At 38.8% G+C, this 72089-nt stretch overlaps 2 protein-coding genes across 3 annotated transcripts; one reads left to right on the top strand and one right to left on the bottom strand.

Annotated features, from left to right (window-relative positions):
• The first annotated feature begins 16334 nt into the window (after positions 1 to 16334).
• slc39a7 (solute carrier family 39 member 7) lies at positions 16335 to 52873 on the top strand. Of its 2 annotated transcripts, XR_013190175.1 has the most exons (9): positions 16335 to 16539; positions 20205 to 20536; positions 29693 to 29861; positions 45393 to 45482; positions 45640 to 45756; positions 46441 to 46545; positions 46647 to 46843; positions 51705 to 52115; positions 52154 to 52873. XR_013190175.1 is itself a non-coding variant. In XM_077195553.1 (8 exons), the coding sequence occupies exons 2-8, from the start codon at positions 20210 to 20212 to the stop codon at positions 51957 to 51959; spliced, it is 1260 nt and encodes a 419-aa protein (XP_077051668.1). In that variant the 5' UTR covers positions 16335 to 16539; positions 20205 to 20209; the 3' UTR covers positions 51960 to 52873. The 2 variants fall into 2 exon arrangements, 1 of the variants encoding a protein (XP_077051668.1); XM_077195553.1 differs by having other exon boundaries at positions 51705 to 52873.
• Positions 52874 to 58958: 6085 nt separating this feature from the next.
• LOC143701854 (uncharacterized) lies at positions 58959 to 62204 on the bottom strand. The gene is made up of 4 exons (XM_077195540.1): positions 62041 to 62204; positions 61700 to 61969; positions 60626 to 60667; positions 58959 to 59438 (listed from the first exon to the last, which is right to left on the bottom strand). The coding sequence occupies exons 1-4, from the start codon at positions 62096 to 62098 to the stop codon at positions 59236 to 59238; spliced, it is 573 nt and encodes a 190-aa protein (XP_077051655.1). The 5' UTR covers positions 62099 to 62204; the 3' UTR covers positions 58959 to 59235.
• Positions 62205 to 72089: the final 9885 nt, after the last annotated feature.

Here is a 72089-nt window from a genome sequence, read left to right as displayed (position 1 = left end):
TGTAATTTGCTAAGCTATTTGGGTCTAATTGCGGTTTCTTAATGAGAGGTTTTATTACTGCCAGCTTGAATATTTTTGGAACATGACCTAAAGATAAAGACGAGTTAATAATATTGAGAAGAGGCTCTTCCACTACAGGTAACACTTCTTTCAGTAGTTTAGTGGGTATTGGATCTAATAAACATGTTGTTGGTTTCGATGCAATGATAAGTTTATTTAGCTCTTCCTGTCCTACAGTTGTAAAGCGGTGTAGTTGTTCCAGAGGGGCGATAATTGAGGCTGCATCAGAAGACACCATAAAAGAGTGTACATTTACAATTGTGTTACGGATGCTTTCTATTTTCTCATTAAAGTAGTTCATAAAATCATTACTACTATACTGTAACGGAATATTTTGCTCTGGTGATGTCTGTATATTTGTTAGTCTAGCCACGGTGTTAAATAAAAACCTTGGATTATTTTGGTTATTTTCTATTAGTTTGTGGAGATGCTCAGCCCTGGCTGCTTTTAGAGCCTTTTTATAACGTGACATACTGTCTTTCCACGCGATTCTAAAGACCTCTAAATTAGTTTGTTTCCATTTACGCTCTAAGTTACGAGTTTCTCTCTTGATAACATGCGTAGCACTGTTGTACCAAGGTGCTTTAGTTTTCTCTCTAACCTTTTTTGATCTAATTGGTGCAACAATATCTAATGTACTAGTGTAGATATATATCTATATCTAATATCTAATGTAGATATAATTAAGTCTAGTGTATGATTTAGGCGAGGAGTGGGACCACTGACGTTTTGCTTGACCCCAAAAGAGTTTAATAAATCTGTAAACGCAGTCCCTAATGCATCATTTGTGTTATCTACGTGTATGTTAAAATCTCCAACAATTATTGCTTTATCGGTATTGACCAATAGATCTGAGAGAAACTCTGCAAACTCTTTTAGGAAATCAGCATAGGGCCCTGGAGGTCTATATACAGTAGCCAAGGCTAGAGATAATAGGGATTTCTTTCTTACATCAAGTACTTCAAACGAATTAAACCTCTGACCTGTTTCCTGAGTAACATTAAGAATATCTCTATAGATTGTTGCAACACCGCCGCCACGACCGATCAGACGGGGCTGATGCTTATAACAGTATCCTGGTGGAGTAGACTCATTTAGACCGAAATACTCATTTGGTTTAAGCCAGGTTTCAGTAAGGCAGAGTACATCGAAACTATTATCTGTGACCATTTCATTTACAATAACCGCCTTAGGTGTGAGCGATCTAATGTTTAGAAGACCTAGTTTTAGAAATTGTTTTTGTTCACTGATATTTAGATTTTCAGGTTTAATTACAATAAGATTTTTCCTAGATCCTACAGTAGATTTATTATATGGCCTCACTAAACGAGGAATAGACACAGTTTCTATATAATGTTCTACACTACTTATATCAATTAATTTGGCACAGCAAAGACTGTGATTTGGACTTTGATTTTCTAGTCATAAGGTGTGTAACGTTTTGGAGATGTTGTCCGACAGAACAGCCGCTCCGATTCTGCTAGGGTGCAGGCCATCAGCACGGTAGAGCCTAGGTCGCTCCCAGAACAGATTCCAATTATTTACAAAGAGCAGTTTCTGTTCATTACACCATGACATTAACCATTCATTTAATGCAAATGATCTACTGAACCTTTCCTGTCCTTGTCGGTACGTGGGAAGCGGTCCAGACACGATGATCGTTGCCTCAAGCGCTGTGCTGCGTACCGTCTCGATCAGGCTCTTGTAGTCCTTCTTCAGAACCTCCGTGTGCCGCAGCCTGATGTCATTCACTCCCGTGTGCAGCACCACAGCTCCGACGCGCTCGTCACCGTTCAGGATCTCGGGAACCTGTGTGGCGACATCAAGAACACGAGCACCAGGAAAGCAGTGAGTGTGCACCGTACCCTTACCTGAGGTAGCGCGGACATGACGGACCATGGAACTGCCGATGTTCACGGCGTCGTCGCGTTCCGACTCGTGAAGGGGGGAGAAGCGGTTCCGGGTGGAGATCTCAAAGACCGGGAGGGGCGGTGAGGTTCTTGCTCTGGTCCTGGCTCGTGTCTTTCGCTGTGGGATCACCCAGGGTCCATGGTGTTGTGTCGGTGCCGGAGTGAATGATGCCAGAGATGATCGCGTCCTCCTGGGCAGAGAAACGCACGGAGTAGACGAAGTCGGAGTCAAAAAGTTACTAACCACTGACTTATTTACTGGGCAACAATGATTATATGAAGCCATATTACACAAGTTTAGCAAATACTGGCCAGACTGCAAACCCCAATATGGTACCATATTGTCAACATATTTAATATTTAAAATATGTACATATTTTATCAGAATCAGAAATTATGTATTGATAACCTATGGGATACTCTGGGTCACATTTGCTAAGCTTGCATGTCAAGATACTAAGTAAAAGAAATCACTATATAAAGTAGGTAAATAGGAAATACAATACAATAAACACATTTTAAAATATAATTTTAAATAAAGTTAATGACGTTGACATAACTTACAACATCAGCAGAAGTGTAATGATAAATAGTGCTAGAGCATCAAATACTAACAGTAATAATGAGTACTGCTATAGTTCATTTTGAGTGGATACAATATTAAAAACAACATTTTTGAGACATAGTAACCAGAGTATATAAATAGAGAATATTGCATATTGATTATTTTTCCCTGTGTCCCTTTTCTTCAGAGACTTCTACAGGAGATGACCCTAGAAGAACAGAGAGAGCTCTCCACCCTTCTGCTTGAGAGACAGCCAGGCCTGGTCTTTGATGCCTTGATAATGCATCAGCGCAGACACGGTGCTCCACCTTCTGCTGGAGTCCCAGAAGTACCTTGGTGTACTTGTGGTAACTGTCGGGAAATGCCTACAGACCAGGAGAGGAAATGCTGTGGCCAGGATAAAGCAAACTGTGTGAGCCTAATGCCCCACTTCTCCCAGTACTGCCTTGAAGAAGGCTTTATTCGCATTCACAGACAGTACCGGTAGGACATTACGGCATTAGGCAACATCAGGGAGCCTGGGGATGACAACAGAGAGTACCGTTATGGAGCCTATAGACACTTCATCTATTGGCAACATGAAGCTTTAGGCCAGGGAAACCAACTTGTCATTCCCAGTTGTTGTGTTTGGAGGATCAGGGACAAGTTCCCTGATCCTCAAGGACACTACACTGGTTTTATTCCTGGACTATGAATTTCCTTCCAGGCCCTCTGGCATGTTCATACAGTTTACACAAGTACTCACAAATCTGCCTCAGCATCATCTAGGCATTAAACAAATGTACATATTTAATATTTGATTTATTACTTTTCTATATATATTTATTACTAATGTTCCCATCTTTATTTAATTTTAATCTATGTTTTATAGTTATATATTTTGTTAAAGTTGTCCAACTGCAGTTCTATGTTATTGAAAAAATAAAAGTTAATAAATAGAAGAACATGGTGTTTTATTTTATTTTCATATACATTTGAACATGTTTTTATAAAAGTATGACAATTTCAAACTTTGCCTTCAAATTATCAAAATCAATTTTATTTTTTTATATTTACATAATATGGTACATCTGTAGCTTTACTTATCATTACTTTTCAAAATTGAAAACTTTAATTTGGGCTACCTACTGAAAATAATATGCGCTGTTAACAGTGTACTTAGCAGAATAAGATGAAAATAGTTGAAAGCTATGACTTTGTCGTTGAATTGAAGTTCTTTCCATCATGATCCTGCTTGACAAGGACACATGCAAGGTGATTTCCTTTGGGGATCCTTCCACATCAGATGCTGGTTGGAGTAATGGTCCTGTTGAATACAGTGCCATCACACAGTTACAGACTATATTGTACAGCAAATATCATTCATTGACATGTAATAGGGTACAATATAGTTATCAAATATTTTATTACATTTTTGTTCAAGGCCCTGAATTTCAGTGGCTTCTACAATGACATCAAGATGCTCATCTCTGTAAAGAATTACCAAAGAAAGTTGTGTATATCCCACATATGTACATTCAACACTAGATATAGACCCAATATAAATTCAAATTACACAATAATCATAATGATCATGTTTGTAATCAAAGATATTAGGACAAAATTAATACATCATAAGGCATGTTTTACCTGTCTGTTCCACTGGAAGCACCTATACTAGACAATGCTGGAGCTGGGACTTGAAAAGGTTTTATCTTCAAGGGAGCTGATGTTGCAGGACCTGTCTCGTACCTGGAGAAAAAAACAACAGCATCAATAAATGAAGTGCTACATGACACAGTCGTATACGACTGTAATACATTACTGTTTTGTAATTCACAATGTGTAACATCTTGTTATGGTTTGCTCATTGGGCCTAATAAACTGAACATCCCAAAAAATATGACATCTAGTGCAAGTATGATCACCGACAGACAACATAGCAAACGTAAGCCAAGAGTGTGTAACATTGTCACTGTTTCTATACAACAGTCCATTATAAACCAAAATCATAGATAATGTTTAGAAATCCATAGTCAGGTAAGGATCAAGGTCCTTGATATGTAATATAATTATACTAATCAGCTAATTGTCTCACGAACGTAACCAGCAAATTTCTTCCCACATAGCAAACCCATAAAACAGCGAGGGAGAAGAACTAAGTTACATGAAACAATCTAAGTTACATATTTTACAAAACTGACACTTGGTGTCTATGGCTAGCTATGTCTAGGTATTGCTAACATTATCAAACAACAGTTTTAATTTTGATTGTTAAAGTTTGAATATCTTACCTGTCCAGCAGAAAACAGGCAACCTCGGCGTCGCTTTGAAAGCCCTTTTCCCTCATAAGACCCTTCCATCTGGGAAAAGCCACACCGATGTTGATCCGCGATTTTTGTCTACGATTTTGCCTTATTTTTCTAGCTTCATCATACTTTCTCTTCTTTGAAGCAGATTTACCCGATTTCGAATCTTTTCCTAAACAATAACTGTGGTCCATCATTCTCCAGAAATTCTACCGCGTCTTTTTCTGCTGCTTACTATTCCGGTTAGATACGAAACGCGCTCTGTAACGATGTTTGTCCACTGTCGGCTACGGTAGAAATATGACGTCACAACATGGCTACCTTCATAGAAGGGGATTCCCGCGCCTATGTAGATACAAACGACTCATTCTAAGGTAATACAAACTTTACGGTTCATTAAGTAAGGTCTTTATACACCACTAAACACATAGTTATGGATTTTATATTGCATTTCTGTCAATAGATCCACAGAAATTTTACACATTGCACCTTTAATGCCGATCCTTATTTTTCATTAATAATTTTGTATACCTCATCTGTTTGTTTATTGATTGTGTACAAACTTTATTGAGATCTCTTCTGAAACCGTAGAGGGGACAAATGTGAGTATGTTTCAAGAGAAAATGTGAGTGGCAGAAGACTTAAGCAAAAGTCCATTTCAAAAGTCTCCACATCATTTCTGTCTAGGAGAAACCTTTGAGTAGTTAAATAATCTCATTTTTTATTTTTCTTACCTCTTGGCTGTCTTTCAAACAACTCGTTAGCATAGGAACATTAACTACTAAATAAATGGTATGGTTGATCTACTATTTTAAGGACAACACAATTATTTCTTTTTACGAAGAGATTTCCAAATTACTAATTGTTCTATTCACAAAACCAAAAAATCATACAGAAAACCAAAAAATCATACAGAAATTCTGGCTCTGGCAGCTGCACTACTTAAACTGCCAAACAATCATTCTTGTGAGGTATTGTGTTTTTGACATAAATGTGTGCATGATCGAGAGTAGGTGTGGTCAACAAATTAGAATGTCTTTGGATCTAGAGGTACAGTAGCCTGGCTCCATCCTCCTACGTACTTCCGCTCAATTTTCATTTTCCTTCAGTACAATGTACAAATGAAATGAAATGTATGAGAGTCTGGTGGGACCAGGCTAGAGGTACAGTAAAACTAAAGCTGAATACATGAGTAAAGATCTGTGATGGACTTGAGATCCATCAAGGGTTTCTCTGTAGGACCTGGGATGCTGAGATGGACATACAGGACCCCAGTGTCAGTTTGCTGGAGTCTCAGTAAAATCAGTAGTCATCCAATAGCAAATTTGGTGTTTTCCAGAGAGGAAAACATCTTTTAAAGATTTTGTTTGTTTGATTTTTCTTTTAATATGTACTATTATTAATATGTACTGTATCGGACTAAACATAGATCATGGTCACAAAATTCCTGCAAAATTAACCATATCATTAGATTTAATAACAAATCGCATCTTCATGTTAGTCCTTTTGTCTCCCTTTCTCAATATTGGGATCCTTATCCCTTATGAATCCTGTCAAATCTTCATATCCCCCAGTATATGTTGCTATCCGACAACTACAGTAGAATGGCAGGTAGCTGTCATAACTTGATTCATTTTCAGCACATCCTTTCAATACTGTAACGGCTTTCCTTAAGCCGCTGTATTATTGGTAATAGGAGTGAGCAAGTGATTAACACGTATAAACTCCATGAACACAGATATAAGATGCAAACAATGTCTTTTATTTCTTGCGCTCTAATAAACGTTGCTTCCAATTATCTTCTTCTGATGTCTCATTCTTTGTTGTTCAAAGCATATCCATACCTTGCAGCTTCAGCGCACGCATATTGTCCATATTCCATATGTCCTTGAACATGGCTTAATTACACATGTGCTCCTAATATACCAGTGTCAGAGCACCCCCAAAGGACAAATATATAATTACATAAAAATGGCTCCTACACACTGGCCCCTTAATTGCTCATGGCAGTAAGACATAACAATTACAGAAAACATACATAAAGGAGCGATAACAATTAAAGCAACATATTATAATATGTATAACATTATTATACATATTATAAAGCAACACAGACATTTGGTCATAAATTCATGACATTCCTAAACTTGTAATCACAGAACCATTGTCACCTCAATCATTTAACTCCATCAAAAGACAAAGCTTTCTAACAGGTCGTTCCAGAACACTACATTTGGTTTTAATCTTTACAGTACGTACTAAACCTTTATCATCTGGAAAAGTTTCCAAGACTCTACCAAGTGGCCATGATCCACGAGGTGCAGTAGGATCCAGTAAAAGAACAATGTCGCCAGGAACAAAACTTTGTCGTTCCTTTGTCCACTTTTGACATTTTTGTAACAGAGGTAGATACTCCCGTATCCATCTTTTCCAGAAAAGATCGGCTAAATACTGCACTTGCCTCCATCTTCTTTTTACATACAGATTGGTCTTTTCAAAAAGTCCGGGTGGTAAAGCAGGCTTGCCTTGCATAAGAAGATGATTAGGGGTGAGGGCCTCAAGATCATTAGAATCACTAGAAAGCTTGGTAATCGGACGATCGTTTAAAATGGATTCTACTTCACACAGAATAGTATGGAATGATTCATCACCAGCATCTGTTGGCGAAGTACAGAACAAAGAATATTTCTCACCATGTGAATGATGCGCTCCCATGCAGCTCCACAATGGGAGCCTGCTGGTGGATTAAAGCTCCACTGAACCCCTACTTGAAGTAACTCCTTTTCAATTTGCTTGTTATTCCACACAGAAAGAGCTTCTTTCAACTCTCTGTTGGCACCAATGAAATTTGTTCCATTGTCAGACCTAATGTGAACTACTTGACCTCTTCGAGCAACAAATCTCCTTAAAGCATTTATACATTCATCAGTGTCCAAGGAATAAGCTACTTCCAAATGCACTGCTCTGGATGCCATACAAGTGAAGATTACTCCGTATCGCTTCACATTACTACGACCTCTTCTCACTTCGATAGGACCGAAATAATCCACTCCAGTGTTTGCAACAGGTGGAAGATCAGGGGTAATTCGTTCAAGGGGAAGGTCTGACATCTTTTGCTCACCTGTCTTCCCTCTATAACGCCTACATACAACACATTTGGAAATGATTTTTCTTGCAGCAGTATTGGCATTAGTAATCCAGTATGTTTGTCTTAACTTGGATAACATGTGATTCCTACCACAATGGCCCAACTGTTCATGAATGTGACAAAGTAGAAGATGTGAAATGTGCTGATTCTTAGACAATATGATGGGGTGCTTGGATTCAATAGGCATAGCTGCCTTCCTGAGTCTTCCTCCTACCCTTATGAGTTCATTGTCCAATACAGGGTCCAGTCTATATAGACTGCTATTCATCTTGACTTCAGTAAAACCACTCCTCAGTTGTTCAATTTCATCTTGAAATTGTTGTTGACTGAAGCGAACAATAGCCATTTCAGCTTCAAAGAGATCCTCCAATGACAAAGACTGTCCACCTTGAGTTTCTTTAAACAACTTTATTTGCACATCTATGGCAGATTTAGTAGTATTGCAATCTCTTTCCAATGCCAATAGTTCCGTCCTTTTGAGACGTAGCCCATTTAGCACTTTTCTCAATTTAAGCATCCAAGCAACTGCCACTTTCAGTCTTTTCCACTCTGAGAAGTAGGTGATGAAGTAATTGGTGGAATTTGACGTACCTTGCAGAATAAAAGCATTTACCTTATGGTCTTCTTTGATCTCAGGATCATCCTCTTGAATGTTGTATTCTTCTGGAAGGGGTTGATAATCTGTTGATGTCCAAAGGAAACTTGGACCTTCAATCCATCTTTTGCTTTGCCTGAAGGTTTTGATCTGCATTCCACGTGAAGCATCATCTGCAGGGTTTTCCTTTTTTGCAACATATCTCCATTGCTGAGGTTGTGTCCTTTATCTTATGTAAGAGACCCTATTTGCAACAAAAGTCTGAAAGCGCTTGTCCTCATTTTTGATGTACTTAAGCACAGTCTGGCTGTCAGTCCAAAAAACTGAATTCTCCAATTGAAGTCTTAACTCCTTTCTCAGCATTTGGTCCACTTTAGCAGCGAGTACAGCTGCTGTTAGTTCCAGACGAGGAATGGTTATCGGTTTAAGAGGCACTACTCTGGCCTTACTGAGCAGAAATGTCACATGCACTTTGTCCTCTCTGTTGATCAGCTTGAGATAAGTAACCATGCCATATCCTCTTTCACAGGCATCTGAAAAATGATGTAAACAGGCATGAATGATTTGTCCAAAATCTGTGGGTTTTAGACATCGTTCCACTTGGAACTCTGACAACTTATCCAAATCAGAAATCCAACTATTCCACTGTGTTTGAAGTATTGGGGGTATATTCTCATCCCAACTCAGATTCTGTCTACACATCTCCTGTAGGAGTAACTTGGCAGGTAGCATAATAGGAGCAAGAAATCCCATAGGATCATACACAGAACAGACAGTAGACAAGATTCCTCTTCTTGTACATTGTTGGGTTTTCAACTGCATTCTAAATTGAAACACATCAACCTCTGTACACCACTGAAGACCCAAAGTTCTTTCCACAGGTAACTTATCCAGAGCTAAATCCAAACACTGGATGTCTTTGCTTCTAGATTCCTCTGGAACGGATTGTAATACTTTACGACTGTTACTGATCCACTTGATCAAACAAAAACCACCCTTTTGACAAAGAACAGTAAGATCCTGTACCATGTTGACAGCTGCCTCCTCCGAAGAGACACTCTTCAAACAATCATCGACACAGAAACTTTCAAAGACTGTTTTGATCACTTCTGTTGAAAAGAGTGGTTGATTGTCCGTCGCAGTTTGTTTTAATCCATAACAGGCACAACTTGGAGAGGATACAGCTCCGAACAGATGAACTGTCATTCGGTAAGTAGAAATTTCCTGTCAAGTCTCCATCAGACCACCATAGAAACCGAAGAAAGTCAACATCCTCCTTAGACACCTTAACCTGATGAAACATAGCTCAAATGTCAGCCATCAAGGCTATGGGCTCCTGCCTGAATCGTATCAGAACTCCCAGAAGGGAATTTGTAAGGTTGGGACCTTGCAACAGTTGTTTGTTGAGTGATGTATCCTTAAATGTTGCTCCACAATCAAATACAACTCTCAATGTTTCCTTTTTTGGATGGAACACTCCATGATGAGGAACGTACCAAACCTTACCATCATAACGATTTAACTGGTCTTCTGGCACCTTCTCAGCATAACCATTCTCAAGAACATCAGAAAGGAAACATGTATATTCCTCATGAAACGGTTTGTTCCTTTCAAATTTCCTTTTCAAACCATTGCACCTTTGCTTGGCGACACACAAGTTGTTAGGCAATACCACATCATTAGTTCGAAATGGTAACTTAAGATTGTAATGTCCATCCTGTACCTTAACTGACTTGTCCATTATATCCATAAACTTCAGATCCTCTCTGGACATCTCTTTCTTATCCACCATGTTTTCACTGAAGTCGCAATTATACTGATGTTGAAGCAATTCCTCGAGAATTCCAATAGAAATCCTGTTGACAGTAACAAAAGGGGTGCCAGTATCATTCCTGCAGTCACTGCTCCTCTCTGAAAGTCCATTAACAACCCACCCTAGTAAGGTTCTAATGGCATTAGGGTCCATTACCATAGCCATTTATTACCTCCTATGGCTCCATCACTTGGGACGCATTAGCTCCAATGAGTAAATCAACATTAGCCTCAATGTTTGTAAGTTTCACTCAGTCCAGATATGGCCATTTGGATATTTCCTCCTGGGTAACAATGTTATCGGAGTTGACAGGCATTTTCTTCTGAGTATATACTTCCGGAAGGGAAAAGAAATTGTCGTTGTTGATTCCACTTATCTCCAAACCAGTTACCACATTACAAGATACAGACTGCTCTTGTCCCATAGTGCGCAGAAAAATGTTAACCCTTTTACCTCTGCTGTTTAGTTCATCCATCAGCTGCTTGGAGCAAAATGTAGCTGAACTCCAAGGATCCAGAAAAGCATACGTTTGAATTATTTTGTCTCCTTTGGCTGATTTTACTTGCACTGGAATGATTGACAGAAAACATTTTTCATTACCGGCCCCTGTATGTCCACAAGTTTGTGCAGACACTAGGCTGCTCTTTTGCCCCTTGTCCTCCACAACTGGCTTGCGATGTATGTGCAACACTGAAGGATGTGTCTGATTACATACTTCACAGACAAGGCGGTTGCCACATTCCCTACATATATGTCCAGACTTTAAACAGCTGAAACAACTGTTTCTTTTAAAAAGTCAAGCTTTTCCTGTTGTGACTTATTTTTAAAAATATCACACCCTTTTAAAACATGATTGTCTTGACAGAACAAGCAAGTTGTGTTATCATTGGTCTTGTATACGGAATGGTTTCTCAATTGTGATGTTACATATCCCCTTGTAACTGAATTAACATTTGTAACATTTGTAGCAAAAAAGTCTCCCTTGAATGTACTGTTAACTGCACTTGGTTGCTTATCCTGAATGCATCCAAACACAGGATCTGATGTCATCTTTGCCTGTCGTTCGATGAAATCTACAATGTGTGAGAATTTTGCTCTACCTTGATCCAACTCAATTATCTCACAAGCTCTTTCTCTCCAACGTTCTCTCAATTTGAAAGGCAGCTTCATTACCACAGTTCTCATATTACTTGGCATGTTTAGTTCTTGCATATAAGAGATATTATCAATGATGTTACAACATGCACACAAAAACAATGAATATGCATGAAGACCTTGTGCATCCTCAGTCCTTAATGATGGCCAACTTAAAGCCTTTTCCATATATGCAGCTGCAATCTGGAATTCATCACCAAATTGCTCCTTCAGAAGTTTCTTACCTAATAAATACCCTACTTCTGGATCAAGATGTTGGCAACTTTGAACCGGTACTCTGGGTTGTCCTGTCGTGAATTGCTCCAGAAAATACAAGCAGTCCCTTTTTATTGCGAGTCCTTTCTTCAACACTGTGCACAAAGGCTCTAATGAATGGCACATACTGAAGTGGATTACCATCAAAGATTGGAATCTCTCTTTTGGGAAGCGTTTGAGGTTGAACTTGATGTACCAGATATGTTGTTAATTCCTCCTGCCTTTTAAGAATCTCATACAGGGGTTCACCTTGAGATTGAAGACAGTTCACAGCTTGAGATGTTGCCATGTTACCTCCGGAATGGTGAGCAAAAGAATGTGAATCTTGTTGTTGGGAAGTACTGCTTTCTGGAATGTTCAACACTCTTTTTGGCTGGATTAATGTTGATCGGTTTGTGATGTTACAGGAAGCAGCAGCTGACTGTGTTGGAACGCAGCTGATAACTCTAGCTGTATCGATTGGCATTTCACTCATTGGCACATATTCAGTAATTTGTGGATTTAACGCCTTTGGTCTTGTGGAATGAAGAATTTCATTTCCTGTCACATACCCTGAAATCTGAGCCTTTGTTGATCCTTTTCCTTTAGAATGTGAACTGCCAGTACGTGAACATTTGCTATGACTGTCGATTGACCTCAAAACAGCAATTTTTGCAGTGGATGCTGCAATTTCAGCATCCAATTCCAGTTGTTCCATTTTTTTTCTCCTGCTGAGTTTCAATTGCATGTTTAGTTTTTAATGCAGTGGCACGTGCCATGAGTGCAGCTCTCTCTGCCTCTGCCTGTATGTATGCTGATAAAATGGAAGAACTTCTGCTGCTTGAACTACAGTTACTAAATTCAGTGGCAACCTTTGATACATTTGATACACTGTCCTCAGGACCTATATCATCATTAACATTTACATCAACCCCTTCAGATATTACAGGTGTAGACAGCCATACATTCACATGTTCAGTAAACTCATTAATTGGAATCAGTTTTGCCTTGAACCATATATCATGTTTCTCAATTTCATTGTCAGGTAACACAGTTAACAAAGAATCATGCGTTTCCTTAGCCCCTAAACACAAATCATTGAAATTTTCATATATGTTTCGTACTTCAGAGTCATTTTCTTTGTTACTTTGCATCAACCTTTTAATAGTCTCGATCATTTTGTGTGCTTTGTTCAGCTTTGCCTTTCTCAGTTTTTGTAATGAATCAAGTCTTTCCACCAAAGCCTTTGCTGAGAGTTTAATTGTCCTTTTTTGCATTTCAGGCTCATTTTCACTACCAAGTTGTTGTTTTGACACAGCAGATTCCTCTGCGGCCAAACACTGCTCTTCCATATTACACACAGTACTCAAAACCCATGCAGTACAAATAATGAATGTGTAACTTTTGGCAACCAATGTATTGAACCAACAGGGTCAGTGGCCATTAAAATTTGTTGATGCAACAATACCTTTTAATCCGCTGCCGAATCAAGCGTTGTCCCAGTAACAAACAATCCAACAGGAAAAGTAAACCCAGTCCGAATCCACGGGATCAGAGAAGTAAATCGAGTACAAATCCAACCGGAACTGAGAGGTAAATCCACTACGAATCCAACAGGAACAGTGAATCACATTTCCACGCTGAAATCCGATATCCATGAAGCGAATCCTTGACATACTGAAGAACTCATGCCTGATGAAGCCTTCGTATCTGAAGTGGCGTCCACATGCAGTTTATGCTCACAGTCCAGTGGAAGCAAGTTCATTTAATATGCTCACTGCTTTAGTGAAACAAAGTTTTTTGACTAATGTAACGGCTTTCCTTAAGCCGCTGTGTTATTGGTAATAGGAGTGAGCAAGTGATTAACCCGTATAAACTCCATGAACACAGATATAAGATGCAAACAATGTCTTTTATTTCTTGTGCTCTAATTAATAAACGTTGCTTCCAATTATCTTCTTCTGATGTCTCATTCTTTGTTGTTCAAAGCATATCCATACCTTGCAGCTTTAGCGCACGCATATTGTCCATATTCCATATGTCCTTGAACATGGCTTAACACGGTCAAAAAACTGTGTGCTTCCCCACTACCAATACACCTGTTGCTTAATTACACATGTGCTCCTAATATACCAGTGTCAGAGCACCCCCAATGGACAAATATATAATTACATAAAAATGGCTCCTAGAAATACACTCTGTAAAGTTACATGTATCATCTATAGATTGATTACACATTTCCTCATCATGTGAATTCAAAGGTCAGAATTCACCAAACTTGAACTTTCATACACAGCATAATGTAAAACTTCTTGACATGGGCTTGCATTTCTGTGCTTTTTCATTCATATGGGTATTGAATTCAATATGAATTATGAAGTTGTTTTTGAGACTTTACTGGCTAAGTTGTAAGAAAATTGAATCCTCGAAAACCTGCGGGCCCCGATCACTTAGAACCTTTCTTTTTGAAATTAGCTGCAGATATTCTAGCTGAACCTCTGACACATCTTTTTAATCTTTCACTGGTCACAAACAAAATTCCCAAGGTATGGAAGTCTGCATATGTTTTACCACTTTTGAAAGGAGGTGACCCTACCTTGCCTAATAATTACAGACCCATTACCAAACTTTCAGCTTTGGCCAAAGTGATGGAATCTTTGGTTAGTGAACAAGTAAAAGAGTATTTAAATGCTCAGTCAATTTTATCTAAGCATCAATCTGGTTTCAGGAAAAAACACAACACTACCACTGCTGCTATAAAAGTAATTAATGAAATAATCAAAGAACTTGATGACAAGAAACACTGTGTTTCTCTGTTCATTGATCTGTCCAAAGCATTTGACACTGTTGACCATAGCATACTAGTTCAGAGACTGATCAGTATATGTATGTCTCAGCATTCTGTGGGCTGGTTTATAAACTACCTCGCTGATAGGACTCAAGCTACGCAAGTTGATGGCCTAACGTCAAAATATTTATCAATCTGTAAAGGGGTCCCACAGGGCTCCATTCTGGGGCCACTTTTATTCACTATTTATATAAACTGTCTGGGGGAAAATGTCCAACATGCATTTTTCCATATTTATGCAGATGATACGGTTATTTATTGTTGTGCAACTACCATTAGGAAGGCGTATGAATGCTTGCAAACTGCTTTCGATATAGTGCAAGCACAGCTTTATCAATTAAAGCTTGTGCTTAATGCAGAGAAGACCAAAGTAATGCTTTTTTCAAACTCAAGGAAAAATGAGCTAGACCTGAATATTGTTACTGATCAGGGTAAAACAATTGAGGTAGTTTCATCTTATAAATATTTAGGATTTTTAATTGATGATCGTCTTTCTTTTAAGCTTCATATACGGAATCTAGTAAAAATTGAAGCTAGGTTCTTTCTTTAGGAACAAATCTTGTTTTACTTTTTCTACTAGAAAAAGGCTAGTCGATGCCACATTTCTCTCTATTATTGATTATGGTGATCTGTTGTATATGAATGCCCCAACAAAGTATCTTCAGATGTTAGATGCTGTGTTTCATGGAGCTTTAAGATTTATTTCAAATTGCAGACCCCTCACTCATCACTGTACACTTTACTCCACAGTGAATTTGCCTTCTCTGTCAAATCGCCGGCTTACTCACCTTTATATCTTTATATATAAGGGCATTATAGGCAGGCTTCCATGTTACATATCTGAATTTCTTACTTTTACACAGAGTACCTATGGTTTACAGTCCCAGAAAACTATTTTATTGAATGTACCTCAAGCCCGGACAGAGTTGTTCAAAAAGGCTTTCATGTTTGTTGCACCTTCTACTTGGAATGATTTACAGAAAACACTTAAACTACAGTGTCTAATTTCCTTAAATGATTTTAAAGGTTATGTTAAAACTATAGAACATGAGTCGATCCACACGTGCAAATGTTTTAATTAATGGCACTTTTATTTAAATTGAAATGTACCTGAGTTGTCTTTGCCTCTTTTGTGTTTGTTCTGTGATTTTGTGACCTAATTTGTACTGCTATCTTGGCCAGGTCTCTCTTGAAAAAGAGATTTTATATCAAAATGAGACAAACCTGGTTAAATAAAGGTTAAATAAAAAAAAGAAAGAAAAACAATCAATTATGATAAGTGGAAAGTTATTTTATAGACACAATCTTTACTGCTGGGGGAAAAAACTGTATAATCTTCTTTGAATTAGTAAATTTGAATGATTATATTAGATTGCAAATTCCTCCAAAGGAACAAAAGGTCCCACAATTTGAATTAAAGTCCCCTTGCGCCCCCTGGTGGAGTAATAACTATGTCTCATTGCAGGAAACAGTGAACAACATTTGCCGCCCAATATTGCAGTAATTTTCTCAGAATATAATCATCTTTCTCTGGTTCACCCATCTCCTCGTGTACAACTACAGAAGGATACCTTTAAAATAAAACTGCTGATAAATAGTTTTTAAATGGTTCAGTAGTATTTAACTTACACCATTCGCATCCGGCTCTATGTTCCGGCTTGACGCGAGGCTGTAATATCGCGTTATTTCACTGTTTTATGTATTTTTGAACACACAACTCTAAAGTCTCGCGGCACTTTACTGCATTGACAATATGCCACGTCGGTTTGAGTGTGAGCAGTAGCATCTCATGGTCTCTACTCCACTGACAGTGAAAATAATCGGAGTCTTTGCAAATTATAACATTACTAGCTAGGTGCACGGCAAGTAGACTGCTGATTGTGATACAGTGCGCGGTCTACAAGGCGTTTTCATCAGCAGCAGGTATTTACACGATGATCAGTGTACTTTGTGAGACTGATCGTGTCGTGTGTTTACTGTACTGATCACTGGTCTGTTCACTCTATAGGTAGATTTATTTGTTGTTTGTTGATACTGCAGATAAATGATAATCTTTTTTTAAATACACAGGATCATAGTTATGAGACCTGGATCTCGATTTATCTATCTCTAATATTTGAACGCAGCCGATGCATCACCAACAGATGCTTTTTATTTAACACAATTATCTCTTTGGCGTGGGTAGGTTACTGTAAAACAGTTTTTTTAATACTCTGAATATTTATTTTAAGATTGTTTGGCTTGGTTAAGTAATTGTCTGTTTTTCTGTTGACTCCAGGTTTCCCAAGGTTTTAAGATAAATCACTTTTAGTAGGCTAAGTCATACTTATGTTTTCCTCGTTATGCTCGAGTCTGAAAATATTTATTTGGATGGGCATTGCTATTTAATTAGTATTATCTTATAATAATTGTCCTCTTGAAAATGTCCTGAAATGCCATTGTTTTACTTATGTGTGTGTGATCTTTCTGTCAGGTCCACTTTGGAGGAGAATGTAATTCTGATATGTCAGTCTTGAGCATAATTAAGCAGTTTTCTCTACTATTAATTCAACCTGCTATTCTTCCCTCAATTTATTTTTCCGTGGACACATGTGAAAAGGTTTTTTAATTTTTTTACTGGTAAGATTGTTTGATTCCGTTCTCGGATTTTATCTGTTAGTAATGATCCTGTTACCTTTGTTGCTCCCTGCTATCATTCAGCAGCCCCTTCTTAAGAAAGTAATAATTAAATTATAATAAAAATAATTTAAGTCCAATCTCAAAATTATCTTTTATTTCAAAACATATTAGAGAAGATTGTGTTTGCACAACTGAATGATTTTTTTTAGTTAGTTATAATATTCTTGGCAGATTTCAATCAGTCTTCAGAGTTTGTCATAGTACAGAGTCTGCTCTATTGAGGGTCTCAAATGATATTTTATTAGGTGTAGATTCTGGTAGTTCTGTTGTTGTTCTTCTACTGCTAGATCTCAGTGCTGCATTCGATAGGGTCGGCTATGATGTTCTCATTGATCGTCTTAAAGACCAAGTTGGTATCCAGGGTCTAGCCTTGGATTGGTTTTCCTCATATCTTAAGGGTAGAACCATTTCAGTCAGTTTGGGAAACTGCTCGTCATCTGTATTGCCACTAAAGTGTGGTGTTCCTCAGGGCTCGATTTTGGGACCCCTTTTATTTTCCCTTTATTATATTCCATTAGGAAAGATTTTTGATAAGCACGGTATTTAAAAATGTATGTTAAAAATACCTCTTTTTTTATTTAGATCTATAGCCAAGTTGAAGTCTTTAATCTCTTTTAATGATTTAGAGAAGGTTGTTCATGCATTTGTGTATTCTCGTGTGGAAAATTGTAACGCTTTGTTCCTGGGTTTGAGTCAGGCCTCCCTCTCTCGCCTGCAGACTGGTTCAGAACTCAGCTGCTAGGCTTTTAACTGGCTCCAAAAAGAGACCATGTTACTCCTGTATTGATTTCATTACATTGGTTACTGATTCTATACAGAATCCACTCCAGTATAAAGTATTATATGTTTTCAAATCTCTCTATGATTTAGCACCTAAGTATATCTCTGATTTAATCAGTTTACATCAACCTTTGAGATCTCTTCGCTCCAATGATCAGCTTTGTCTGACGGTTCCTCGATCGTGGCTTTAAATGTAGTGGTGAATAGAGCTTTTTCTGTGGCTGCTCCTAGACTCTGGGATGAGCTCCCGTTGTCTTTAAAAACATCTCTTTTCAGAGAAAGTTGGACATCTGGACCCATATTCACAAAATATTTTACCTTACCACTAAGAGTTCACCTAAATAGCAGGATCAGGAAAGGTCCACGAGCCGGAACTCGAATTTGGGTGACTTGAGTTGCCCACAAGTCTATCAGAGCAGATGGGACTTTATTTTCAATTTGATTGCAATCTCTTTTTCTCCATCATTCAATACATTTTGCCTGTACATAAATTAACCTTTATGTTATGTCATCACAGATAAAAATCTATAAATCAAAATATTTATTGCATTTATGAAGAAAAGGCTCAGTACCCAAGGCTCTATTGCCTATTGCTTCAGTGGTGTACAGTGTCTTTGGGGAGATTGCTGTGGCAGATTGCTGTGGCAGATTGCTGGCATCTTTGCTTTGATTTGGTCTTAGTGACTTAGGAGCCCTCTTGACTACTCCTAACTTTTCACAGATTTAAGAACTGGTTTTTAGTGCTAAAAAACTTTGTGAAATAGCCTACTCTTAGAGCAAAAATGTAGAAGTCCTAAAAATGTATCTGTATTTTTAAGAGTTTCTCCTAAATCGGCAAGTTAGGAGCTACTTTTAACCTGAATATGTTTTGTGAATACGGCCCCAGATCTGTGCGTCAAGACTTGCAGTGTAAACCCTGCCTAATTTAATTTGTGTATCGTCAGGTTATGTTTACCACAGGCTTTATTTTACTCATTGAAAACCCCCCACTATAAAACATCAAAGGGAAATCTTGAGGGAACCAGGAGCAAATTAGTCTTCCGCATTTTGACGTCATCCCTCAATGAATGAATTGTTTGAATGACTCAATCATCAAAGGGTTAGTTCACCCAAAAATGAAAATTCTGTCAGTATTTACTCACCCTCATGTTGTTCCAACCCTGTAAGGCCTTCGTTCATCTTCGGAACACGAATTAAGATATTTTTGATGAAATCTGAGAGCTGGATCACTCCTCCATAGGCTTTTCAAGGGATTAACACTTGTTCCCCGAAAATATATATTAAAGACATGGTTAAAATAGTCCAAGTGACTACAGTTGCTCAGTCGTAAGTTTATCAAACGACGAGAATACATTTTGTGCGCAAAAAAAACAAAAATAACGACTTTATTTCAACTATTCATTTCCTTCTCTGTGGGCCTCGAGTCAGTTCACTAGTTTAACAGCGCAGCGCTTCTGTGTTGTACGTCAAACACATCACACACAAGACCATTGTCAGCCAATAGTGAGCCTACGTGTGACGTAGCTCTATGCAATCACACTACGCTAACTGACTAGAGGCCCACAGAGAAGGAAATGAATAGTTGAAATAAAGTCGTTGTTTTTGCTCATAAAAAGTATTCTCGTCGCTTGATAAACTTAAGATTGAGCCGCTGTAGTCACTTGGACTATTTTAACGATGTCTTTAATAACTTTTCGGGGCTGGTAAGTGTCAATCCCTTAGAAGCCTATGGAGGAGTGATCCAGCTCTCAGAATTCATCAAAAATATCTTAATTCGTGTTCCGAAAATGAACGAAGGTCTTACGGGGTTGGAACAACATGAGGGTCAGTAAATACTGACAGAATTTTCATTTTTGGGTGAACTATCCCTTTAAGACAGTCAAATGTTTTGTTCCTGAATGAATCAGCCTTTCGAATGAATCGGTTGAAACACAATGACTCATTAATAGTGACTTGATGCCACTGACTGGCAGGTTTTAATTTAACAATGAAAGTATATTTTAAAGAATAATAAGTGCATAGACATGTCATGCATCAACTAACCAGATACTGAATCCACTCATATTATGGCACTGATGGTTCAGAATATGTTTGTGTGAGTTTAAAAACAATGTTTCCTTTCTTTTCAGGAGGAATGTGGACCTTCAGCAAATCTCTATTGCTATTTACTGCTGGGATCTTTATGTCCCAGCAGACACTCGCTCACTCCCACCATCATCACGGACACTCCCATGGTGACGGGGGTTGCCACGGTCACTCGCATGGTGGGGGGAAGATGCATCATGGGGCAAGCAAATGGAGTGCTGAAGCTAACCTGCCCCATGACAAAGAGGAGCACCACGGGCACGCACACGACCACGGGCATGCACACGACCACGGGCACACACATGATCATGGAGCTGAGCGATTGAAAAGCCATGTAGAAGAAGGGAGACGGAATATGGTGGAGCTATGGATACAGGTAAAACAGGATGTTGATTTCATATGATGCCTCTAGGGTTATTGTGAATCAGTTGTCACAATATGTCATGGATATGTCTGTTGGGATTAAATGCATTTTGTTAAATGAATGAACACTTGAGTATACAGTAATAAAGTACTTCTAAATATTTTGCAACCTTATAGTTTATAGTTAATTCTGAATGCCCGTGTGCATTTTACTTTCGCTTTTGAATTAGCGCCATTTCGGGGGCGACAATTGCTTGAAAGGTAGGTTTATTATTATTCTTCATAAAAAACCCCCCAAAAAAACAGTACCAGACCTGTACGCATTTTGCGTATCGGGTATGCATTTTGACCTCAAAGTACGCTGGTACGATTTGTCAAACTACGCAAAAACCTGGTGACGCTTCTTTGCACGCGCAGTCCTCAAATCAAGCAACAGCAAAAGAAGCGGAGTTCGACCAATCATAGCGCTGCTGGGTTCATTCCCCAAATAGCAAGCGGGGATGATTGACAGATGTGTAAGATCATTAAAAAGAGACTGAAAATCGACAGCAATAAAGAATCCCGCTCGATCCTCCTTCCACTCCCGCGGCCCGCCGTCTGACTGAGTTCATAAGCGAGGACTGTACAATAGTCACAGTACTTCTGACTCCCGAAGGTAAACGGGCTTGGCTGGATGTGGAAAGTTGAAATATTGTTTTTAGTTAACTTAATCTGGATTCGATGATCACACGGGAGTGATCGCAGGGATTATTTTAAAATACTCCATCATTCATGGTCACTCAGATAAGAGGAAGACATAATTCAGCCATGCAAATTATAAAATGCTTAAGTATTGATGAACAATGAATCTAAATAAATAAAAATCGCTATGGCATAGTGATTATAAAAGTTCTGTGATTTGTGGATTACTGATAAACGCGAGTCTGGAGAAACAGGCTCGTTTATTATTCTTTCTCAGTGTTGAGAAACGTAGCCTGCATGTGTTACGTTATTGTGTTAGTAATAACTAAAGTAGCTAATTATGTTACATAATTATTTTGTATGAAAACTAGCGCATTAGTTACTTATGGATTAAACGGTACCGTTGTATCAGTTGCAATTGAAAATTGACGGGCTAAGTTTAAATTTTGTTCTTGGTTGTTTTTTTTCTGTCAAAATGTCAGAAAGCATTTTGTATTATCCATCCGTGTTTTTAAAATTCGTTAAATGACAGACATTTTACTGTTAACACAGCACTCATTAGGCTATCCAATATCCAGATTGATGTCATCCATTGTTGGTGTGAGGTGGCGTTAATCCATGATGGCCATGTTAGCCTGCCGCATGTTGACACAGAATCTATCTTTGTCTGGGTCTTTTGGTTTTTGAGGTCTGATAATGGGTGAAACCCATGGTGTGGGGCCAGTAACAGCTTCTATGATCTTGTCTTGCAGTGTTTTTAGTAGTGGTTGACCGATATATCGGCCGATATTTGGCTTTTTAAAAATATCGGCATCGGCCGATGTGTTGGAAGCGGTAATTTTTTTTTGACGCCACTGCAGACTTTTATTTTGACGCCGCTGCAGACTTTTATTTTGACGGGCGGCGCTGAGAACACCAGCACCTGAGAAGAGAACGGCAGCGCCTGATCACACAGCGCTCGCTCACATTCTCCGTCTTCAATAGTTTACGATCTCTGTCAGTCAGATCTAATACTTTGTTAGACAGAACTGGTGGCTACAGAACTGGTAATCAAAGAAAGTAAATGGTATGCGAAAAAGTAATGCGTTTGCTTTTATATTATTTGTAACCGAAGAGGCAAACAATCAGGCTAAAATACTTTCTCATTACCGTCAACATTCAGCAAATGCGCATCTACATAATTTAAACAAATCTCTGAATATCTAATAAACATTTAATTTCACAAACCTTGCAGATTTAAGCGAATCCGCTGTGATATCTTGTGAAGTGTGCATTTGTAGCCTGCATAAACGTGTTCCTGCGAGTGACGGTCCGTGCGAAGTGAGTAAATGCGAACAGAAGATCAGCTTCACAGGAGACGCGATCGAAAAACTTTAAATCCTTCATTTTAAAATATGCTGTGCTATATCCAGTTGCCCACTGTGTCATATTCATGTCGTTTTCACTGTGTGCTGTATGTAAAATTAGCGTTACCTTGTCAAAAGTCAAAGTAAAAAAAAAAAGATTATCAGTGCGCATGAAATTACCAGATTACTGAGTGCCCTATTACAGTGTTTACTTCCTTTTTATTCACATATTCATATATTTTTAAACAATTACTTTATTTGTGAAAAATACTGTAATAGGATTGCAGATTCAAGAAGTTGCCATCTAAAGTATAGGGCCTAAGCATATTTATTTTAATTTAAAAAAAATATTTATTAAATTGTATCTAATTTATTAAATATTGATTTTTATAAATCAATAGATCTTTATATATCGGCCATCGGCCACCCTGCTCTCTAAGATATCGGCATCGGCCATCAAAAAACATATATCGGTCGACCACTAGTTTTTAGTTCAGCTAAAAATGAGTACGATGAGATTGGGTTTTTGGTTGAACATCAGAGTTTGTGTAAATGGATTTCAAAGTCTTTGAGCCTTCCTATTCCTTGGAACGACCCTGGGTGCTTTTTTCTCAGTTCATCTGCTATAATGCATCCAGTGGCAGCAGTATTGAGAGAATTCAAAATTCTGATAAGGTTCAACTCTTCAGCTGTTTGGTAACTGATTAGAGAGCAGCCATTACCCGGTATTGCATAAAAAGACTGAGCCAAGAATAGGAAGTGCATGTTTAGAACCATAAGAGAATATATAGATGTTTGAGGGTTGCAATTCTGGTGGTTGTAGCAGAGATTTGTATGTGGGCTTGCTGAGGATGTTTGCAGTAGCTCCTGAATCAATGAGTGCAGGTATGTTTGTGTTGCATAGTTAAATGTGTGTTTGTGGTATTTTGGCAGTATTGGTGGTTTTGACGTGTGCATCATCACTAGGGGTCGACCGATATGTGATTTTCAGGGGCAATACCGATTATTACAGATCAAGTAGACCGATAACCAATATATAGCCTATGTCTGGTGTAAAAATGTAAGTTAATGTCAAAATTAAGGATAACAAATGGTTTTGACAAATACTTTCTTTAAATTATTTTAAACATATCTTTAAATCCGAGAACTGTTAATAATAACATTATTATTATTACTACTAATAAGTTAAGTGCAGGGAGCACCCAGCAGTACTCTGTAAAATGTTCTTTATTTTGTAAAACTTAATGACTCTATTTTAATGGTTAAATTAAATTTTAGTAATCAAAGCATTTCTAATTAATTGAAGTCATCAAACGTATCAATTTATTTACAGTTTAACAAAAATTACATTTTTAGGGCCCTATGAAAACCCGATCTTTTAATTTGATGGGTTGCCGTGGAGATCTTTGAGTTTCTGTGTGTTTATATGATGATGATAATTTTTCTCAATTGAAGCATTAAAAAGCTCATAAAACAGTGCAAGCGTCACGTGTTTGTGTGTGGTAAATGAAATCATGTGTCTGCGCCATTCATTTAGAGACAGGCAGGATTCATATTTAAATAGTCTTTTTGCGGTTTGAAATTCAATTTGATTTGTACTGACCTGCTTTTTATTAATTCATCAAAAAGTTGACATTCAGTGAAATTCCGCTTTATACAGTAAATTCCATTTTTATGACTGGATTCTGCAATTCCGTCCGTGTTTTCTGCATCGCGGAAATCACAGGGCCCTATTATATTGAGGTGTTTTGCAACTTCAGTGTAGTAATTTATTGCTACTTCAGCAAAGTCTGCTGCTGCCTTAACTTTGTGAGACACTGAAGCAGCTCCAGCAAGTGCTTTCGGTGTGAGAGTGCAAAACTTTCAGTGCCTTCAGCTTTCCGCTTTGATTGGCTGGACTCGTGACTCCCAACAAATCCGATGGGCGGGGACATTGGTCTAGTCTACAGAGTGGTGAGTTCCGACAGAGTGGGCTCCGACAGAGTGGGCTGCGTCAGAGCCAAATATGGCGCATTTCAAAATTAAATAATTTTATCGGCAAATCGGTTTTGAAAATGGCTGATACCGATAACCATAAAAACGCTTAATATCGGCGCCGATAATCGGTCAACCCCCAATCATCACTGCTAGATGAGCCTGGCCTTATGTGCTGTGCGTTTAAATTGTTCTGTTGTTTATCTTGTACAGTATGCTTGAATCTTTGTGTTGTATGTCTTTTGATTTTGGCAGTAGAAGGCACACTTTGGAAAAATGGTTGGGTTTACCACAACCGTTACATATTCTACCTTTTGCTGGACAAACAGTTTTGTGAGGGGAAAAATACCTAATTTCTACATTTCGTAGTTTGGCATGTTGATTTGTTGTCATTAGAGATGCACCGATTACAATTTTCTAGGCTGATTCTGATTTTTCATTGTGTTAGACCTGCCGATACCGATTTTAGCCGATTCCGATTTCAATTTTTCTAACCACTTTATAGTTAGTGATCGACCGATATTGATTTTTTATAACCGATACCGATACAGATTATTTGCATGTGTATGTGCCCGATAACCGATATGCAGAACCGATATTTATTTACTGTTATACTTCTGTTTTTGGCACAATTATTACAACACAAATGAACTGAACTGAACAAACCATTTTATTTATAAGAATCACTCCCTCCTTGCATACAAAAAAAAACCTTGATATTTATACACAAATAAATAGAGGGGTCTGAGTCCAAAAAATAAAGTGCACTTTGTTTAAAAATAAAAGCTTTGATGAGGTAAAAAATAAAGCACAAAAACTATTCTAACATATTTGGATATGTTTATTTGTTTTCATAAATGGTAAACTAATCAAATTACAATAAAAACATTTATATAATTACATTATATAATTTATATCTAAATTATACATATCATTTATAAGCATCAGCAGCAACAATGTTAACAATAGGCAAAATAAATGTTAAAAGTCTGATGTTTTCATATGGAAAAAATAATTGACAGGGGAGTCATATCACCTTTGCAGAAATGTAATTCATTTTAAACAGTTTTAGAAGGTTTATGTGCCGTTTAATAGGTTTAAACTAAGAGCGAGGAATAATTCACTGGGTAATATTAATTCACTGCATAATATTAGCTGGAATAGCCTATAACATCAGGAAAGTAACAAACAAAACAGCATATACATCATTGCATTTTCCAACTAGTATGTTATTAATTATTATTAATATTTTTGTCGGTCTAGATCATGAAATGCTTTATGACAAAGTGCTGTTTATCTATGCATTTACACATAACTATAACATTAGGCTATACGTTACTCAACCGCGATCGCGCGTGCAGATAATAAATAATTAATTTCCACAAAGCGGTATATTTAGATGTCTATTAGCGAAATAATTGCTATGTAGTAAATAATAATATAATCTAGGGTGTTTAAACAAGATAATCTTGTCAAAAGTTTCATTCAGTGGCCGACTGGCCGTGCTAGAGCATTCCTGATCATCAACCCAGTGTATGCTCAGCAATATGAACGAACTTTTTTTTCGAGACTAATGGTGAGCAAATACAACAGATAGAGAATTAAATTCAGCGCTTTTATTTTCAACATGCACTCATTCATGACTGTTTTATTTAATTAGTGTAAAGTTACGTCTTTATTGGGGAAGGACGTGACGGATTACGCTACGTGGCTCAATGAGTTCGTCTCAATTTTTTAGAACCAAGCTGCATAAATAAACTATATCAGGAATTTATGTCTCAAATCTCATTTCTGCATGTCTGTTATGTTAAATAAAGTTGAATAATTAAAGCAAAGCAAGTAGAACATATACTTTACCTGTGCACAGAGTTGTTATTGACTGATCTCCTCAGACGCGGGCTGCAATGGCGGAATTCTCAAAACGGCCACAAGATGGCGCCGTTTATCGGAAAATCCGATATTACAAAACCGATTCCCGATTATGGGAAAATGCTTAAATATCGGGAAAAATATCGGTAAACCGATACATCGGTCGATCACTATTTATAGTACACACAAATATTTATTTTCTCTCTTTTCTTTAGTAAAACTTTTTACATTTTGCATAGAACATTTTTTGAACAGTAATCGTTATAAAATAGAACTATATAAATTACTTCTGGTGTGGGAAATTCACACACATCTAAAGTGCAGTGTTATGGAAGAACCATTTCCTTCTTTTCACATCCAATATCCAACAAAAAAAAAGTGTTCATTTCAAAAAGAAAATTCATTTTCTTTTCTGACATAACCTACTCCAGTTCTTGTTAAAACACACCAGACATGCAAATTCTGTGCATTTTGTGCACTTTTTGTGTGAAATCATATTTATTTTGTCCATCAAAAGTGTGCTTTCACTTTAATTGAGCGTGAGCAGTGCAGCAAAAATAGACTGCTGCTCACGCGACGCTCCTGCTCGACACTTACGCGCTCATCCTGCTCCCGGTGAGAATGCACTCATTGATTAACATGCACGCCGAAAAAAAAACACGCTGCTCACGCTTTATTAATCATGCGGCACCAGAGTGCATTTGACCGGCATAAAATCGGCATATGTCAGACTGACCGGCCGGCCATGGCCGATCCGAGAAAATCGGCGACTTCCGGTCACCAGCCGATCAATCGGTGCATCTCTAGTCGTCGTCATTTTTTGTTTGATTTTTGAATTGTTTGTGGCTGACTGCATTAACAGATCACGTTATTTTTGAGCCATTTTCAATGCCAGATGCCTGCAATTCTGAAAAACTCAAGGGTCCTGCCATGTTCCAAAAGGTCTTGCAAAGACAAGTCTGGCTCTCTCCGAGCACGTCTGTGAAGTCTGGATGATGTGCAGTTTTTGTGCTTTTATTTCTCTGTTGATGTCAGTGAACTCAGTTCTAAGCAAGCTTCCTAAAGGGATAGTTCACCCAAAAAAACAAACAAAAGAAAAATCTGTCATAGTTTACTCACTCTCAAATTGTTCCAAACCTGTATGTCTTTGTTCTGCTGTAAACAAATGAAGATATTTGGAAGAATGTTTGTAACCTAGCAAATCTTGGGCCCAGTTGACTACCTTAGTATTTTTTTCCCTACTCTGGTATTCAATGGGGCCCAAAATCAGTTTGATTACCAACATTCTTCAAAATATATTCCTTTTTGTTCAACAGAACAATGAAATTTATCCAGGTTTGGATCAACTGTGAGTACTGTCAGCAGGTGAGTAAATGGTGACAGAATTTTCATTTTTGGGTGAACTAGCTATCCCTTTAAGTCCTGTGTGGAATGTGTCTAGATTTTCTCCTGGCTGTTGCATTGCTTTTCTGAATACATACACTTCGTATTGTTTTTCTTTGGTGCAAAATGGTTGGTGAGCTTAGTTTTTACATTTTTCAAATGTTTATTTATATCTTAGCAAGATGCAATTTTATATAGTTTATGCTCTTTATTATTTACATAAATGCACCAAAGTTAACATATTTAGGCAGTTGAATATAAAAAGTCCAGTACAAATGTAACTGCCGCTCATATACGGCAGCTGTTAGAGTTGCTAGGAGACATGGCTAGACCATCCCATTTAACAAACGCTCGGTCTGACCTTCATGGCCTTCGAAGAGTTGGCTTTGAAGTCTTAGTCCTTTGAAGGATGCAGCCTCTGAATTGGGATGTTAGAAATTCCAGAAGACACTGCAAGCGTATGATGTACGGAAGCCTGTAAGCTTTAAACTTCTCGTTCTCACTTAAGAAATTTCCGCCAAGCTCTCAAATACGTGATGGCTTGTGAAAGTAAACGTGTTTTTGTTTTGCCTAGATTGAATAAAGTCAAGTCACCTTTATTTATAAAGGCCTAGCACTTTTTACAATACAGATTGTTTCACAGTTTTACAGTGATAACAGGAAAATAATGCAACAAAGTTTTTTTCCGCCTGTTCAAGTTCTTTATTCAGTCATGATGTTATTACAGACACAATAATAATCATATTGACAACAAAATAATAACATTCAATACTGAATAGGAGCATTAGGAAGACATAGTCTTATAACTGAATGCCCCTTTTTTCAATAATCTGAGCTAGCATAGAACAGATGGCTCGCCGGTTTTTTTTTTACATTTCCCCGTTTTTCCTTATGTCGAGGTACAGTATTACTTCACATCTAATAATTGACAGTTTCCAATTTATCAAACATTGGTTATGCTTCACTTCCTTAGTATTTTTCAAGTACATTTTTTTTATACATTTTATTGAATTGAACAATTGTGTTACATGATTTTTGAACCATGTCCAAAGAGTTCCATAAACTAATCCCAGTTACAAGAAACCCCTTTTGTTTTTGTGAGGTGCGTGAATAGAATAAGTTACACAAAAATTGCCTAAGTTTCTTCTGATACTGTCTGTGATTAGCATGAATTTGTTTTTAATATGTACTGGCACCAATTAATTTTTCACTCTCCACATAATTTGTAGTATTTTGAATTTGACCAAATCTTTAAATTTCAAAGCCTGCAAATTTCAAACACTTTATTTGTGTGGTCTCGTAAACCTTGGTTAGTCACAATTCTTATCGCTTTCTTCTGAAGTAAGAACAGCCTATCTGTTTAACTGGTGCATGCATTACCCCACACTTCGGTACAATATGTTAAATATGGAACAATTAAGGTTAAGTATAGAAGCTGTAATGAAGCTTCATCCAGTGTGTGTTTAACGTTATAAAGAAAACCAATATTTTTACCAATTTTACCTTTGATATGCTCTATATGAGGCTTCCAGCTAAGTTTGCTGTTCAGCAGCTCTATAAGAAAACAGTGTCATTATCCAGCTTAAGTAAGTTCAATGTTGATTCATTTCGGTTGTAAATATTATTAGTTGTTCATCTAGTTCTATATAGCAGCTCTGGAGAAAACAGTGATGTCACTGTCCAGCTCACTTCAGTTCTCATACAATGGTGTCAATGCAGTTGACTGCAATACAATCTTTAGCATTTGTTTAATCATGCTTTTTTAAAAAGGGAGTTAATATGCTGTTTTTTTAAAGACATTAATTTTTTTTGCATTATCTAGCAGTCTATACACCTGCTTCCTTTTTAACCTCCAGAGTTCTGTAGCCTGGAAAACAACCATGGCTTTAAGACTTTTTTCTTTTTACTGGTTTTAGGCAATTGGAGCCACCCTGCTCATCAGTGCCGCGCCCTTCCTCATCCTTTTCCTCATTCCAGTGCAGTCAAACACAGACCAGCACCAGAAACTACTCAAAGTGCTCTTGAGTTTCGCATCTGGTGGTTTGCTTGGAGATGCATTCCTTCATCTCATTCCTCATGCTCTGGGTGAGTTGGGACAATTTGAGGTCATGTAACTATAACACCCTGTCACATAAACTGATAACCATACTGCACAGAATGCTTTCTGCTATTCTTGACAATTACCTTTGGCTTTAGTTCTGACTGTGTCTTTACCAGACTATATAAATCTATTAGCATAATGGATTGGAGATGGCAGAGATTGTGTATACATATTGTGGATTGTGTATTCATGTATGAGAGAGAGAGGGATATGAATCTGTCAATTATTTTTTCGATTAATCGTATGAAAGATATAAAAATTATTATACATTAAAAATTTTTTTGTTAATTAAAAATTAATTTGAATCCATTATTTTAAACAATGTTATTCCACATCCTGCCTAGGTGCTGTCATACAGGAAGCCCTGAACCGCAACATAAAAATAAATAAGTCGTAACATTTTGAGAACAAAGAAGGCTATATTGCTTGAATAAAATTGATTATTTTGAGAGGGGGAAATCACAATATTACGAGAAACAGCATGATTATCACAATGAATAAAGCCGTTCCAATAGCATAGGTGTTGAGGATTTAGTTAAATCTGTGCTTTGGAATTCTATGGAAGCTACAGTCTTACAAAGACAACATTAACACAAATAAGCCTATGAGTATTTAACTATACAACTAGAATGAAATATTTAATATGCTCTAAAACAATCATCTTTTGGTGTAGCTTTAGAATTATGCCACAAACTTAAGCTGGAGCCACACTAAAATATTTTTTTAAATCGTATAAGATTTTCAAAATGTGACAGACCACAAAAATAAGAAATCATGCATTTAACCGCTTTGTTCATCTAGTGTTTGGAGTGCACCAGGAAGTGAAGGCCAGGATAGCACACACCACACATGAACAGATTCCATTCACAAACAACAGAGTTCCGCCTGTGAACACAGGAAATCTCGTGAAATCTCTTGCATCAAACGTGACTTTAAAGTAAACAAACATGGGGGGTTGAAAAATGTTTAGATGAAGTTGTGGAGACTGTGTGAACATCGACTTTACATGTCACAGCGCGAGCTGGAGGTGAGTCTTTGGACAGCTCACTTTCTGATTTGGTATTGTTTTGTTTCACTTGATAATCTCCAGAGCTTGTGCACGTTTGTCCTCTGGGTTCCCCCAACACAACATGATTTGAACATGTTGAATATTTACGACTCGAAATTGGGGCGGCTCTGACTTTCTTCCACGCAGATTCAGTCACTCTACGTCTCGCACCACAGGAAAATCTGATAAGACAATCTGTAGAACCATCAAGATATTTTAAACTTGAACTATGATTGTCGGGAGGGGAGAAGCGCACGCTATTCAAACGCAAATGATCTGAGGCAACGCATGCAAACGTGTCAACGCCCACATCAACTCGATAACACACCAAGTTTAATCAGATTAATGTACTATGTCGTCTTGCAAGGCTGTGAGGAGTAATCCCGGGAAATTTACCTCAGAACAAGTGCTGGTTTATTTTAATTTCGAGGAGCAACGGATCCAGCTAAGAATTTGTGAATAGTATGTTTTTTATTCTTGTGCTTTGTTCTAATCACGATATGGAATAGTGTCTGTAAACGCAAAAAGACTGTTTAAATTTGAATCACGTTTCTGTGTGTGAATGAATTAACGGCACATGGGCGCTGTTGTTTACTAGCCTATGTTACAAACGAAATATGAAAGAAAACATTTCGTTGACTAGTTTTGGATAGATTATAAAGTTTTTACTCTAAAATAGACATCAAATAAGCTTTTGTTAGCCAGTTTCTGCTCATATGTTAAATATATAGCCTAGTATGTTTTGTCAAAAATAAACTCATCAACTTTATTATAGTGTTTGTTCCAATGCAAGTTATATCAAACTAATAAATCCTTACCTTTGAAATAGGTATGATAATATGTATTGGCCTACTTGAAAAAATAATACTTTATAAGAAATGTATGGAAAAAGAAAATTTTCTTTTCAAGATGTTTCTAACTTTGAACCAATTCTGTAGAATGGCCCATATAGCCTATTTGAACAGGATTTGTTTCCAGGTATGACTATGTACTAAAAATGTGCTTTTGACTTTCATTTATCTTTGGATATACACACACACACACACACACACACACACACACACACACACACACACACACACACACACACACACACACACACACACACACACACACACACACACACACACACACACACACACACACACAGACAGACAGTGGGGAGAACAAGTATTTGATACTTTGATTAATTTTGCAGATTTTCCCACTTATAAAGCATGTAGAAGTAGTAATTTTCATCATAGGTACTCTTCAACTGTGAGTGACGGAATCTAAAACAAAAATCCAAAAAATTGTATGATTTTTAAGTAATTCATTTGCATTTTATTGCACGACATAAGTATTTGATCACCTACCAACCAGGAAGAATTCCGGCTCTCACAGACCTGTTAGTTTCTCTTTAAGAAGCCCTCCTGTTCTCCACTCATTACCTGTATTAACTGCACCTGTTTGAACCCATTACCTGTATAAAAGACACCTGTCCACACACTCAATCAAACAGACTTCAACCTCTCCACAATGACCAAGACCATAGAGCTGTGTAAGGACATCAGGGATAAAATTGTAGACCTGCACAAGGCTGGGATGGGCTACAGGACAAAAGGCAAGCAGCTTGGTGAGAAGGCAACAACAGTTGGCGCAATCATTAGAAAATGGAATAAGTTCAAGATGACGGTCAATCTTCCTCGATCTGGGGCTCCATGCAAGATCTCACCTCGTGGGGCATCATTGATCATGAGGAAGGTGAGGGATCAGCCCAGAACTACATGGCAGGACCTGGTCAATGACCTGAAGAGAACTGGTACCCCTTTTACACCAAAGCATTTTGAGAGCCGGTTCGGAGCCGGTGCCTACTCGCGAACCGGTTCTTTGTGTTTCGACAGCCAAAGAACCGGTTCTCGGCCAGGAAAACTGGTTCCAAAGCGGCACCAACTCTTTGTTGGACTAGAACCAGAGAACCGTTCTTTTACCACCGTGTCATGCTTACGGCGGGGCTGGAGGCGGGTTTAGATGTGTCCTAAACATATTTTATGACCGCAAAGCCAGGAGAAACATTTGCAGAAACACGATGTAGTCCACCATTGTAATTATTATGCTTGAAGTTGGCGCAAGCGTTTCTAGCTTTTTTTAAATTTTATTTTTTTATTGAAAACATTATGTAAGCAAAGAAGAAAACAGTCAAAATATAGAACAAATAAACGGAAAGAAATAAAAGACAAGACAGAGGTACATAACTAATCAGAATAGATTACATAACAAAGGAAAAGATTAAAAGACTTACTTATTTCGATTGTTTTTAAAGCCTTCATGGTACACAAGTTAGAGATAATCCCAAAATAATGTACTTGCAAGCGTTTCTGTATGGCGACGTACACAGTGACGTAACGACGTCGTTCGCTGGGCGGTCTAGTCAGTGGGAAAACAAACCGGTTCTGAGAAGGTTCGCAAGTTGAACCAACTCCGAACTAACTTTGAACCAGCACCAGTTCCGAACCAGTTCTTTTTTGGTGGAAAAGGGGTATGGGAGAGTCTCAAAGAAAGTCTCAAAGCACAGTCTCAAAGAAAACCATTAGTAACACACTACTCCGTCATGGATTAAAGTCCTGCACTGCACGCAAGGTTCCCCTCCTCAAGCCAGCGCATGTCCAGGCCCATCTGAAGTTTGCCAATGACCATCTTGATGATCCAGAGGAGGAATGGGAGGAGGTCATGTGGTCTGATGAGACAGAAATAGAGCTTTTTGGTCTAAACTCCACTCGCCGTGTTTGGAGGAAGAAGGATGAGTACAACCCCAAGAACACCATCCCAACCGTGAAGCATGGAGGTGGAAACATCATTCTTTGTGGATGCTTTTCTGCAAAGGGTACAGGACGACTGCACCGTATTGAGGAGAGGATGGATTGGGCCATGTATCGCGAGATCTTGGCCAACAACCTCCTTCCCTCAGTAAGAGCATTGAAGATGGGTCGTGGCTGGGTCTTCCAGCATGACAACGTCCCGAAACACACAGCCAGGGCAACTAAGGAGTGGCTCCATAAGCATCTCAAGGTCCTGGAGTGGCCTAGCCAGTCTCCAGACCTGAACCCAATAGAAAATCTTTGGAGGGAGCTGAAAGTCCGTATTGCCCAGCGACAGCCCCGAAACTTGAAGGATCTAGAGAAGGTCTGTATGGAGGAGTGCAAACCTGATCAAGAACTACAGGAAATGTATGATCTCTGTAATTGCAAACAAAGGTTTCTCTACCAAATAGTAATGTCTGCTTTTCTGATGTATCAAATACTCATGTCATGCAATAAAATGTAAATGAATTACTTAAAAATCATACAATGTGATTTTCTGGATTTTTGTTTTAGATTCCGAGAGATTTAGAAATCTAAATTTAGATTTTATATATATATATATATATATATATATATATATATTAGGGATGTTAATGATTAATCTCATATAGGATGCATTTGGTTAAAAATGTATGTAGTAAAGTGTACGGTGATCCTCTTCAGCTTGCGCGTGCGCAGCTCAAATGGCAATGCACGACTAATAATGACTATTGGGACTGTCATATTACATAACACTATAAAGAGAACAATATTGTAATAAAACCCTGAATTATTTTGGTTTAGTTGCTGTCGCGTTGCTCCAGGAAGAGTGCGTCCACAACATGAATCTTTCTGAATGGCGCGTAACTTAGTTCAAATTCACTTATGCATTCTCGTAATTTTGTGCAGATATCATTTGTAATATTATGTTTATTTTGTCTTTTATTTATTAATCTCACATAGGATGCATTTCTTTGAGTTAAATAATGAGCTAGCAAAGTGCTCCAGTTTACCGGTATTCATTCAGCGCATGCAGCTCAAACATTAATGCACAGCTAATAATAACGATGATTGGGACTGTCATATTACAGAACATGAGAGCACCATTTTATTAAATCATTGTGAATTAATTGGGTTTAGTTGCTGTTTTCAGTGCGTTGGTCCAGGAAAAGCGCGTCCACGACAGTCACACATTCTGACAAGCACGCATATGAGACGCCGTTGGCGACGCATTGTATTAGTCGTTATTTGATAATGGAATAATTAATTTAAATAAATGATCAATCGCATCGAAACATTTTACAATCCTACTAGCCCTTTATTTAGATTAAAAACCATTCTCATTCATTTGATGAGGAACATGTAGTTTTGAGCAGCATTTTCAGACCCTGTCATGCTGTTGGCCATATGCCACTGCAGTAGACGCATATCGCAGTATTAAGGCTAATGATTAATCGATTAATTGATCGTTTAAATGATTTAAACGACAATCGATCGTGGGAATTTGTGAAAATTGACATCCCTAAAAAAAAATATATATATATATGTGTGACACAACTGATTGAAAGGCTCATTATGCGGGGCATTATCTTCTCTGGTGTGAACCACATAATTATTCATGATCATGTTAGATCATTCACTCCTCCAAGCATATTGCCTTTCCAAACAAAAAGTGTTTTACAAAATTTAAATCAATCTATTGTTTTATGTGAATGATCAGGCAGGATGATTTTCAGATCGTTTTGAAGCAAAAACTCTAGTCGACAACATCCATTAGTCAAAAGTATTGTGGACACATATTTAGTATGTGTTTTGTGGCCTTATTTCAGAAACTTAAATTTTTATTTTTTTTCAATAACCATGCATAAACATTATTCTCTCAAAAATACAAACATGTACATACATGTTGCTCACATATTATGGTAGCCCTGTTTGTGCTAAATAGTGTAATGACACCTTTGCCATTCATATGTTTATAAGCAACTGAAAAAAGCACAAGGATCTCTTAGCGCTGTAGTAACAGTGTCGCTTGTTCAAGATCGGCTCGCGCTGCACTGACATTGGTCCAAACTGATAAATGGTCCGTGAAGCAGAAAATGAGTAGCGCAGCTTCGTTCCGCTTTCATTACGTTTGCCATTTGATATTGCGCAACGGTGTGGTATTCGCGCCGGCGCGGATTTTGGTTGGCAGGAAAATAGTCCAACGAATTGTTCGGTTTGTAATGCGTACCGATTACCGAACCGAAAGCCTCGTACTGAACGGTTCGATACGAATACATGTATCGTTACACCCCTGTAAGGAACCAGGGTCAGGCTTTGGGAATGTGTATTCAAAAATTTGTAATTTACAATTAATAATTATTCATATGGGTTTGACCCAGATAATCATACATGTTAAATCTCCCAAAAAGGGATAATATGTTCCCTGCATCTGCATTCATATATGTACTTAGACAATTAACCACAAAGGATTATAATTAATTGCATATGTAGACTATATTTTACAGACAGGTTAAAATGAGCTCAATTGTATATCAATACTTAATCAAAACGGATTATAATTAAATATTTAATATATCAAATATGTCTAGCATAGATCCATCGTCAGGATAATCTTAAAAGGGATTAATTTATGACCAAATCATCTGTTTGTCCTGCAAACCTGATCATTCGATCTCATCAAACCTCACAAAATTATCCTACTTTATAGACTTTCAAGAGGAGCTATTCCTCTGGCCACAAGGAATAACTTTCCTGTTCTATAACGATACCTCTAAGTATCAATAAATTTGTAAAGCACGTAGCTTTGGTCCTACATTAAAGGGACTTGTATATGAGCAAGAGACAGAATCAATAAATTAATAAAATGAATTTAATAAAGGAAGACTACGTATACGGTTGTATTTACAACATGTAAAATGTATTTACAACACAATGCAACAACAATGAAAGAGAATGCATCAATAAAGAGAGAGAATCTGGAAGGATCAGTGGCAAATTACAGACCTTAAACCCTTTGAGAGACAACACGGAAACACATCTTAATGCTCTGAAAGCTCGAAAAACGAATATACTTGCACAGTTCTCTTCAGTTGCTGGAAACTGCTGCGTGGGTGAGCGGCCTCGTTTCGTGTGTGTGTGTCGTCGGAGCGTCACGTGGTCTGCAGATGGTCTGGAGCGCGCACTTTCAAACAAAGGTTTAAAGATCTCGGACGTAAATTACCAAAGAAACAATTCAGGCTAAGTTCACTTACTTGTCTGAGGAAATGAAAGTAGAAAGGAAAAATAAAACTTAAATAAACAAAGGAAGGGATCCCCGGAGGGGGATCACGCAGGAGTTACATGGTGATGCAAGGAAGAGGAGAACGAAGTAAGAGAGAGAAGGCAGGGGGGTCAGTTCTCTTAAAGAAACTTAAGTCCACACCTCTGTGGGGAGCCCTGGCCAATGACATTCAACGAAACTTTGGCGGGCAGAATTTCTTTTGTCTTGTCAGGACGGTCATTTAGATGTTTTATGGATGTGCCCGAATTCGGTCAGAATCATTCCAAAATATGGTACAACATAGTAAAATACCTTTTTACGGTATGTTCATATACATATATGGCTTGGTCAGCTCTAGGGCATTCTGTAGGTATCAAGAAAGACATGTAAGGAGGATTATATTGCAAAGTTACATTAAAAAGCATAATTAAAAACCCTTGTAGTTCGTTTAGAACTACTATACACTCACAGATCCCTCCATAGGACCTGGGCAATCGGACGAACATAACAACATATCAAATATATCTCAGTAAAGTCTACTAAATGAGGAAATTAGTGAAAGTCCTTGGATATGTGTGTGTGCTTGGGTGCGGAATGTGTGTGTGCGTTTCGTAGAGAGCTTTCTGGTCGCCTGGCCTGGCTCTGAGGAGATCGGGGGAAGGCTTGGTTTTAACTCAGTTCGCTTTGAAAGTGTCAATGAACGCCATTAGGAACAGACTCTGTGGTGCCCGGCCTGAGTTATGGACCAGAGTCAGAGAGGTTAGAAGCATTCTTACATGTATAAGTGAATGAGTCGTCCTGACATAGTCCAGATACCCTACACCCCTAATAAATAAATATATATATATATTAGTGGTGGGCCGTTATCGGCGTTAACGTGAGACTCTTATCGGGCGATAAAAAAAATATCACCGTTAATCTATTCTTAAAGTTGGGTTGGGATCATAAAATGAATTTTTCGAATATCGTTATATTTTCGCGCAATTCCATGTGTACAGCCTATATTTGACATAATTGACACCGCGCCTACTGTCACAGATCGCGCAGCAGGGTAATTTCCTGTCAGGGACACAAGGTGTATACTTTTACATGTTACGTTGGGCGACGTTCCTCTCGTTACTTTATTTTAATGTAATTACATGTTGTTAAATGAATTTATTCCAAGGGCGCTGTATCTTTTGTATGAGCATGAGCGATGCTCAATTTACAATTGAATCACTCCTTTTGAGTCGATTCTGTTCAAAGATTCATCAAACAAGTTGGTAGATCTGTCTAAATCGGTTCGCGAATCAGTCTGAATGATCTGTTCAGTTCCTCACGCACTGAATCGTCTGAAGCGCATTCAATCACACTCGACTCGGATTCGTAACTGGAAGATTTAAGAACATCAAGAGCGTTGGATGAAGTGGCAGTGGATCTAGTTTAGTCTAGTGAAAGCAAATCTGCAAATGCATCATATTTTTGCCAGCGATGAAGATATTTATTAGTTGAACATCTTCGTATGCTGTCTGTGAATGAATTATTCCACAGGACAATACATTCGATTTTATTTCATTCAGGTAATACATTTTACAACCAAGCAAATTATTACGCCACGATAGCACTACTAAAAAGTATGAAGTATGACATTTCAGAGCGTCGGTGCACTGGCAAAGGTTAACAGGTTAAATAAGCTAAGGTTACCATTGTGTTAGGGCTGAACGATTAATTGCATTTGCGATAATATTGCGATATGATGAAATGCTATTTTGTAACCGCAAAAGCTGCGATTACACTGGTCACGTGGTACGCGAGAGAAAAGCAGTCTGCAGATCAAGCATCAACTTGGCACGCTACGCATAGGTCTGGCATACAGGAAAGAACAGTTTATTTTTTATGTATGTGATATTGTGTTATTTAGTCTCTCTCCAACATTTCTGGATCGATTCAGAGAATTTCAGAATCGAGTCTGAGCTTAGTTTTTAAACATGGATGTGTGATGACGCTTCGCGTGCTTTAGAAACAACCGCATTCTGCTTGCTTCTAATTTCTCTTCTCTCTCTCTCTCACACACACACACACACACAACACCGCTCGAACCTTCCGAAAAATAAGCATTCATAAAATTCGGGGTTTAAGCGAAATACAAGGCCAGTCGTGGGCTTCATTGCACAGATTTTGCCGCTTTGATGTTACTCTTGAAGTGCGCGGTCTTGGCCGCCGGAATTTTCCTTACAAATGCTCCACAAACAAAGGCATTATTTATGTCTTTTGGAATGCAGTTGGCCTATATATCAAAAATATGAAAATCACTGAGAAAGCTGCTTTCATTTTAAAATACTTACGCGCGCCTTGTGAAGAGTGCTCGTGCATGCGGCTGTGAGCTACTCGTTGATTAAATGTACTTGCATCTCAAAATGCTTTTGACGCAAAATTAATGTAAACACGGTCAGTTATATCTTAAACCAACAGGACAAACCACATTTACAATTTCAAAAGAGATATGTGCATTAGTGTGAATCCAGCTTATCGTATAGGGGGAAAATCACTCCAGCTCTTGAATGGAAAATGTTCAGAATGCCTACTTTAAAATACTGAAATCACTCTTTGTTTATTGCTTGTAATGTTTTTCTTTGTTCCTCTTTATTTACTAGCTTGTATATTTTGAAGCTATATTAGTTTGTAGCCCATTTAAAATTCTTAACATGTAATTGGTTTAATTAAATGTGTTATATATACAATATATATATATATATATATATATATATATATTTTTTTTTTAAGTATGTATTTACAAATGTAATTAAATACATATATTAAGTGTTATTAAGATTAATTAAGGAAAAAATTAGATCAGATCATGGGCTGCCTAAAGATTCCCATCCCTACTGTACAATGATTTATTGCTTGTCCTTGTCGACTAATACAGATGGTAAAGAATTTAAAGTAAATTAAATCATTATTATTATTAAATCGCAATATTGGTTAAAAAAAATCGCAATTAGATTATTTTCCATAATCGTTCAGCCCTACATTGTGTACAGTTTATGAAATGAACCCGCCATCCCGCGGTAATGTGCGTGTATTGCGCAGGGGCATAGTCAAATGAATAGTTTACATTGATTGAAAACTAATTTGTTCAAAAAGGAGGAGGCTATTGCCGGTAAAGGCAGGTTCACATAAAATCATAATGACATATGACATTATTTTTTGATCTAACGAGCATCTGGTTTGGCGATGCAAACACGGACTGTAGCCTATACGTCGTGCTTATTGTTTTTTTAGCCTACTATGTTAAAAAAAAACCGACAAAAACATGTTACTCGTTCAATTAATAAACAGTTTGTTTGATGACAAATCGCTAAAGATGAAATTGGCCTCCCTTTCTGTCATTGTGAGTGTGTTTTTTTTTTTTTTTTTCTTCGAACGATATTCGACTTTTGCTCCTCTATTGTCGAATGGCATTTTTGGCAGAAATTCACATCCCTACGCGAGGCGAACTTTTCTCAAAGACTTACTTTTAGTCATTATTTGGGTAGCACACATATTCTGAATGCCTCCGGCAGAATTCAAATGAGCCATTTTAATCTAGATTAATCTACATTAATTCCAAGATTACAGTGAGATTAATCTAGATTAAAAAAATAATTAATCTATGCCCACCTATATATATATATAATATATATATATTAGGGCCGGGACTCGATTTAAAAAATAACCTAATTAATTAGAGGCTTTGTAATTAATTAGTCGAAATTAATCGGATTTAATTGCATAAATATTTGACCTTAGAACAGTGAGAAGTATTTTTTTTTCACATGGATTTTTAGTATACCATTGAATAATGACTGAATACATAAGCTTAAGCAACAAAATATTTTTTATTTTTGTTCAACCAAGTCCAGCAGACCAGTGCAATTTTTGCCATTAAGTGTCGCAACAGCATATTTAGAAATATAGTACATTTCAGAAATTCAGGTAGCCTATAGGTCCACGCTAGCTGCTCTATGTTTTGCGTTCAGGTGATACTTGAGACCCGATCTGCTGCGGTGATATGCGAATTCCTTGTTTCATAACTTGCACACAACCATGCTCTTATCGACGCTTCCAACCACAGGGCCAACCAAAGCGGTCTCGTCAGCTTCTTCGCTCATGTTCACTGTGGTTTGTTGTTGTCTGTAGTCATGAACGCTAGTTGGTGCTCAAGTATAATCGGTCCGCCGAAACTCATCCAGTGAGAAACCTTCCGCGGTGCGGAAAAATGTTGAAAAATGTTTAACTAGTTAGTTAAGATTAAACGCGTTAAGAGTCTGTAACTAATTAATCTTAATTAACGCGTTAAAGTCCCGGCCCTAATATAAATATATATATATATATATATATATATATATATATATACACATTATATATATATATATATTAGTGCTGTCAAACGATTACAATATTTAATCGCGATTAATCACATTAACGCCGTAGTTAACTCGCGATTAATCGCACATATTTATCTATTCTAAATGTCCTTTGATTTCTATTTTCCCCATTATTTTTTCTAATTTTAATGCTCTTATCAACATGGAAAAGTGGACCGGCAGTAAAATTGTTCTTAGCTGTGGTATCCATGTGCTTCTGTCTGAAATCATCCATTGTAAAGCTTAGATCGGGCCCAAAAAATCAAGCCCGACCCTACCCGAGCCCGTGCAAATTTTTTTAATACGTGGGTCGTTATAACTGACGTTCTCAACTACTTTCTATGTTACTTTCTCCCGCCCGCAACATTTTTGTCCCGCTCCCGCCCGCAAATAGACTTTTTTTGTAGGCTAACGTTACCTCCAAATACTTTCGCCCACGTGTCGCCACCATACACATCAGCATGCTCCTTATAAATTATTTGTTATTAAAGCATTAAAACACAAACCACTGTTATAATATAAAAGCAAGCAGGCTACTGCGTGCATGGTTTGGCATGACTGAATGCGCGCAAAGTGCGCTCCCTTAATAATTCCTAAAAAGCTGACATCAGTTCATCGCGATCTCACACAACTCTGTTATTATCAATGAAGCTGACTGCACAATGAATCTTTAATAATATATACACGTTGTTTGTTATAATTTGAGCACTAAAAACAGCACTAATATATATATATACATACACTCTGAGTGTATATACACTCACCTTAAGGATTATTAGGAACACCATACTAATACTGTGTTTGACATATAAGTGATATATATATAAGTGGTGGGCCGTTATCAGCGTTAATGTGAGACTCTTATCAGGCGATAAAAAAAATATCGCCGTTAATCTATTCTCAAAGTTTGGTTGGGAGCTGAGCTGGGTCTATACTACGCAAGCTATGATGTAACTTATACCTAGCCGAATTGCACTGTAGGGGGTAGGGATGGGAATTGAACGAACCATTGGTGAAAGATGTTAATGAAGGCGTTGACTCTTCTGTCAGAGTAGTTGAAGTAAAGAGTGCCTGAGAAAAAAAAAAGTGTTGTGCTGATTCGGTATCTGCTGTCAGATGAGATGCTGTCAGGCTATATGTCATTATTCTAATGTTGATTAGTTAATTAATTCTAATGGTAAAATGGTTTTACGAACCATTGATATTGTATGCCCTCGACGTTAACGATTCCTCTTATCGATGCTCCTGCTCCGAGTCCCAGCCATAATATACAGACCGCGAACTCAACTTTCCCTGTTGTCCTTTATCGGGCACCATAGCGAGTCGTCCTATACGCATCTGTGCGTCATTCGTGATGTCAAAGCGATTTAAGCAGAGGAGGTAAATATGGAGTTGAAAAGACGATCTAAAGCTTGGCTTTATTTTACTAAACAAGACAAATTATGCTGTTTCCTGTTTGCATAAACAGGGGTTTTCAGAGAGAGAGAGAGAGAGAGAGAGAGAGAGAGAGAGAGAGAGAGAGAGAGAGAGAGAGAGAGAGAGAGAGAGAGAGAGAGAGAGAGAGAGAGAGAGAGAGAGAGAGAGAGAGAGAGAGAGAGAGAGAGAGAGAGAGAGAGAGAGAGAGAGAGAGAGAGAGAGAGAGAGAGAGAGAGAGAGAGAGAGAGAGAGAGAGAGAGAGAGAGAGAGAGAGAGAGAGAGAGAGAGAGAGAGAGAGAGAGAGAGAGAGAGGCGCGCGCACGCACTTCGGAGCCAGGTGAAAGTCTACAAGACTTCACCATCTCCACACTAAGCGCTGTCTTGCTCTCTCAAGTTCGGTGAAGAGAGAGAGAGAGAGAGAGAGACCCGGTCGCGCACGCACTTTCTCACTTCGGAGCCAGGCGAAAGTGTACAAGACTTCACCATCTTGCTCTCCCTCCCTCACACATATTAACCAAAATAAATCGATACGATGTTAAAAAGGTCGGAAGACCAAAGTTTCATGTGGAGCATTTTTTTAGATTTTGTTTTCCTGAATTACCGCTGGGTGTGAATTGTGCTAAAATAAGTTACCTTATCTTCTCTGAAAAGCGTTCCAATCTCAAGTCAGCTGACAATCTCAAGTACCACCTAAACGCAAAGCATCCCTTAGCTAATGCGGTAGATGCCGGGCTAAGCACTGATGTAATGTTAAACTACTATGTTTGAGTGCAACCGAGGCAAGCCCGTCTGCACAGCTCTATCAGTTAAATGTAAAGATGTATCCAATAGTAAACACAAGTACATCTGATTGAACTTGAATTATTTTCATCACCAATTATCATAGTAGAACAGCTTTCTCAAGCAGTTTGTGATGCATTTTGGCAACAGGAGATGAGCCACTGGTCTAATGCGCCACCTGGCTTGAGAAACCCATTCTCAAAGACTTAGGCCTACTTTTAGGGGACTTTCACACTGGCAGTTTAGTTCGGAACGGGGCACGGTTCGCATGAAAAATCGCTAATGTGAACGCTGTCATGGGACCCAGGTGCACACTGGGGTATCGAACTCGAGACTGCCTGGAGGAGGTGGTCTGAGTTCGGTTGCTCCCGAACCGTGCTGCGATTCGCGTGTATGTGAAAACAACACGGACTCGGATGCGCACTTGTTCAGGAAGTAAAGTATCCTGCGCATGCGTTTTAGCTGATTATGATGTATTTAGTTAAATAAAACCCACGTAAGGGATGAAGATTTACAGTGGAAACGAGCAAGAGTGAGTCTGCAGTGTATTCGCGCATAGTGCGTGCAATCAGGGCAACAAATTAATGGAAATCCACTGTCTCCTCAAAAGAGTCCATTTGCAAGCAGCGGAAAGACAGATTATGTGAAACACACACACAGTTAACCTGCGTTGTTTACTCAGCTATGAATAATAGCACCAAATTAATAAAAAAACACAATATATTGACCCACGTCGTGTTTTCTATCATGCGCCGTGCACGTTTGCAATTACGTAAGATGCACGCAAATGCACCAGAGTTCGATAGAATCAAGTTGAGTGTGAAACCAGACCAAAGCTGCGGGGGGCGCCGGGAACAATCGCGCCCGGGCTCGGACCGCAGCAAACGAGCCCAGTGTAAAAGCCCCCTTTCAGTCATTATTTGGGTTGCACACATATTCTGAATGCCTTAGACAGAATTTAAATGAGCCATTTTAATCTAGATTAATTAATCTTAATTAATCAAGATTACAGTGAGATTAATCTAGATTAAAAAAATTAATCTATGCCCACCACTAATATATATATATATATATATATATATATATATATATATAATATTAGTATGAGCCTGTGGCTTTTTGGGGAAACGGAAACTACAGTTACCTAATTACACAAGAATTTGTATTAGTATGAGCCTGTGGCTTTTTGGGGAAACGGAAACTACAGTTACCTAATTACACAAGAATTTGTGTAACGCAGACTTACCAATTGACAATGTAACAATGATGCTGCATGCTTGTAATTTCATCTGCTCTTTTTATATAGTGAAGTTTTGCGAGCACAATATAATGTCTGACAGGACAGAAAAGTAGAAAGTAGAAAAGAGGAGAGACTTTTTATTTCGTAACACGTTACGAAATCAACATTAGGATAATGACATATAGCCTGACAGCATCTCATCTGACAGCAGATACCGAATCAGCACAACACTTTTTTTTTTCTCAGGCACTCTTTACTTCAACTACTCTGACAGAAGAGTCAACGCTTTCATACACATCTTTCAAAATAAAAGTCTCACACAAAATATAAGTTTAGAATCACATTTTTGTCTACACCCGCTCAAAACGGTATTGCAACCCGCTTTTCTTTCTCAACCAACTGGCTGAGAAACACTGGTCTATAATAACAAGAATTATGATGCTGTCAGAAGTCACGGCTACTTTTGAACGGTTGCTTTTTGCAGCTAAATGTAGTTACAATCTGAGTAACTGGTCCATGCTAACCAGCCTGACCTTCTCCTTTTGATTTTATCTCAACACAGAACCTCATTCTCATCACGGTCAATCACAAAGCAGCGAGGAGTCACTTGTTCATTCACATGGTAGTGAGGAGTCACATGGTCACTCCCATGGTGGGTCATTGTTCAGTTATTGAAATTGGTGTTTTTGTACTTGTACTTTTTATTTTTTTTACAGAGATTATAGTCTGGTCAAATTAAATACAAGAATAGAATTTATTAAAAGATTTTATTTTGTGCAGTGTCAATAAATGCTTAATTTCTATCACAGGTGATGCCCATGGTCACATGATGTCAGTTGGTCTGTGGGTGCTGGGTGGCATTGTTGCATTTCTAGTGGTTGAGAAATTTGTCCGTCTTTTGAAGGGAGGACACTCTCACTCTCATGGTAAGAGTCTTGAATTAATCAAATTTTGAAATTTGAAAAGCACTAACATATATTCATATATGCATTAAAAGCACTTAACATATATTCTTAATGCAGCATCCCTCTAGAATTGGAACAACTGTTTTAATCAGGGTTGTTACCTGGTGGCTATTTTTGATGAAATCGCTTCTACTTTCGGAACACTCACCAATTAGGAATGGTAGAGCACCAAACAATTCTCAGAATTTGGACCAAACAAATTCTCTTGCCGAAATAAGAACAAGTGCACCATAACACTGAGAATGTGTGTTTGTCTCTTTAGGCTGTTGTATCTACAGTGCTTTTCTGAGAATTAAATTTCATGAACATAGATTGATCTGTTTCCGCACACTGAATAAAAACTCAGGGTCTAGGCAAAAATAACAAAAACAAAAATATTTTGCATAGTTAACGTGCAAGTGAGGTAAAATGTGAGCAAAAATTTCAACTTGCTGCTCTCATCAGTGCTCACAATGAAGCAGCTGTTTCCAGTCGCATAGCGAAGCGGCATGCAGGCCAAGAAAATAATGTTGTATTACTAACAATGTTGCTGGTGCTAAAATCATATAAAATTTTTTTATTTTTATGTATTTATTTAGAGAGTAATCGGGATATTCTTGACAGGTTTCCAAATACAATAAAAATCTTTTCTTGTCTTGTTTTCAGCTGCTCCACAGGCAAAGGATAGTGATGAAGAGGATGACAAGAGAAGAGAGAAGGGAGAAAAAGAGAAACACATATCCAATAAGAAACCTGTAGAGACAAGTTCTGGTATGGAAACTCAAGTCTAAAAAAGTATTTGAGTTTTATTTCTGTCTGTCAGTGCTGCTGTTTTGCTGACAGAATAACTCCACTTCTCTTTGGCTCTAAAGATATTAAAGTGTCTGGTTATCTGAACCTGGCTGCTGATTTCACCCACAATTTCACGGATGGTCTTGCGATTGGAGCGTCATTCCTTGTTGGTCCAGCAGTTGGTACTGTTACCACCATCACCATCCTCTTACATGAAGTACCTCACGAGATTGGAGACTTTGCAATTCTTGTCCAATCAGGCTGCACAAAGAAGGAGGTATGGAGCTCCAGAGAGTGGATTTGTCAATATATGGTTTGGGGCAAATGTACGTACAGTTTAAAGGGGTAGTTCACCCAAAACAATTCTATTATCATTTACTCACTCTCATGTCCAAACCTGTATGACTTTTTTTTCTTTCTTTCTGCAGAACATAAAAGAAAATATTTTTTAAATATCAGTGTTTTTTCTCTCTCATACAGTTGGAAGTCAGTGGTAAGCAAAACTGTTCTTCAGAAACCTTTTACAAAATATCTTTTGTGTTCCGCAGAAGAAAGTCAAATGGGTTTGGAATGACATAAAAAATAAAATAAAAAAACAGAACTTTAGTTTTTTCATCATCCAGTTATCATTGTAGTTAATATCTATAAAGATTATAAATTGCTTATGTAATATGAACTTAAATTGTCTTTAAAGTCCCAACAAAATCAAAATTAAGGTTTTGCTGGTTGCAGTCCATATCTACTAGCTTTAGGATCTGGCAGTCAACTGATTTACTTTTGAAAGCATTTAAATGTTTTTGTTTTCAGAAGATATACAGTTTTTAAATCTGCAGTCTCTTCTGACTAAATGGAGGAGAATTATGACTAGTAGTCGACCGATATATTGCCACGGCTGATATATCGGCTGATATTTGGCTTTTTTTAAATATCGGCATCGGCCGATATGTTTTTCTGATTGGCCGATGTGTTGGAAGCGGGATTTTTATTTTGACGGTGCTGCAGACTTTTATTTTGACGGGCGGCGCTGAGAACACCAGCACCTGAGAAGAGAACGGCAGCGCCTGATCACACAGCGCTCACTCACATTCTCCGTCTTCATTAGTTTACGATCTCTGTCAGTCACATCTAATACTTTGTTAGACAGAACCGGTGGCTACAGAACTGGTCAAAGATAGTAAATGGTATGCGAAAAAGTAATACGTTTGCTTTTATATTATTTGTAACCGAAAAGGCAAACAATCAGGCTAAAATACTTTCTCATTTACCGTCAGCATTCAGCCAATGCGCATCTTCATAATTTAAACAAATCTCTGAATATCTAATAAACATTTAATTTCACAAGCCTTGCAGATTTAATCAAATCCAGCTGTGATATCTTGTGAAGTGTACATTTGTAGCCTGCATAAACGTGTTACTGCGAATGACGGTCATGTGAAGTGAGTGAATGTGAACAGAAGATCAGCTTCACAGGAGACTCGATCGAAACACTTTAAATCCTTCATTTTAAAATATGCTGTGCTATATCAAGTGGCCCACTGTGTCATACTCATGTCATTTTCACTGTGTGCTATATGTAAAATTAGCGTTACCTTGTCAAAAGTCAAAGTAAAAAAAAAAGTCTTTATTTGAAAAAATATGATTATCAGTGTATATATATATATATATATATATATAGAGGTCCTTCTAAAAAAAATGGCATATTGTGATAAAGTTCATTATTTTCCATAGTGTAATGATACAAATTAAACTTTCATATATTTTTGATTCATTGCACACCAACTGAAATATTTCAGGTCTTTTATTGTTTTAATACTGATGATTTTGGCATACAGCTCATGAAAACCCAAAATTCCTATCTGAAAAGATTTGCATATTTCATCCGACCAATAAAATAAGTGTTTTTAATACAAAAAAAGTCAACCTTCAAATATTTATGTTCAGTTATGCACTCAATACTTGGTCGGGAATCCTTTTGCAGAAATGACTGCTTCAATGCGGTGTGGCATGGAGGCAATCAGCCTGTGGCACTGCTGAGGTGTTATGGAGGCCCAGGATGCTTCGATAGGGGTCTTAAGCTCATCCAGAGTGTTGGGTCTTGCGTCTCTCAACTTTCTCTTCACAATATCCCACAGATTCTCTATGGGGTTCAGGTCAGGAGAGTTGGCAGGCCAATTGAGCACAGTAATACCATGGTCAGTAAACCATTTACCAGTGGTTTTGGCACTGTGAGCAGGTGCCAGGTCGTGCTGAAAAATGAAATCTTCATCTCCATAAAGCTTTTCAGCAGATGGAAGCATGAAGTGCTCCAAAATCTCCTGATAGCTAGCTGCATTGACCCTGCCCATGATAAAACACAGTGGACCAACATCAGCAGCTGACATGGCACCCCAGACCATCACTGACTGTGGGTACTTGACACTGGACTTCAGGCATTTTGGCATTTCCTTCTCCCCAGTCTTCCTCCAGACTCTGGCACCTTGATTTCCGAATTACATGCAAAATTCGCTTTCATCCGAAAAAAGTACTTTGGACCATTGAGCAACAGTCCAGTGCTGCTTCTCTGTAGCCCAGGTCAGGCGCTTCTGCCGCTGTTTCTGGTTCAAAAGTGGCTTGACCTGGGGAATGCGGCACCTGTAGCCCATTTCCTGCACACGCCTGTGCACGGTGGCTCTGGATGTTTCTACTCCAGACTCAGTCCACTGCTTCCGCAGGTCCCCCAAGGTCTGGAATCGGTCCTTCTCCACAATATTCCTCAGGGTCTGGTCACCTCTTCTCGTTGTGCAGCGTTTTTTGCCACACTTTTTCCTTCCCACAGACTTCCCACTGAGGTGCCTTGATACAGCACTCTGGGAACAGCCTATTTGTTCAGAAATTTCTTTCTGTGTCTTACCCTCTTGCTTGAGGGTGTCAATGATGGCCTTCTGGACAGCAGTCAGGTCGGCAGTCTTACCCATGATTGCGGTTTTGAGTAATAAAACAGGCTGGGAGTTTTTAAAAGCCTCAGGAATCTTTTGCAGGTGTTTAGAGTTAATTAGTTGATTCAGATGATTAGGTTAATAGCTCGTTTAGAGACCCTTTTCATGATGTGCTAATTTTTTGATAGGAATTTTGGGTTTTCATGAGCTGTATGCCAAAATCATCAGTATTAAAACAATAAAAGACCTGAAATATTTCAGTTGGTGTGCAATGAATCTAAAATATATGAAAGTTTAATTTTTATCATTACATTATGGAAAATAATGAACTTTATCACAATATGCAAATTTTTTGAGAAGGACCTGTATATACACGTATACACACACATACATACATACATACATATATGTGTGTGTGTGTAAATAAATAAATTGCGGCTTTATATTGGCCATCGGCCACCCTGCTCTCTAAGATATCGGCATCGGCCATTAAAAAACCCATACCGGTCGACCACTAATTACGACATCACTGAGACACATCAGAAAAATGACTGCAGAAAACTAAAGGCCATTGCACATTGAGTCCAAAATCCACATCCGAAATTTTTGCACGTAAAAAAAAAGAATAATCGGATTGGGTTAGATTTTCTGCGTTTTCCATATCCACAGCCAGCATTTTGAGAGGTTTTTTGACAATTCTGAGCCACCGTACAAGCGAACGAAAAAATCCAGAATGGCGTCTGACAAGTTGATACACTTCGTCTCGCAGCACAAAGTCCTGTATGAAAAACAAAATGCGGATTACAAAGACACAATGAATATAAAGTATCTAAACTAAGTATCTAGAATAAAAACTATCGTGGTGGTCTTTTTAATATGTGGCTCCAGTATCGCTAGCAAAGCATCAAACTGTTCCACTGACATTCTGAGGTATATTTTTAATCGCTCGGGATAATTTTGCAACTCCTTGATAAGGAGCTGAAACTCTCCTTCCTCTCTGCGCAATCTCAGGATTGGATGGACCCAATATTTCCTCTTTGTTTTTCTCTTTTTAAGAAGAGAGGGGGCAACAAAATCATCCTCACTGCTTGACGAATCCATTTTGTATTTTTTGCGGGGTTTTTTCCGCAAAGGTTTAATAAATACGCATCAGACTCAGTGTGCAAAGTTTCTATGCGTGACAAAGTTTTAGGCTGATGAACACGAAAAAACGCATACGAAAATTTCGGACTCAGTGTGCAATGGCCTTAACTTACTGATTTAAATAAGGTTGTTAAAGTTATTTAGTCAACACCAGAGATTGTTTTTTTTTTTTTTCATTTTATGCCTTGAGGTATATTTGTCTGCTGCTTATGTTCAATTAAGACATAACCCACTTTGTTTATTTGACCATTAATCGCATTAATGCGGGAAAGAGAACTCAATTGCTTGACAGGCAGTTTCCTGTACATGCACTTTGTGTGTGTATGCATTGTCAGTAGCTTGAACTTTAAAACTGGCAAGACTTAAAAATGCATGTAAATGATGAACACTTTTTTGAGACTATAATCCAAAATTTCAACTGATTGTCACATTTCTACAGAGTGCTGCAGAGTGTATCATATGCATGATTCAGCCAGTCTTCCCTCTATCGCATTCCAGACCCATTTGAATTCTGCACAGAATATTGTCATTTAGAGTGCTATTTAGGAGCCCAAGCATCCCCAGTGACTAGATAGCCTTGGTATTATAAACACTGAAAAAGAGAACAGGAGACAGCTGTTACAAGATTTTTCAAACTACATCATTACCATTATTTGAAGTGAAGTGACGTGAAGGCGAAGTATGGTAACCCAACCTTCGGGTTACAAGTCCGTCTCTCTAACCATTAGGCCACAACTGCCCCAAAAATGAATAACCATTATCACTGTTTTACTGCAGTAACTGGTATTCAAGAAATGTTATAGTTTCATATTAAATCTTTTCATAAGAATCTGGCTGTCCCAAGCTGTTAGATGTGGCTTTGCTTCTCTGTAAAATAAACTCAACGCTATTGGCGAGACCGAGAGACAGAGAGACAGAGAGACAGAGACACTTTGGATCGAAACATGGAAGAAAACTGTGCTTATAAAGCCACTTCAAAGAATATAGCAAAAGTTAAATGGTTACAAAATGTTTAATGTTGATTTTATTAAACATCACTGTTTTTACTTTACCATTATTCTTCATTCTTGTTTTCATCAGGCCATGTGTCTTCAGCTTCTCACCGCCATTGGTGCGTTAGCTGGAACTGCCTGCTCCTTATTGGCTGAAGGAGTTGGTGCTGCGGCCACAGCCTGGATCCTCCCCTTCACCGCCGGAGGCTTTGTTTATATCGCAACTGTCACGGTTCTCCCAGAGCTGCTGGTTGGACGGTCTAGTTTATGGCAATCAATGCTGGAGATCCTAGCTCTGCTGTTTGGGGTGGGAATGATGGTGCTGATCGCCGAGTACGAGTGAGAGAGGAAGTGATGTTTGAAAGAAGAAATTGGGGTGTAGAAACCAATGCATGGTCACCAGAACCTTTAAAGACTAAAGACCTTGAAATTAGTGTTTTGAGATGAATGTTGACATAGTCCACAAAAAAGAAAAAAAAGAAAAATGAAGGGGGAGAGAGTAAAAGAAAATAGAGAACTGCACTAATTTATCCAGAGACCAACATGAATAGAGAACTGCACTAATTTACCCAGAGACCAACATGAATGGATCACTTAAGTCATTTTAGGCACATGAACCAACCTTCCCAAGGACCAACAGCTAGAAAATCATGTTCGGTTCATTATACTGATAAGGTCGGGCTCGAAATGTGAGGACTCTTTTACATTGACCATTATGATCCCAAGATGTATTGTCTCCAGTCACTGAAGCAAATGCTTATCAGTAGATTGATTTTAAAGAAATATCGGTTATGTTACCATTGTCATTTGACTGCTGTTCACACAATAAAGGTTTGTGATTATTTTAAAAGCAATGTGCGCTTTCTCTTTGCCATGGAGTTTCTTTGATTTCCTCTGGTGAAATAGTAAGCCGTCTTAGGTGTAACGGTTTCTCAGTAATAGTAAGTTTGTACTCAATGAAAGTAACTGTGGCTCTCCACAATTTAATACACGCATATCACAGAGTAATCTATAGTTTCACATTATCATTGGTGATGGTTCTTCAGAAGAGGCAAACAGTGTACAGTACTTATTGAATTTTAGTTGTTGTTTTTTCTTGTTGTCTGTAAAATTATTGCAGTTGTTTTAACCATGGCTTGAATTTGTTTAGTGTAAACCCTTTACATTCTGTGTGTAAAACAAGCATATCACTTCAAAATCAGAAATGGAGGCAATATTGTTCAAATTCAGTTAAATAAAACAATTGTGGTACATCTCTAGCAGTCTCTATTCTGCCTTAGTACAGTAAACAGAAGGGGTATCATGAATAATTGAGAAAGAAATTTCTCATAGGACAAGGCTTCCTGATGAATGATTGTGAAACTACTGTCATGAGGCCTGACAACTTCCTAAATTGAAAAAGTAACACTTACATTTACATCATGTGCAGCACATGCATGCGTATCTCATTACATTTTCAACAAGCTCATATTAGGTTTTTATTTTTTAAATACAATCGCTAGGATCCTTCTCAATACTTAAACTCTTCACACAATGGGCACAACAGACTATCAATGTGGGATAGACTGTTAATCATTTATACAACCTCTGCCAAAACTTAATGTAACTAAAGGCCAATATGCACATTTCATACTCATTTCAAAACTGTTAAACCGGTTCAAACCTTCTAACAGGAGAAGCAGTCAAGCAACAGAATTGTACAGCTGTGTTTAAGGATTTTTTTTCCCCCTCATTTGATTTTGGTGTGATTGTCAAGCTTGTAAACATTTTGTTTATTGCGGTAACAAATACTGAAATCACTGTTGCTTTCTCCACTTCCTCTTTTCTAAAGCTTGTTCTCATCTGTTTTTTTTTTTGTGACCTGTTTTCACTGTTCTTCCAAAACCCTACTTATACTAACACTCACAAAGCATGTCACACGATGGAAGCAGCGCAATTCTAACCGATGTACTTTCCCTATGTTCTTTAGTTCATTGCTCTCTTTTCCTATTCTCTGGAATTGGCAGTCTGTTGTAAACAAAGCAGACTTTAGTACATCTATTACTCAGGTCTCCGCCTCATAGCAGGGACTGAGACCTGGATCAGACCAGAGGACTGCCACACCTGCAGCCCTCTCCACTAATTTAACCTTTTCACACACCCCTCTCCTGACTGGGTGGGGGTACTGGTCTGCTCCTCTCCAATGATATTTAGTGTGGTGATGATGGCAAGTCACAACACGCTTAACGAAATAATGGGAAAAGGGACTCAAGCGGCGCCAAAGAAAAGAACATAACAAAACCAAAGGCTGACCTGAGTTATATCCTATACCTAACTAACAAGATAAAAATAAGAAAATCAAAAGTCTTTTGCACGCCCTAAATAAACTATACTAATATCCAAAACACAAAATTTGCAGGGGGTGTTGCACGATGTAGGTCATGTGACATCTCAACTAACCACTTTGCCCCTGGTACTTCGTGAAATCACCATCAGAAATACTGTGAAATGACAAAATACGAGACGGCAAAACTAAAAGTTGTACAAGTTAAGATTTTCACTGAGACAACAAAAACTAGCAAAAATGTTGGACTACACGATCAACAGATAGATCTTGTGCTATGGAAGAATGAGTTGATTTGAGATGTATGAAGTGTTTTGGTAGTTTCAGTGCATTTTGAATATGAAATGAACTGCATATAGGTAAAGAGAACCTTGTAAAGAGTTTAAAATGGTGATGTTATTATCGAGAAAGGGGTCTTATTGATTGTAAATAATAATAATAAATATAGCTGCAAGCAGCAATTAACTGGGTTCAAACACTTTAAGGCATTTAAGCGCATGTAAAAAGGTATTATGTTTATAGATGGAAAAGACGATTTACAGCCAATGTAGGCAATTTACCAAAATTGCATGGTTTTTAAAGCTTTTCAACAGTTATTGTGCCACCTATCGTCCGTTCTCCATAAAAGTTTGAATGCTTGTTTCGAAACATATGTCTCATGTGCTCTCTTAAAATTGTGAAGTTTGTAGTTCTCTTACGAGAGGTTCTCTCGTATTGCGTAAGTTGCTTACGCTACGGGTAAAGTCATCTTTTCTCGAGATATTGAAGCCAAAAATTATCCTTAATTTTTCATTTATTGTCAACGCAGTGCAGCAGCCAGCAAACCTAGAGCAGGCTATCTTGTGCGCTCATTGGCTGCCCTGCGGCAACTGCTGCAGCCGACCACTGAGCCTCGCGCATGACGTCGCGCCCTCTACCCTCAGCCCGCCAAAATGGGGGTGGCTTAGGGTATAAAAGTCAGGCTCGGAGGCTGCATCACTGATTTCATCATCTTCAGCGAAGCTCTCAGCATCGCTGGACTCTGAGAGAAGCCATCCGCCGTTGAAACTAGCGACCAGCACGCAGAGGAAAGCACCTGAAGAAGCCGGTCGTCTTCGCCACCTTCAGCCCTCCGTGCCTGCTACGCCATCCGACGTCGAGTATCCTTTTAGTGCTTTTGCCTTCTGTGGGTGTTCGCCGCCGCGAAACTCTCTCTCATAAAAGAGCGATAGGCGTTTGTTTCAAAATACCTCGTCTTTCCTGTGGCTCGTGCAGAGCCCCGCTAAGCACTGGAGACCACCGTGTGATTTGCGCTCTCTGTCTGAGCCCTGTGAAACGCTTCCGCTGTCGACCCTGCGGGCTCAACTCGAGGCCTTCACCACGGACGCTGTCACTCCGCCCTCTGGACTACGCAAGAAGTAGCGCCGTTCACAGAGGATTCCGGAGCCTGAGGTCACATTGAAGTGCTCGCCGGATTGCATCCCGCCAGCCTCCCTCTCTACTTCTCCGCCCCTCCCGGACGCGCAGCTGCCGGCTTCGGCCCTCACTGACACCGCCTCGAGGACGAAGCTGAACCCAGGTGACAGCTGTTCCATCCTGGCATCAGACAGCGAGGAGTGTTCGAGTTCTCATCACTCCGCCGCCTCCTTGATTCAGGAATCCAGCAGGACTCGGGCTGGCATGGACGTTGAAGTCATGCGCCTCCCGTCGACCAACTAGGCCTGGATTGGTCACCGCCTAAGGAGCCCGCGCCCAAATTTTGTTTCGTTTCCAGATCTGCGCTTTTCTACCAGAACTGCACGCTGAGCTTTCTAAATCGTGGAACGCACCATTCTCCGCGAGGCTCCACTCACACGTCTCCTCGGCGCTCTCCTAAGTGGACGGCGCCGCCGAGAAGGGGTAAAAAGCTATCCCCCCAGTGGAGGAGGCGGTCGCAGCGCATCTTTGCCCGCCCTCTGCGAGATGGCGCTCAAAGTCTGCCATTCCCGTCCAAAGCCTGCAGGACCACCTCAGCCCTTGTCGGCCGCAAGTTTTCAGCCGCCGGACAAGCTGCTTCTGCCCTGCACTCGATGGCTGTGCTGCAGATCCTTCAAGCTGATCTCCTCCGTGAATGGGACGAGAAAAGCAAGGACCCAGCCACCATTACGGATTTGAGGAGCGCAACGGATCTTTCCCTTCGTGCTACGAAATCCGCGGCTCAGGCAATCGGGAGATGCATGGCTTCGCTCACCGTCAGAGAGGCACCTCTGGTTGACGCTTGCGGACATGAGGGAATCGGAGCGCTCTGCGTTTCTCGACGCGCCGCTCTCCCCTGCTGGTCTCTTCGGCCCAGCGGTAAATGGGATCGTCGACCGCTTCTCTGAAGTACAGAAGACCTCGCAGGCCATGAACCTCTTCCTGCCACGATGCTCTAGCTCCGCTGCAAGCCACCCACGTGAGCCGCATGCACGAAACGCTAGCCAGCGCCCAGCTCAGCCCCAGCCTTCGCAGCGACGACAGGGTGGCTGCCCCAGATTAAGCCCGTCTAGCCGCCACAGGCTGCCTCCCCCCCGGGGACCCCGGCCCAAGATTGTGCTGAAGCCCGAGCATGCGAAGTCCTCCTAGCAACAGCAGAGAGGAAAAGACGGCTGGGTCTCGCCGCGGCCGGACCACCGTCAAAATGTCTCGTCCAACGACGAGCCAACGAGGCAGCAACACAGCCCGCTCGCCTGCACACAACCGCCGTTTTTATCGCGACCCAGAGAAATCTCAAAAAGAGTATAATTCCTGGTCATCTGGCTCACGCCGTTGGTGTTTTAAGTGTAGAAAAAGTGCCCACAAATCAGTTCTCACCCCTACACATAAACACGATGCCCCCCGTGTCTCACACGCTCACAGAGCCCACTCTCATAAAGCTGGCAAATGCCGCTCGAGTGATAGATGTAGAAAATGTGCCCACGAATCCGTGCTCACACCTACTCGCTGCCCGCTCTGTGACACGGCAACAGCCTCACAGCGGCCAAGTTATGAATGCAAGTCACGTGCCCGCTCACGAGCTGACAAACACTTCGCCCCAGGCTCCGCTTGCACACTATATCATCACAATATGTTCTCCTTTACAAGCAATCAGGTCATCTCAAGTGACACAGACAGCCACCGCTGTCAGCGAGCCGCCGTTCCCGAGATACGAGGGTGCGCGCGCCACGCACACACTTCCGGTTCAGTTTCCCAAGCCCACGGAGTGCGGCGATCGGAACCGGGAGTCTATTCTGCCCCTAGCTGTATATGTAAAAGCATGGGAGGCTATTCCAGGGGTGTCAGAATGGGTGCTGAGCACAATAAGACAGGGCTATTCGCTTCAGTTCGTTTTTGGTTTGTTGTTTCTGATCGCACTTTAATGGAGATCAAATCCTAGAAGGGAATATTAAAACAAAATAAAGTTAAAACTTGTTTTGAACAATTTTTTTGTCATCTGCAGATTGATTTTAAGTAGGGAGAGAAAAAAATCGATTTAAATCGTAAATCGGATTTTTTGTTAAAAAATCTGGGATTTTTTTTTTAGGCCATATCGCCCAGCCCTACCTCCGAGCCTGACTTTTATACGCTAAGCCACCCCCATTTTGGCAGGCTGTGACGCGTAGAGGGCGCGACGTCACATGCGAGGCTCACTGGTAGGCTGCAGCAGTTGCCGCAGTGCAGTCAATGAGCGCGCAAGATAGCCTGCTCTAGGTCTGCTGGCTGCTGCACTGCGTTGACAATAAATGGAAAATTAAGGATAATTTTTGGCTTCAATATCTCGAGAAAAGATGACTTTACCCGTAGCGTAAGCAACTTACGCAATACTCGTTCCCTCTTCTAGAGAGAACCGAGGTTACGTATGTAACCGAGTACGTTTTGGTTTAGGATTTTTAGGCATTTGGTTATATTTGGCCATGCCCCTTTACTTAATGACCCTGTCATAGCTACCCAAAGGGAAAAGACAATTTTTTTTTTAAGTATTGACATTGAGTCCAGAAAATTGTACTTTATTTTATTTTTTTGAGGTTGAGCGATAAACCTAGGACTAGTTTTCGAAAGTAGTTTTTTTCCCTAATCACGAATATTTAATGCATGATTTGATTGACAGCAGTGGTTCTTGTGGCAAAGTTGTTAAGTATGAGGAGATCATATGAATATTGTAGATGTGTGAAACACCACATAATTAAAGAGTCATAGAGCTTGTTAGCGCCACATTGTGGCTGATTTCTTTCAAAATTCTTACAGACCTCTAGGGCCATGAGTCGAACATTTCCACCGAGTTCCGATTGGCCTCCGTTAACCTTGTCTAATAGGTGCTCAAAACTTAATTGGCCAATTGCAACCATGTTTTTTGAGATACGCCAGTGTCCTCATAGACAATCTGGGCACCTTGGACAAAGACATAGCATACCAATTTTCAAGTCAACCGGACTAACGGTGGAGTGGTTATAGCAATTTTCATGTTCTTTTCCTGTGGCGCTACCAAGTGGTACCGCTACCACTTTTTTTTCTCACGTGACCAAAGATTGAGCCCATACGCACACGTACTGAGTTTGATGAAAATATCTAATTCCATACACGAGTTATAGCCGTTTTAGTAAAAGTGTCCCTGGCCACTTTAAAAGTTGCTGGCACCCCTTAGCGACAGTGAATCGAAATTAAAACTTTAAAAAAAAAAAAGGAAATTAAATCAGAGATACATGTTTTGTTCGTCTTGATCTATAGATTAAGTCCCAATAATAAAAGGTACTTGTATTTACATAAAACGGTTTAGGAGTTATGAGCAGTTTCGCTTTTTAATTTTTTTTTAATATAATTCAACTTTTTATTGTTAAAATGATCTCATCTGCATGTTCATGGTGGTGTACAGATGCTTTTACACATTTATACATTTACTTGGGCTACAATGATACTTATTGATCAGTCAATAGAAATACCACCACTTCAGTACTCTTATTATACATGTGCTTATGCAATGCTTCTTACTCAGTTGTCTTGTGACATATAGCGTGAAACGGGTAGAGAACAGGAGAAACAAAATCCTTGTATCATTTCTGCATTTTATTTCATCTCAGATATATGTTGAAACAGTCAGTTAGGTAATCACACATCATCATCCATAAACGTATGATATTCTAGATAGATAGGTCTGTTTAAGTCTATAGCATTTCATTGGACATTTCCCACTTTATTGTTCAGCTGGTGAATTTTTTTTTTTATACTGGTCACTTAAAATAATAGCACTATATTTGCAACAAGCTGAATGAAAATTAAAGGTAATTTATTTGTCAAAAGCTTTCTTGAACTCCTTAAATCGGTTTCATTGCTGTTCTCTCAGGTTAATGTAATACAGATCAGTCTCCTGTATCTGAACGTGGTCTGTAGTGTGAGCTCTTTGCTTTACATTGACAGAAGAGCATAAAGGTTTCACTGCAGCTGCAGTAGCAAAGAGAAACATCAGAGCTGCCAGTCCAACACCCCCAAACATCAACACTTGCTGCATCACATTCACATGGACCTGACCTGAAGATGAAAAAACTTTGATGTAATTCTCACCATAGGACATATTCTGGCCTACAATAGCAACCCAACTTTTTATCAGTGAATGGTGTCCATCTTGAATCGTCAGTGAATCAAACTGGAATTGTATTTAAAAATGCTCCTCAGGGCATTTCTTGAAAAATTCTTGAGTTCTTAAAATCTTATGCTATATTATAAAAGTAAAATATCACAGTACTAATGTCTTACATATAGCTAATGTCTTACATAGAGCATTATAATGTTTAGCGCTTAATATTTAAAACAACTCAAATCCAACATCTTACCTACTTTTTTTTTAAATGCATTGTTTTAGGTTTTTCTTTTGTTCTTTTCTTAAGAACAAAGGAGCATTCTTAAGAAGATAATTGAGAAGCACAAAATACAGTAATACAATGTATTCAAAACATTTTTAAATTAGAGAATTAAAACTAAATAAGAATATGTTGTGAATACGATCCCAGGATAGCGCAGGTTTTCTCTTTGTGTCTTTCATTTGTGACAACCCTTTCATAAATCATCTTTTTATTATCACAGGGAAAACATTCATAATGAGGAAGCGGTATCATGGTAATCATGGTAACTAACTAGCAATGACTAAAGTGTTACTACATACGTCTATGGGAATTACTATTTAAAACTTCACCAAAAACCTCAAAAGCTTAAAATAATTAGTAATTCCTTTAGATGTAGTAACACTTGAGCCATTATCAGATAGTTACCATGATCTTCACTTTAGAATACGGATCCAAATAATTAGTAATTCCTTTAGAAATATGTAGTAACACTTGAGTCATTACTAGTTAGTTACCATGATTCTTACGGTAGTTCTCTGGGAAGCATTAAAACAATAGTAGTTATTGATTAGTTAATAGTGAACTATCACTTTCATCTGTGTGCTATTACTTACTAATTCGTTAATAAGAATTTCTTGTTAGTTAATAGTAGTTACTAGATTGTTAATATTGTGTTACTCATTTGTTCCTGTGTAGTTATTCATTAACGAAGGAACCGTATTCTAAAGTGTTACCCAAGTTGGTTCTGAATTCCATCAAAGCACAGAGAACCCCAACAGCTGTGCAGTATTTACTTTGATTTGGGGGAAGAAAAAAATGGAAATTACGAAAGCAGTAGTTCAAATTCAAGAGTGATACACTTAATTTCTTACTGACCTTTGAGACATTCAGTCAGATCTGTCCTGTTCTGTCCATCTGCTGTGTAAATCATATACAGAACTTAAGTATTAAACGCAACAAAGTATAATTTTGTTTTCACCAATTAATTAATAAGAGAAAAATATTAAATTTGACTGAAACCCCTCCCAAGACAACTGTTTAAAGGCTATGTCACAACTGATGTGGTAGAATGAAGATGAGAAAGATTAAATGCTAACTTTATTAAATAAACACAACGATAATGCAGAGAGAACGATCACACAAACTACTCAGATATAGACTAGAACCAACAATGAACTGAAAGAAACAGGGGGTATAAATACACAAGGAACTTAAGGACTGACATCTGAAAGTAATCAGTAACCAAGGAGACTAACTAGCAGGTGATTAAGACTGAACTGAAGCACATGAAACCAACACACATAATTTAAATTAACACAAGACCCAACATTATCCTGACAGGCTATATATAAAATAATACAACAATTTAAATATATATTTTAAAATCATTTTACTCACTTTCATATCAGAAGAAATGTATTTGTGTCCCTTGTTGTGAAATTATTTTATAAACAAATGAAACATTGTTTCAAAATGTTACTAAAATCTCTTGTCTGTCTTTTGACCTGGGCTGTGTTTCCCAAAAGCACAGTACACCCAAGTAGATTTTAGAGACCGTTATGATATTATTTATGTTTTACCATCTTATTTGCCCCCTTTTGTACAAATTATGCCCTGTTAGGCAAAATTTAATTACCAATTAATTAAATTCCAAAACTTCAAAATATATGACAAATAGCTATCAGCCTTTCAACATCCTGGAACATAGATTTAACAATGAGGATTCCATATTATGCAGTTTTTTTTAAATTAGTCATTACTTTGCAATCACAAAATATATATTAGCAAAATAGCTATATTTAAAAAAAAAGTTTGATACCAATTACACCATGTTATTCCACAACATTTAATATATTACATATATGAAATGTATAGCATAAGGTTATATAAGATTCAAAATTTTCATTTTTTTTTTTCAGTGCATATTATGATGAGGTTCTGGTTTCTTACCTGTTTTCACTGTTAGACATGCCACAGGTGTCCCATTGCAATAATACAAGCCTTCATCCCAAATTGAGACAAACCAGATAATCAGAGACAGGTCTGACAATAAGTTGTGATTGTTATTATTCATGTGTCTGATTATCTCTCCATTATCAGTGCTGAGGATGGACACTTGATATCCTTTCATATCTCTGCTCCAGGTCACTTTCCCAGCCTTCAGGTCACCACAGGGAAGAATAGCCATGCCATTGGGTCGGACTCGCTGGTGCTGGAGAGCTGACACAACGCAGCAAAAATTCAACTCATTGAAGACAAAAAGCATTATTAATGGTAAAAAGCAGACATACCATGTGTTGTCAGTATGAACCCATATAACGAAAGATGGAGTAAACAAATGACAATCATAGTCTCATAGATGTGATCTGGTTGATGTCTCTGAAACACTGTTCCTCTATTCTCTTTTTTACTGTTACGCCATGAAACATTTATATGATGGTGTAGGTCATGTGGTCGTTCTGAACAGTCATCATCATTTTTTGTTGCTTTTCATTTATACTAACCTAGAATTATCAATTTGGAATTTAGAATTTTTTTTAACATTTTGAGTTGGTTACTTAAGCAGATCCAGCATTAGTTCATAAAACATGATGATAATCTTAAAGATAATCTTCTTAGTCTTAAGGCATATTTCTGAAGTACTACACAAATTTTCCATTCAAATAAACTGATGCAGTGTGATCCAGGCAGACAATGATTATGTCAGAGATCAAAGTTTTGAATAAAGAATAACAAAACGTTAAATTATAAAGTCTACAAATGAATCAAGTAAATATTAGATTTGTAATAGCAAATAAGTTTCAAGATAAATTTATGAAACAAATCTAGTCAATAGATTATAATAACATCCAAAGTATTGTATATAACATGACATTTTTGAGCATGAGAGTATATAGAGAAGTAAGATATCTTCAGAATGCAAGAAAAGGAAAAAGGGAAGAAGCCCAGAATCTTCTGAAACAAACTAAAAAAAATTATATGCGGTGCGAACATCATAGGGAGGGACGAGGGAAAGTACCCATTAAAATTCTTGATACTTCTCTTAGAACCATTTAAAGATGCACTCCAGACAAAATGTACCCTAGCATGTCTTGTTACGTTACCATGTTCTCGGAAGGCACGCAGGGCAACTGAACCTTATGCTCTCCTCATGTAGCCGTAGCATTCATAAATACAAAATAACTCCAGTGCATCCAAAAGCTTGTTAAAAAACAAGTCTCACATTGGGTGTCTCTGCCGACCTCTTGTGGAAAAACAAATTAATATAACAATATTTCATGTCTCTTGCCACTGGTTGGATTTGTAGCTCTATATGGAGCAAATTAACTGTTCCCCTGGCCCTGGGTCCTAAAGTCAGTTTTTCTTCAGTTTATTACTTCAGGTATATATTTAGATATTATTAAAAAAAAATTGGGGGGTAATAATAATAAATAATAATAATACGTTTTATTTATATAGCGCCTTTCCAGGGCTCAATGACGCTTTACAATAGAGCTTAAATTCTCTGCCCGAGCCCGAGCCTGAGCCCGAACTCCGCCGGGCCAGGTCAGGCCCTTATTGATCAATCATGTCATGTGTCATGTGCAGCGTCTCCTCCACTTGCAGTCTCGGACGCATCACACACCGGGCCTGATGTGCTATATTGTGCATCTTAAGTGCAACATGGAGCTTGAAGTAAAGAAAAAAATTGAAACAGGAGAATTAACTTTGAGCAAGTTTGGAGGAAACTCTGAGGTATGGAAACATTTTACAGTGCCAAAATATGTGTTGGCTTTGTCGAGTGCATTAAGTGTGGCACGCTGCTCTCCTATAACAGCAAAAAAACGGGTACTTCGACGATGAACAGACACATGAAACAGGCTTGCCATGACATTAAAACATTCTCTGGCATCGCCCCTGGTTAAAACGGCCCGCGTATTAAAGATGGTCGGGTTTAAATTGGGCTCGGGCTCATAATTCCAGTTAATGTGTCGGGCCAGGCTTGGACACAACATGCACGGGCTAGGGTAGGGTAGGGTCGGGCTTGATTTTTTGGGCCCGATCTAAGCTCTACTTTACAATAAACAAGAAACAATAAAGGCAATGGACCAAAACAGCAGACAAAACAACAGTAGGTAGATGAAAGTGTAAGTACAGTAAATGAGAAATTAGGTAGATTGGGCGGCACCCAGCATATATATATATATATATATATATATATATATATATATATATATATATATATATATTTTTTTTTAAATGCAATACAACTTTTTGAACAAAGTTCCACATTTTGGGTGCAACAACACTGTATGATCTGCCCCCCATTGAAGTAAGGTCGATGCCGAGGGATGACGAGTCAGAGAATCGTAAAGTGCGAGTCGGAGTGTAGGTGTGGAGCAGGTTACAGAGATGGGGGAGCCAAGCCGTGCAGATATTTAAAAGTGAGAAGGAGAATTTTGAATTTAATACAGTAAGCTACAGGAAGCCAGTGAAGATCATGCAAAATTGGGGTGATATGTGCAGAACGCTTGGTATAGGTGAGTATTCTAGCAGCAGAGTTTTGAATGTATTGCAATTTGGAAATGGAGCAAGCAGAAAGGCCAATGAAAAGTGCATTGTAGTAATCAAGACGTGATGTGACAAATACAAGGATAACAGTTTCAGCGTCTGAGGTACCGATGAAGGGACGGAGCTAAACGATGCGACATAGATGAAAGAATGCTGATTTAGTGATAGCATTACTTGTGAGAGTGGAAAGATAAAGAGGAGTCAAAGATTACACCAAGATGTTTAACAGTACTAGATGGTTTGATAAGAGAGCCAGCGTACTCACAGGTGAAGTTGGAAGGGATTTTGTTAGTGAGATACAGAGGTCCGGTACAAATAATCTCAGTCTTGTCCATGTTAAGTTTTAGAAAATTTGATTGAAGCCAATATTTTATTTCATGTACACAAGCAGAGATTTTGTCGGTTGTGATAAAGTCGATGTATAGCTAGTATATAATTGAATGTCGTCAGCATAGAAATGATAATTAAAACCATGACGGCGGAGGATCTGACCAAGATGTATTATATAAATTATGAATAGTTATGGCCCTAGAACGGATCCCTGGGGGACACCTTGCTTCGGGGGAAAGTAGATGAGCGAAAATCTTGAACTGAAATGTAGAACTGTTCCACCAGAGAGATTGAAAAAAAAAAAACAAGAAAGAGCAGCACCAGAAATACCCACATCCGAAAGGCGAGAAATGAGTAGTTGATGGGAGACAGTATCGAAGGCAGAGCTGAGGTCGAGCAGCAGGAACATAGACAGAGAATCAGAGTCACCAGAGAGAAGCAGATCATTCAGTACCTTAACTTGAAAAGCAGATTGAAGAGGATCAAAAAGATTATTTTCGACTAGAAAAGACTGAAGCTGGGAGGCAACAGTACTTTTCATACTGATTGTTTCGTGTCGGCATTACCGCTGATTGCTGATTCCCTCATCAGCGCCAGCTGCATCCTATCTCGTCAGCCTATTTAATGCCTTGTTTTTCGTCCTGTGTTTGTCAGATCGTTGTTGGAGCTTCCCTGTGTTGTAGCCTGTTCCCTGTTCTCCTCGTGTGTTCCTGTTCGCTGGATTCTGGTTTTTCGGTTCTCTCGGACTCTCCTTTGGATTTTCATTTCATCACTCAGCACTTCCCGGATTGCCCATCGAAGTCCCTGATTATTCTAGGTTAGTTTTTAAAAATTAAGTAGAAGGAAATTACTAGTCATCCAGTTTTTTATATCACCTATGCATTCCATTAATTTTGTGAATTGGTAAGTTTCGTCAGGGCATGAAGAAATATAGAGCAGAGTATCATCAGCATAACAGTGAAAACTAATGCCATGCTTCCTAATGATATCTCAAAAGGTTAGCATGTACAGAGTGAACAGCAACGGTCCTATTACTGAGCCTTGTGGTACATCATACTGAACTTTTGATCGATAAGACATCTCTTCATTTACTGCTACAAACTGATAACGGTCAGAAAAGTATGATTTAAACCATGCTAATGCAATGCTACCCAAAAAAGGCAAAGCGCAGTAACTACACATTTGGTAAAAAATTAGTTAAGACTTCTAATGGGCTTTATGACGTGTTCTGTCTTGTGAAAAAATATCTGGGTTAAATTATGCCCCGTTTTGGAGATGCATTACCACTAATCTACCCATAACATGTTTGACGTAGATACTGCACTTAGCCTTTGTAGGGCAGAATTCCAATAATGCAAACACAATTTTCAAGTGTATTTAAGAGAATGTTGTGGTCAATAGTATCAAATGCAGCACCAAGATCGAGTAACACTGTCATGCTTTTGCCTGCGTGAGGCACGTCAAAGCAGACTGGGATATGGCGATGTCGACAGCTCTGGTGACCAAAGTGCAGGCGGGGATCCAGAAGGCTGCGGTGGAGTCAGAGCGACAGAGGACCAAGGTGGAGGTGGAGGGAGTGAGGAGCCTAACAGAGCCAGAGGGACAAAGGGACGAGGTGAAGCCAGTGAAGTGTAGACCCGAGGCTAGAGCAGGCCGACGAACAACCAAGGTGGAGCCGGGGGGACGAGGGAACCCGCCGGAGCTGGTGGACTGATGGGACACGGTGGAGATGAGGGAGGTAGGAGCCAAGGTTGAGCTGATGGATCAACTGGCCGATCGACGGATGGAGTCCTGGTCACGGAGGTTGGAGGTGGAGACCGGGGATCCACCGACCATGCTGGAGCTGAACACTGGTAGACCCGCTTAGAGCTCACTGAAGGTGGCATATGGGTGAGCTGTGGGGCTAGGTGAGCAGGAGGTGGCGACAGCGTGGTTGAGGAATGGATGATGGGAGGAGGTGGGAGAGGGAGACTGGGTGGGAGTTCAGAACAGGCTCAGGAACGGATTCAGGCTCGGTTTCTGGAACAGATTCAGGATTCGGCTCGGGAACAGATTCAGGCTCAGGAACAGATACAGGTTCAGGAACAGATACAGGCTTGGGGACAGACTCAGGTCAGGGAACAGGAACAATTCTTGGGGCAGGAACAGGTCTAGGAACATGAACAGTTCTTGGGGCAGGAACAGGTCCAGGGGCAGGAACAGGCTCTAACATGGCGGTGGCCATCCATACTGAGGGCTCAGGCGGTGTGGCATCGGTGGCCAGAGACGAGGGCTCAGGTGTGGCGTGAAGCCAGTGGCGGTTCTAGAGGGGGGGCCAGGGGCTGCAACAAGCTTGCCCCCCCTTGTGGCCCCCCTAAATGTGGAGTATGAAATAATTTTTACAAAACAGTTTTTTTGCTATCGTTGTTATCGTTGTATGCGTATTATTTTTTTTATTATTCTATCTTTGTGGATTTGCTTGTTCACGTGACAATTCGCATCACATTCGCGTGAATCGCGGCAGAATAACGTCTGTATCCTGCACGCGAGAGAGGAGAGAAGGAGAAAGCTGGTAAATGTCAGTTCAGTTGCAAGTTCATTCTTTATGTGCGTATCGGGTGTGCGATGTGTATTGTCTATTATGATATTGTAATCAATGTTTTAACTGTATACCCGGGATGTGAGCTGACATCGCATTTGTCTATCGTCCTTTCACTTCTGTGTGCGGTTCATAGGTAGGCTATGTCCCCAAATTAGTTTATGTCTTATATTTATATCATATTATGTTCTTATATCAGATCAGCAAGAGTGCCGTTTTCCCGTGCACAATTGCAACTGTGATATTGATGTTATACAACAGTTAAATTAACAATAAGTTAACACTGGGAGTTACTTTTTAGACACAATATTGTCAATATTGTTTGTTTTCCCTTTATTTCGCCGACTAGAATTTCTAAATGAAACCGTAGCAGAGTCTCAATGCAACAGACAGTGATGATTTATTGACTGAAATCCGCGTTTTGAAGGAATCACTTGCTCCTTTTCCGAATTAATCAGCCGTTTGAACAAATCGGTTGACTCCCTCAACTCACTTATTAAGACCGTGACTTGCCGCCGCCTACTGGCGGTTTTAGTTTCATATTTAAAGTACCCTTTAATTAAAACATTAAAATTAGAAATCATTTCATATTTAAATATTGATTTAAAAAAAATCTCATAGCTTTATTTATGCAATTATAAATGGAGTGTAAATATATTAATGCTGCTTCTGTGTCATCTCTAGACTGCACTGCAAAGATGGATTTTGATTAAATGATTTAATTTAACTGGTAACAGTGGTACTGTATAATTAAGTATTATTGTATAAATAATAATAACTACTGTATAATTTGAATGTTAGTATTTGACATTAAAGGTGATTCATAACTCTAAATACGTTTAGAAAGAATGTCCATATATAGGTGAAAATGCCCCTGGAAATCAATTTAAGGTGGCAAATTAAATTAATAAAAAATTAATAAAAAAATTAATTTCGGTCCCTGCTGTTAACTGACCACTCCATAGAATATTAAAAAATATGAATATCTTTGTGAGTCTGCTGTCAACAACAGGCCTAAACCAGCCATGTCACCAGCAAAAAAACACAATCAGTAAAATATCATCTAATTATCAACAAAACATTGAAAATATTGAGATATATTTTTGTCAATATTCCACACCCCTAATGTACGGTATGAATTTTGATTTCTTCAGGTCTTAAAAAGCCTTAAATTTGACTTTAAAATGTGTGCAGGAACCCTGTAAACGGTTAGACATAGTTACCTAGCAAGTCAGTTATTTTCAGTAAATGAATTAATACGCTTCTTGGTCCCCATTGCTTTTGCTCTATAGTTCTCACCAAAATGAAGAGAAAGAAGGACATCATGTCAATTACAGTTACTGTGACTAATACTGAATATGTAATGCAAATGTAAAAATATAATGGAAATGCAAATGCATTGTTGAATGATTATAAACATGGTATTTTGCCTGTTAATGCCTGCAGTGCAGTGCAGAAAATGATATGACAACAATAAGGTCTAAATGTAACTGGCCCCTCTAAGAGTACAACTAGCCCCAGGTGGCCCCCCCAGTTGAAATGGTCTAGAAGAAGTTCATGCTCGACAGGCATGACATGAAGAAGCTCGGGCTCAGTAGGCATGACGTGAAGAAGAAGCTCAGGCTCGACAGGCATGACGTGAAGAAGCTCAGGCTCGGCAGGCATGACATAAAGATATGCAGGTGGTGTGGCGAGGAAGATAGCCGGTGATGGTGGTTGAGTGGCGATGTCACCATCAGCTTCACCCACGGTGAAGGCTAAACCGCTCAACAATAGTACGTGATCCAGATATTGGGCAAACGTGCCTGGGATTCCTGCCGCTGGAGCTTGCTGGGTACAGATGCTGGGTACAGATGCGCGTCCAATCCGCACCAAAATACAGTTTTTTGGATGTCATCTGCCCAGCTTACCCCATGAGAAATCTCCAGGAACTTTGCAACATATTCCTCGATCTGGGGGGCCTCCTGGAAGCAGGTCACCAGTCATGAGACAGGATCAGAAGGGGTGAGGAGAACGCCCATTCGGTTTTCTTTTTGGTCGGTTCTTCTGTCACGCTTTTGGCTGGGTGAGGCACGTCGAAGCAGACTCTGACGACAGGTTGAAGTGATAACAGAAATTGAATATAACAGAAACGTACAAAAACTACAACTCTGTGTTGACGAGAACCGACAGTGAACGGAGAACCATGAGGAACTTAAAAACACGGATGAAATAGGAAGACAAGGTAAAAACAGCTGAACATGGTGAGTGATGATGATCGCTGGCAGGTGTGGGTAATTGTGAAGTAGGTGCAGATGTGAGCTGGAGAGGATGATGGGACATGTAGTGAAGACGGTGACTTACAGGTGACCGTGACAGGTACGGTCTAAAGGTACGGACTGGAAATCTTGCAGATACCGTTTCTTTCTAAAAAGGAACATAGTTGTGAGGATACTGCCTTTTCTAGTATCTTTGACAGAAATGGTAGATTCGAGATCGGCCTGTATTTGACTAATTCTGTAGGATCAAGTTGCGATTTTTTAACAAGCGTTTTAATCATAGCCAGCTTAAATGTTTTTGGTACGTTTCCTAATGACAAAGATGAATTTAATGATATTAAGAAGAGGATCTATGACTTCTGGAAGCATCTCTTTCAATAGCTTAGTCGGTATAAGAAGTTCATAAAGTCATTACTGCTGTGCTGCTTGGAAACGTCTGGGCTTTAAGCTTTATTTTTCGTTAATTTAGCCACTGTTTCAAATAAATATCTAGGGTTTTGTTTATTTTCTTCTAATATGGTTGAAAATTAAGCAGATCTAGCAGCTTGTAAGGCCTCTCTGTACACAATCATGCTCTCTTTACATTAAATGCGAAAAAAACTTTAGTTCTTCTAAGCTATCTGGGATGCTGAGAAGATGAAACTGATCAGGAATATTATTAATAAAGCGATCTTTAGTGGCAGAAGTGATAGGTCTAACATATTTGTAACAGAGAGTCGACTTTGCAGCCTTGGCTAAATGATAATGATCTGAGATGTCATCGCTCTGCTGTAGAATTTCAACGGCATCAACACTGATTCCATGTGATAATATTCTATCTATAGTATGTTTACGACAGTGAGTAGGTCCTGACACATGTTGTCTAACTCCAAAAGAGTTCAGAATGTCTTTTAATGCCAATCCAAATGCATCTTTTTCGTTATCTACATGTAAAATCACAAACAATTAGGACTTTATCTGCAGCCAGTACTAACTCTGATAGAAAATCAGCAAATTCTTTGATAAAGTCTGTATGGTACCCTGGTGGGCTGTATACAGTAGCCAGCACAAATCTCAAATGTGATTTATCATTTACACTAGATAGTGTTACATTAATTACCAACACTTCAAAAGAATTATATTTTAAACTAGAATGTATTTATATTACTATAAATTATAGCAACACCTCCCCCTTTGCCTGTCAGACGAGGCTCATGTTTAAAACAGTAAACTTGCGGGGTGGACTCATTTAAAGTAATGTAATCGTCTGGTTTTAGCCAGGTTTCTGTCAAACACAGCACATCTAGGTTATAATCTGTATTCATATCATTAACAATAAGTGAGGGATTAAATATTCAGCAACCCAAGCTTTATCAGTTGTTCATCCATATTATATCTGCTTTTTATTTCTTGAACATCAAATAAATTTTCCCTTAAATGGGTTTGGGAGTTTTTTGTATGTCATAATTCAGGGAACAGACACAATCTCTATATGATGATATCTAGGTGAAAGAGTCTCTATGTGATGGGATTATCTGACCTCAGTAACGTGAGACAGCTAGCAGACGGTCGGTTTAGCCAGTCTGTCTGCTTCCTGACCTGAGCCCCATATTATCATGTTTGAGCTCTAAGACTATGTGCCATATTACTAGAGAGAAGAGCAGAGCCATAACAGGAGGGATAAATACCATCTCTTTTCAACAGGTCAGGTCGGCCCCAAAAACTTTTCCAAATGTGTATGAATTCTATACTATTTTCCGGACACCACTTAGACAGCCAGCCATTTAGTCAGCACAGTCTACTAAGTATCTCATCACTCCTGCAAACAGGAAGGGGGCCAGAGCAAATTACAGTGCCTGACAACGTACTTGCGAGTTCACACACCTCTTTAACAATCATTTTGGTGATCACCGACTGGCGCAGTCGGACATCATTAGTGCCGACGTGAATAATAATCTTAGAGAATTTACGATTAGCATTAGCCAGCACTTTTAAATTTGCTTTGATGTCAGGCACTCTGGCTCCCAACAAACATGTGACTATGGTGGCTGGTGTCTCTATTTTCACGTTCCGTGTAATAGAATAGCCAATAATTAGGGCACATTCAACAGGATTCTCAGTGGGTGTTTCACTGAGAGGAGAGAACCTGTTTAATGTTGTTATCGGAACGGAAGAGCGATGTTTTGTCCCGCGACTACAGCGTCTCATGGTCACCCAGTTGCCCTGCTGCACGGACTCTACAGCCGGAACCGAACAATGTACAGAGTTCACTAAGCTAGTCGCATCCAAAGCAGTATCTAAAGCCCTTGCACTCTTACTATCCTTGATTAAAGTTTGGATGCGTGTCTCAAGTTCTGTAATCTTCTCTGTTCGCCTGAATGTCTCCCTGCATTTATCACATGTAAATCCGTCAATGCTGACAGAGAATGCTATACCATACATGTGACATGTGTTTGTTGACTGATTCTACTTACCTTAGTTGCTTGATAGACTCGTAAAAGGCGTGAGAAAAAAAAAGAAAAAAAAGACGGCAAGCAAGGATAGCAGGTTAACAGGCTAGCGAGATACTAGCGTGTTGTGCTAGCGATAATGATTAAGATAAATGTTAGCGATGTCAGATTAATGTGATAGGAAATATTAGACG

This window comes from Siphateles boraxobius, unplaced genomic scaffold, assembly GCF_051911475.1.
Source record: "Siphateles boraxobius isolate OS27281-9 unplaced genomic scaffold, OSU_SipBor_1 33, whole genome shotgun sequence".
Classification (NCBI taxonomy): Eukaryota; Metazoa; Chordata; class Actinopteri; order Cypriniformes; family Leuciscidae; genus Siphateles; species Siphateles boraxobius.
The sequence above is the reverse complement of the archived record's forward strand: the minus strand, read 5'-3'. Positions and strand labels throughout refer to the sequence as shown.

Coding starts and splice junctions, on each gene's coding strand:
- LOC143701854 (XM_077195540.1), bottom strand. CDS start 62,098: ATGATTGTCATTTGTTTACTCCATCTTTCGTTATATGGGTTCATACTG. Junction 61,970..62,040: donor GTTCATACTGACAACACATG/GTATGTCTGCTT, acceptor GCGTTGTGTCAG/CTCTCCAGCACCAGCGAGTC. Junction 59,439..60,625: donor TCTGACTGAATGTCTCAAAG/GTCAGTAAGAAA, acceptor TTTCATCTTCAG/GTCAGGTCCATGTGAATGTG.
- slc39a7 (XM_077195553.1), top strand. CDS start 20,210: ATGTGGACCTTCAGCAAATCTCTATTGCTATTTACTGCTGGGATCTTT. Junction 45,757..46,440: donor AGGACACTCTCACTCTCATG/GTAAGAGTCTTG, acceptor TCTTGTTTTCAG/CTGCTCCACAGGCAAAGGAT. Junction 46,844..51,704: donor CAGGCTGCACAAAGAAGGAG/GTATGGAGCTCC, acceptor TGTTTTCATCAG/GCCATGTGTCTTCAGCTTCT.